Consider the following 72,089-nt stretch of genomic DNA (forward strand, 5'->3'; position numbering starts at 1 on the left):
TGTTCCTCTTTTTGAATCTCATCCTCTTCATGAATTTCATCTTCTTCATGAACTTCAATAGATTGATTTTGATTACATTTTGTATGACCTTTCATTTTGTCATCTCTTATTCTGTCATATTTCCTTAATCTAGCCTTTTTATTACCCATTGAATACTTTGATCTATAGAAAACTATTTTAATTTAGATTCCACTAAATACAACTCAATGCTTCAATATAGAGTATAAAAATAACTAGGTGAAAAAAACTTACCTTGTTGACGATCCTTTGCAGTTGTTGTTAAACTCCACAAAACAATTGATGAAAATGGCTTCAAAAAATAAATTTATTTCTCAAAATGCTCCTTTGTTTTTCACTATTTACTATAATTATTATAAAATGGGAAAAAAACTTTTTTTTATATGAAACCACTATGTGATCGCTAGTGGTTGTGCCAGGCCAACAAGGGTTACAAACAAAATTATTTTGGTCGAAATCTTTATGATTGAAAGGGTTTCGTCCGTAACTATCTATGTGGCATCCTAAGTGGCAGCCACACAAGCAAAAAATGTAATTTATGCAAACTTCTCACTTTCAAGGTTGATTTCTCCATATACAATGAAGTTTCTTCAAAAACTAAAAATACCCTTTTTAAGATCATGGAGTCAAGATTATCGTCATATAAATTTTACAGTATTTTGAGCAGTTATAATATGTTAAAATTTTAAAATTTATTACAAGTAGGTATTTTAGGATTCAAGAAGATGTTAGTTTAGAAAAAGAAAAAAAATATTAAATCATGTTCAATTTTTTTTTAAATATGTACCTCTAAAGGAGAGAGTCCTCTTCAAGAATATATAATTTTTTAAAAATATATATAGATTTGATAGAAAAAGTTTGGTGAGCAAAAAATTGTCAATTTCTAATAAGTTCAACTTTGATCACTTATAACTTGAAAAATATAAATCTAAAATCAAATTTTGTTTTTTGTTCATTAGGTATACATGTCAACTATAACATATTACAAAATCAGATTAAAATATGATCATTTGTATTTGTTTGGTGAGAACAAAACTCTATATTTTTAGCATTTAAAAAAAAATAAAAAATAGATTTAATTTTAAAAAAAAAAAACGCTAAAATGTTCACTCAATTTTTATTTTTTTTAAATGACAAGCATAAACTTCATTCAACTTTACACATTTCATTAGTTTACATCATCTTCAAATTCTAAACACAAATGACACTTTTATGTCATTAAAATTGAATAGTTTAAGTTCTAATATCCTTTTCTTTTATAAAAGGTGGCATAAGTTTGTGCTTCTAACCTCATCTAATTTTTTAAGATTTCATAAATATTGCAAGGTCTTCAAATTTCATTTAGATTTTTTATATAAATTATTTTCGAAGACAAAAACTTTAATGTCTAACAAAATGGTACATGATATGTGCACATATATATTGATAAAAAAAAGGGTAATTATGATTTGTCCTTTCTAAACTTCTAAGCACATTAAGTACCATCATAAACTCATGTGCACTTGGGACATGATATGTGCATCTTGTAAGTACTATTTCTTTTTTAGGTGATGTAAGATTATTAATGTCTTACACAACATTAATCTTTTTCAATTATTACAAATGAATGAAAACTTTAAAATATGTGGACTTTTGATCTACCTTGAAGTTGAAAGGTTTTTAAAGAGCCCATAAAAAATCAAGTCTTGCTGAGTGTAAGACTAGAACATCCATAGAAAAAATATGAAATAAAAATATATTTAAGAGCCCATAAAAAATCAAGTCTTGCTGAGTGTAAGACTAGAACATCCATAGAAAAAATATGAAATAAAAATAACAATCAAATATAATAAAATCATAAGATATAAATTTAAGACATAATGTATATTAAAAGCTTAACATTAAGGAGACTTCAGTACATCAGATGATGGAAATGCATTATACTAGACTACGCTAAATCAAAAACTGAGCATATTGATCCCAAAAGTCCAGAGTTGGAAAAGGGGAAAGTAGTCTTCTTCAATGCGCTGCAATTCATCACATGTTAATGGCGGTTATTGCATGAGTAAGTTGTGGCAGGCAATGCCACCTCTAAAGCTACGTGTCATTTCATGCAATCCCCAAATTCTACACATCATACAGTTATCTTCCCCTTTTCTTTATGCCTTCTGTTTCCCGCTCCCACAATCCCCTTTCTTAATCACCGTCCTTCGCTCTCTGCTAATCAAATCGAAGTGAATCCTCAGCTCTTCCGATTATCAGGTAAGATAAGGTCTATCATATTTGTTAATTCGTTTTCGCTGCGAGGCTTTATTTAGATCAGCATTAGCAGTACTGTATTGCAGGCAAGCACCATTTGAGCTAATTTAGAAATGGCAAAGGAAGCAATGCACAATTCAAAGGATGCAATGTATAGAACAAAGGATGCTATATATGATTCTCTTGATGAACACAAGGGACACAATGTGGATGTTCTGGTGGATCTGGGTCACCCCCTGGTGAATCGTGTGGTCGATGGGTTTATCAAAGTGGGTGGGGTAAGTTATATTTTGTTCTCAAATCCGGTAGTTTGTCATGATTTCACAAATTTTAGATGCCACTGATTGTGTTTTAATGGTCGGTTGTTCTAAAATGGTGGAAATAGTACTCATGGCTACAAGAATGTTGCATAGTTTAGAGTCTCTGTTTTGAGTTTCATTATCCCTTACATTAGAATAATAGCCTTTCTTTCTATAATTTACTGTAATGTTCCATAGTTTTGAATCTCTGGTTTGAGTTTAGGAGCTGTTGATTGTGCCATGCTATAATTTACCCAAAGTAATTTTGGTTTTTGGCGGTTTGATCTTAATGGTGGGAAATGTACTCATGGCTAGAAGAATGGTGCATAGTTTAGAGTCTCTGGTTTGAGTTTCATTATTACTTACATTAGAATAAAACCCTTTCTTACTATAATTTACTGTAATGTTTCATAGTTTTGAATCTCTGGTCTGAATTTAGGTGCTGTTGGTTGTGCTCTGCTATAATTTACAAAAGAAATTTTGGTTTTTGGTTGTTTGATCTTTAATGGCGGGAAATTTACTCATGGCTCCAAAAATGTTTTAGAATTTTGAGTCTCTGGTTTGGGTTTCAACATCTCTTACATTACAATAATACTCTTCAATATATATTAATATGATGTTTCATGGTTTTGAGTCTCTGGTTTGAGTTTAGAAACTGTTGGTTGTGCGTTACTATAATATAAAGAGTTTTTTCGGTGGGTTGATTTTAAAATGGTGGGAAAGTTACTCATTATTCCAAGAATGTTGCATAGTTTTGAAACTCTGGTTTGAGTTTGAAAGCTTTTGATTTTGTTTTGGTATATTTAAAAGGAGGATTTTTTGGTGGGTTGATTGTACAATGGAAAGTACCCATTGTTCCAGGAATGTTGAATAGTTTTGAATCTCTGGTTTGGGTTTAATCATCACTTCCACTAGAATAGTACTCTTTTTCAATATAAATTACTATAATGTTGCCTAGTTAATCTCTGGTTTGAATTAGAAAGCTGTTGATTGTGCTTTTCTATAGTTCATCAAATTATATTATTTGGTTGGTTGATATAAACTGGTACAAAAGCACTCCTGGCTCGAAGAATTTTCATGGTTTTGACTCTCTAGTCTGTGTCTACCATCACTTACAATAAGATAATGCTCTTCCTTTTATTTTAAAACTCTCTGCCTTAATTTTATGAAGTGTATGTTAGCTTTGAATCTGATATTCTTTGGTGCAGGTTGGTGCTCTGAATGCTGCATCTCAAGATGCCTACAAGTTGGTCTTACAAGGTGATATCTATAGAACAGATAATAAATTTTAATATGGGATATTTATTAGGTATTGTGTTCTTTTCCCAATTAGCTGATTAGCGATGTTGAATATTGCAGAGGAAGCCAACAAATCCTCCATGGAGTGCATGGTACAAATATTTAGTTCTTAAGTTTCCCCACTTTAATATATTTGATGTATACTGCTCCCAGGTGAAACTAATGTACATTTGGGATTTGACTGTTTTCAGGTTCAAAACATGGGCAAACAATCTTTGCAATGGGGTGAGTGTAAATGTTCAATACACTTGTTTAGACACCTTGTTAGTGACATAGTTTGATTTTTCATTTGATGATCATTATAATCATTTTTCATTTCTGAATAAAAATGATGTGGGTAGACATCAATCCTCAGTTCTTGGCCATTATAAACATTTTATTTTTGAATAATGGTTTTCTTGGGCAAACCTCATCTTCATGTTCTTGGCCATTAGAAGCATTTTTTAATATAAAAATGATTTGGGCAGACATCAATGTTCAGTTACTGATTATTTTAGACATCTTTTGCGAAAAAAATGTTTCGGGCAAAACCTCAATCTTGAAGTTTTTGGTCATTATAAGTTTTTTTTAAATATAAAAAATGATATGGGCAAACACCAATGTTATCTTCAAGTTCTTGGTCATTATAAGTTTTTTTTCTATATAAAAAATGATATGGGCAAACACCAATGTTCAGTTCTTGATCATTATATAGGCAACTTTTGGGAAAACAAAATCTAATGGGGAAACCTCAATCTTCAAGTTCTTGGTCATTATAAGCATTTTTTGTAAATTTAAAAATGATTTGGGAGCAAACATCAGTGTTCAGTTCTTGATCATTATAGGCAACCTCTGAAAAAAAATGGTTTGGGTAACATTATATTTATGATTGTCATTGTAATCAAATGAAATAATTTGTTGTTGTGCATTGAAGGGCTGGTTGCTGGAGTGTACTCGGGAACAAAGTATGGTATGCAAGAAGTAAGGGGCGTCCGTGATTGGGTGAGAACAATATCTAAATTTTTAATGGGTTTTATTCTTCATTAGTATTTAGAATCTTCAATGGAGTGGAAATGTAAGATTAGTGTAAATTGCAGAAAAATGCATTGGTGGGAGGTGCTGTAGCAGGTGCTGCATTATCTCTGACAGAGACAAATCCAAGGCATGATCGTGTTATGCAGGCAGCAATAACAGGGGCAGCTCTTGCAACTGCTGCTGAGCTTCTTAGGAATCTTACCCATTGATCTTATTTCTTGTTCAGACTCATTTTCTTGGTTATGTTATGCGCCACACACCATTTCAGAATAATTTGAGCCATTTTCTTCTGTCTGTAAACCAGTGTTGTGTCCATTAGATAGGGCCTTCAAATGTTACACTTGAAAACAAATTGTGTAGATATTATGTCTGCAAATGTTGTACCACAGTCGATGTCGATTCATCATTCAAGGTCACAAGATGGCCACAAAAATTCTTTCTTTTGATGTATGGAGATAAATTTTTGAGCTTGAATTTTATGTTCTGTGAGCATTAATGTTTTCCTGAAGTATTAAATATATTTCTTTTGTTTCAAAACTTGAATTTTGAGATGTTGAATTCAAATCTAAATTTCGTGAAAATTCACATCATATTTTCATTTGTACTCACAAGTTTACTTTAAAATTTAATTTTAAAAAACCACTTTAAATTTGCATTATTGTTGTACTGACAAGTTCTTTTTTTGAAAAATCACTTCATATATTTTCATTTAGGTGATGAATTCAAAAGTAATTTTGAGTAAAATTCAATGTTTTTGAGTAGTGGATCCCTTACTTAGGTGATACTCGTGTGTTCTCACAAAAACAATTTGCATTTTGGATTTATCTCACAAAAACATTTGCATTTTGGATTATCTCACACTCAGAAAAGCATTTTGGAATGGTGAATACATTTTGTATTTTTATATTTTCATTTAGGTGATGTTTACAGAAGTAGTTCGAGTAAAATTCAATGTTTGAGTGGTGGTGGTTTACAAGAATTTATTATCTTTTATCTAGCTGATTTTTTACCTTTTATCTAGGTGATTTTCACCTTGTATCTAGGCGGATTTTTCACAAAAGTGAAGCATTTTAGATTTATTTGGATCTTACGTTCACAAAAGTTAAATATCTTAGAAGGATATTTTCATTTAGGTGAAGCAAAGCATTTTAGATTTTTATGATCTTATCCTCACAAAAGTTAGGATTTTAGATTATGCTCACCAAAGTTAAATAGGTGAAGCAAAGCATTTTTTATCTTATGCTCACAAAAAGTTAGATATCTTAGAAGGATATTTTCACATAAAAGTTAAAAGTTAAATATCTTAGAAGGATATTTTTTTTCCATTTAGGTGAAGTAAAGTATTTTATATTTTTTTTACAAAAGTTAAATATCTTAGAAGAATATTTTCATTTAGGTGAAGCATTTTGGATTTTTATATTTTTATTTAAATGATTTTTTTGATCTTATGCTCACAAAAGATATCTTGAGGCTTACTTAGAATTCTTTATATCTTATGCTTACTTAGACGTCTTTTAACCTTACAAAAGTAAAATATTTAGACTTTTTTTTGACCTTACGAAAGTAGTTTGAATATCTTGATGCTTAGACATCTTTATGCTTACTTTATGCTTACTCAGACTTCCAAAAAGAGGGGTTAAAAATTTATTAAGATAGAAAGGAATACAACAAGGAGAGCTCAACAAGGAGCTCGATCTTGAGCAATAAGATCATTAAATTCTTGCACCATCTCAAACGACAGTTGTCTCCTATCCCTAATATTTCAACCCGAATCATGACTAGAAGCCCATTTGGCTAAACAATCAGCAGTTCTATTCCATTCAAGAGGAATATACGTGAACCTAATGAACTAAGGTTCACTAAAAAGAGGAAGAGAAGAAAAGAATCTATTTAGACTTCTTTTGTTTGGTTTTTGATTGGTTTTTGAGAAATTTCTTATGCTCACAAAGAGTGGTGGTTTTTGAGAAATTTTTGATGCTCACAAAAGTTAAATATCTTGATGCTTACTTAGACTTCTTTTGATCTTTTGATCTTACAAAATAGTGGTGGTTTTTGAGAAATTTCTTATGCTCACAAAAGTTAGATATCTTGATGCTTACTTAGACTTCTTTTGACCTTACAAAATTACTTTTGAGTAAGATTCAATGTTTGTGGGGAGTCATGGTTTTTGAGGAATTTATAAATTCAATGTTTGTGGGGAGTCATGGTTTTTGAGGAATTTATCCCTTATCTAGGTGAAAATTCGATGCTTTTGAGCAGTCATGGTTTTTGAAATTGTGATATTGTGATACATTTAAAAGTGAAAATTTGGATTCATTTAGGTGATGTTTACAAAAAGTAGTTTGAGTAAAAAAAAATTCAATGTTTGAAGAGTGGTGGTTTACAATAATTTATCTTTTATCTAGGTAATACTCACAAAAGTGAAGCATTTTAGATTTTTTTGATCTTGATGCTCATAAAAGTTAAGTACCTTAAATCTTACTTAGACTTATTTTGACTTTTTGAAATATTCTAACAAAAATATACTAATTATTTTTTATTAAGGAAAATAGGTTTTGAAGGGTGCCTAAACTTTTTACAATTTTTTTTTTCAATGGAGCCCTAATAAAGAGACTACGTAAAAAAGAAGAAATAGGTTCCCGTCCAACAAAGGGGGACTAGGGTGGCCCTATAGATAACACAATGTGTTTCTACCACCGATTACAACTTAAAACAATTAAGACCTCCTACCCCTAAAAGAGAGAGAACTAAGAAGACGGTTCAAGGAATGATGGGAATGTTTGAATTTTTTGTCTTTAACCTTTGTCCAACCTTCCTCCATCCAAGAAGCCTCCTTCTCCCAAACCAAAGCTTCACCAATTGACCCAACCAGAGAAGTAGGTAAGATCTCATCCAAAACATTGGTCAACGGATCTCGAACTGTAGAGGAAGGGCAATCCGTTGCCACCATATCCCCCAATGACTCAAGATCTGGACCAACCAAAACAGGGCAATTGTCACCCTGAGCACCCACAAACTAGGGGACATCCTTAAGGGCAACATCTTTAAGGACTGAGTAATGCTAAACCAAAGCCCTAGGCCATCAAGTGGGTCTTTTCTTTGATTTCCTAACTTCTGCAGGGTAGCGCATAGCAACATGACCAGTCTTGGAACAGACTCTACAATGGAAAAGAATTCCGTCATAGTCTAAAGTCTAAATCCAAGAACCATTAGGGGCCTCAAGTTTGATCTTCTTAGGTAGGCCTTGCAATGTATCCACCACAAGGATGCGAGCATAAGTAGAATGCAGGATACTAGAAGATTTGGAATCCACTATTTGGAAGTCATCAATGGCATCTCACACAACTTTAGGAACCAAATCCATCCATAGGTGAAGGGGGAGATTATGGAGTCTAACACAGAGAGGCAAATGAGCAAATGATTCTATTGCAGGATCGAAACCCTCGTGCCAGGGTTTGGTAAACAGAGGGTAACGATTCTCCAATTGAAGTGGTTGCATAAAATAGTCCTCCTGTCTTCAACATCATCAAATTTAATGATGAAGAAACCCCTAGCCATAGGGAAAATATGGATAGATTATGAAATCAAAGGTTCCCATTGCTTGTAAATCCAAGCGTGAAGAGCTTGAAGTGAAGGCCAAAATCCCTAGATTTTAAAGATAGCAGCTTCGAGAGAAGTCCACAGCCGTGAGAGAGATTTCATCAGTGATTTCATCATCCAGAACCAATCGAATCGGATAGCTAACCGCAATGGGATTCAACACCAAGGACAAAAGACACTCCGTCACAGGAACCCCTAAACCATGGAAGGTAGCCTTGAACGCAACCACATCTGCAAAGGATTTTCCCCCAGTAGGACAGACATTGGAAGCTGGCCAAAGTGGAACCCCCAAGGAGCTGCCAGAGGGGCCCTGGACTGGGTGCAGAGCATTGGGTAGAACAAACGTGTCAAGTGGGAGCACAAGATTTTAAAAATGTAGAGCAGGAGCTAGAGCACAGTCAAATACAAATCTATGAAAATCCTTGACATAAGAAAAAAAAACAAAAACAAAAACAACGTTGAAACATTGAAACATTTTATATTTATTAACTTTTTTGGAATACTTGAGTTGGTGTTTGAAAATGTTACCGATTTCTAATTACCCTAATGAGAACAAAACACATCTAGGGGCAGCTAACTCCCATTTTAAACATGCCCATTTAGACACCAGGCCAACTATAAGGCATGACCCTTCTTCTTCTTTAGGCTCTGCAAAACCTAGGTGGGTGGACCTATAGATTCTTTATATGGTACCAGTTATCAAAGCATACATTGAATCTAATATGAAGCAGATAAAACCCTTATTTCTCCTGATAACTCATGAAATAACATCAATCTACAGTAGTTAAATGCAGATCTAGAAATCTCATAAGCTGAGTGAGGGTTCAACTTTTATAGCTCTTCAACATGAAGGGAAAAAGATTGACTTATTGAGAAAAGACAACATGTCCAATATGCAGCAAAAAACTTAATGATCCTACAATTGACCAGTGCCTTATCCATTAGGGAAATCTTATACTCTAGAATTATGCATCCTTAAACATCAATCAACATATGGAATATGTTGAGTCATTCATGTTCGGTCTGTTCACCTTATGAATCAGACAACAATATCCAATATAACCCCATACTTTCATACATCCTTCTTAATGAATTTGCAACCTTGTCTGAAACCACAAGCAATTATATGACTCCTTGAGTCAGAGGCAAGCAAACTTCAAAACATACAACCGGGGAATTGCAAATAGGTTCAAGCTCTTTGTTCTTGAACATATAAAATTACAAATTCAACAAGAAAGGAGACAAAATTATATTGAAATTCAAAACCTTCTGCACATTGTATTTACTTCCTTGAAATAAGTACATTAGAAATGCATAAAACAAGATACAAGACCACACTACTATATCAAAACTATCTATGAAATCCATATGCTGTTCATACCAGATATGTTGGGTGTGTGGCTTTCACAGCCTGAGAAGAGCTCTAAGAACTGGAAAATAGAAAACCAACCAACAACCCTTTCTCTAGCCCTAGGATCTCACTTAAATACTGTGAGATGCAACAAGCTTTAGGCGTAGAGAACTGACAAGTGTCTCTTACAAAAGATATCACCAGTTTATAATAGAAAAAGAAGAAGAATGATTAACATAACATCACGTCGATCAAATATTCTCCTATAGGCTCCTTTCTGTGACAACTTTTTGCTGATTTGGCTTTACCACTGATTTGTTGTGTGCGCAACTGCTAAGACCGCCCCATCAATGACAAAATAAACTCTGAAAAATACTCACTAACCTAGGCCCATGGGTTTTGTCAAGATGACTACTGAATGAGAATCATCTTTACTTCCCACTCTTTACTGATCATGCCAGGCTTCAAAAATAATAGAATCATTACTTAGCATGTAGTACAGAAACCGAAAAACAATGTGGCTATTAAAAATAACAAAATAGGGATCCTCTAATCCCCAGCCACGTCTGCTTCCTTAACCAACTTCCTGCCAAAATTTTTCATCCACTGACACAAGAAGGGGGTACGCACACAAAAAATGAAAAAGACTATACCCAAGAGTATAAAATCTTCCTCACCCTCTTCCAAAACTATGCACAGGGTCTCATATATTTCTGCTACCCTGGCATCAAACTAAGATGCTTTGAAAATTTGTTTAAAAGATGATGTTATTGCTGAAAAGGTTGTTAGCTTACCAAGTCTATTCCTTGTTCTTCTTACCACCTTGGTGACTTGACTACGACACCTAATTACTAGCTTTCCTCTATCAAAAAACCATACACATGCATATGAAGCTAACCATTTTCCTTTTGCGAACCATCCTTTGAAAGTAAATAAATCATTTTTCAAAATATCAGTGCCCCAGAACCAATTACTCTTAACGAGCAATCCTTCCGCTATCCATACCCTCAGACTTAGTCAAATCTTTAGAAACATCTTTTGAATAAATCACCAAGACTGAAAAATGCAGAGACTATGGTATACAAACTTACCTGAAGCTTTTTCTTTTTATCTCTATAACTCTGCACTTTATCCTTGAGCCAACTACTTGACACTCATGCCAAATTTATCTCAATCCCAGCAGTAATTGTTTCTGTTTAGAGGTGACTCATGAATTTCTACTCACACAAGTTAAAATTGGGAAAATCTTACCTGTTACACTCTGTTCTTAACTTTCACACGCGAAGGTTTTCAAGTCTCATTAATGTGCAAAATGACACCACCTTCAATAGTAAAATATGTGCCGTCGATCTTGAAGATCTTACAAGTCAAAACTGTGAACATGATGACTTCGAAATCCACTAGACAAGCTGGTCCGAAATAACCCAATCATAATTAGCCATGTGTGCAATTCCTCTTTTAGTTGGCGCTTCTTGCTTCTAAGAAATGCAAATGTGCAAGAGCCATAGATCTGAATTGAATCAACAACCTGAGTCCACCCCACGTGTCAGGCTTGCGCATTCCCACATTTCTTATCTTGTGAGCATCTTCAAAAAGCGAAAATGCACTGACCGTTAATTTGACTAAGATCAACGGTCGGGAAAGATCTGTGTAAGCTCATAAGGTAGGACTTGATATCATCGGGGACACGTGTTTTTATGACGCATTCTCTCTTTCCTTAATCTCCCTGCATGTTGATAAAGCAGGCCAACACCCTCCGTCAATCTAAAGAAGATCAATGGTTGATGAAAAATTGCTCAATAACCATTGCACTATTCCTTTATCACAAAACACGTGGCATTTCAAAATGGCTTGACTCGGTCAATTGCAATACATGTCCACAACCTGTTTACCTACATTATTAAAAACATATTGAGATTAAACAATGCGGGAAAACACTAGCCCTTGATGCTGGCTTAAATCGATGGTGATTCAAAATTTCAATATTTGGCGGCCCACTACAATGATCCTGACCAATGAGAAATCACCTTTTATTGCACGTGCTCTGAAAAACCTGACCGCGACATTCAAAACTTTGGCGCCCATGACATCGTTACTTCCACGCTTGGTTCCACTATGCCACGTGTCGCAAAGTGGCATTCTCGCAGTATTTATCCACCTCGCATCTTGAAAATGCGGGTATGCCTCATCCGTCGATCTCTCACAGATCGACGATGTTCATAACTTGTTCTCTTCACTCGTACGAATACCCCCTTGTGTCTTCACAAGGGACAGATGTCACTTATGCACTTGCTCGCTTTGTTTAAACCATGCTCATCTTCATCTTGCGGGTAAGCAACATCCGTTGATCTACCCAAGATCATCGGTGAGTCAAACTTTGAATTATCTTGGACCCATGTAATCAGACTGTGCTACATGCCCACTTCGCGCTTCCCTGCATTTTGTAATAGCCTCGCATCTCGAAAATGTGAGAATGCAGGGTCCGTTGATTTGAACAAGATCAACAATTGCCGAGACTTGCATGGTAAGTTTGAAATGAAAACTCTCTTAGATTTTAAAACCACATAAACCATGATTACCTTAAACTTAAAACAGGTTTAATCAACATTATTTCATACTTGCCTAAGGTTTAAAAGGCATGCCCTGAGCAAGAAATTGAGAAGGGGCTAAAGGATTTCAAAAGATGTGGTAATTTGAATAAAGTAATAGGTTCTTGACTGGATTCTGCATATTAATTGGGGTAGAAAGCAGATTTAGTATTGGTTCAAAATAAGAATTTGTCAGATAACTCAAAACGACAAATTATTATCATGGAATGATTAGGCAAACTGAATGAAAGTTATCAGAAACACTGAACACCTTAAGGGCTTTAAAGGTACAGTCAGTTACACAAGCATTTATGGAGCTTGATTTATCAAATTATTTGAAATGGGACTAAAATGAAGCATATAATTTTTCGTCCCAACAACTCTAACACAAATATACTAATTGTTTTTTAAGTAAACCTTGAAGCATTTTAGATTTTTTTTGATCTTGATGCTCACAAAAGTTAATTACCTTGAGGTTTACTTAGACTTCTTTTGACTGTCCTTTTGGAATACTCCAATACAAATATACTAATTCTATATAAAAGTAAACCTTGAACTTCTTTTGACTTTCTTTGATGCTTGCTAAGATTTCTTTTGACCTTTTGGAATATTCTAGCAAAAGTATACTAATTGTGTCTAAGTGATGTTCACAAAATTTAGTTTAAAAAGTAAAGCAGATACTACTACTTCTTTGGAGATATTGTAATACTACTTTGGAGATTTTAGAATACTATTCCATGAAATTCTTTGGACATATTGGATTACTACTCCAAACCTTGAACTTCTTTTGATTTTCTTTGATGCTTGCTAAGACTTCTTTTGACCTTCTGAAATATTCTAGCAAAAGTATACTAATTGTATCTAAACGATGCTCACAAAAGTTAAAAAGTAAAGCACATATTACTTCTTTGGACATATTGGAACACTACTCCATGATGTTGGATTTTTATATTTTCATTTGGATGATGTTTACAAAAGTAGTTTGAGTAAAATTCAATGTTTGAGGAGTTGTGGTTTACAATAATTTATTATCCTTTATCTAGGTGATTTCTCACACAAGTGAAGCAATTTATAATTTTTTGATCTTATGCACACAAAACTTAAATACCTTGACACTTACTTAGACTTCTTTTGACCTTACAAAAGAAGTTTGAGTAAAATTCAATGTTTTTGAGGAGTGGTGGTTTTGAGGAATTTATCCCTTATCTAGGTGAAATTGTGGTACTAACAAAAGGGAAACATTTTGGATTTTTATATTTTCATTTAGGTGATGTTTACAAAAAGTAGTTTGAGTAAAAATTCAATGTTTAAGGAGTGGTGGTTTACAATAATTTATCCTTTATCTAGATGATACTCAACAAAGTGAAGCATTTTAGATTTTTTTTATCTTGAAAGTTAAGTACCTTGTGTTGGGACTCAAAACTGCATCCATGATTTTGAGTACCATTCTAAAAATTGAGCCCTATAAGCACTTTAAATGCATGTGTACCCGACTATCTCTTGTAAGACCTATGAAGCGTTTAATGTTTCTAAAACTTTGCATTCAGTATATGCATGCATCTTGTATTGATAAATTTATATTTTGAGACTTTTTGTGAAGCTTCGTTTTGAGCATTGTTCAAACTACATTTTTGCCTAAGTGTTAGACAATGATAGGAGTCCTAGTTTGCATTTGAATATCTTGCACCCGATTATGTTTCACAACTCAATGCTTTGAGAATGTTTAGTATGCATATTAGAGAATCTATATTTCATATTTCAAGTTGTTTCAATTTGTTTTGACTAGGTTTTGAATCCCTCAAAGTTGGTTGTTTACTGTTGTCATGTTGATGCAAATTGTTCAAAATTCTGGGAGGCATTGTTTGATTAGTTATAACTCTGACCCAGTTGACCAAAATGAGAAAATTCCTTTTGCATTGCATTCTAGAGGTCAAATAGATGATAAGTTTTAGATTTGAGCTTATGCCAAATCCATTTGACTAGTTTTCAAACATGATTCCAAATGAAATTTATGATGTTTTACTGGTGTCAAAGTGCAAATTGATTGGTAGCCCTGTTTGGGATGTCACAACTCTGAATCCATGGTAGATGAGACCAAATGGATTATACCACTATGTTCTACTCTTAAAATACTTAGTGTGCTAGTTTTCAAGTCTTGATGAATCTGTCTGCACACTTGCCTAGGTCCATTCCATTTGTGAAAATAACTATTATGTCATTGTTCCCAGTTCTACAAATCGAAGTACCTCACTTTGAATGCTCACCAAATTGGACCAATTATTTGTCAAGAGTACAAATCATATATTTGTACTCCCATTGTGATAGTGAACTAATGCCCTAGTTTTTGTGCCCCCAAGCGTCCGTTTGTCCTATTTTCGAAGCCAAAACCAAACACACTTTATTGTTTTCTGACATGTTTGTTTGTAGGTAGTTTGAAAGTCATAAATTTGATGGTCAATATCTTTTGACCCAAGTGTTGTCTTGACACAAGATCTAATAGGGTGCAAGAATGTGGAACAAATAATCAATATGTTTGATTTCATGGCTTAGTTAGGTATTTCAATTAGTTTTAAAAGCCAGTCTCAGAGGCTTTTGGGTAGAAAGTTACAGTTTGCATGGAGGAGTAAAGTGAGTTTTTAAATGATGCAACTATGATCAAATTTGATTTTAATCGATGCTGGGTTATTAATGAATCAGTTCAAGGGTCAGGTGTTTTAGTTTGAGGTTTTTTTAGCCTTGCCCACTTTGGGGCCCGACTAATTCCATTAGATTAACAGAACATCACAAGAGCTAGTTATGTCTAAGGAAGCTACAATTTTTATCATTAAAGTATCACTTCATATTACATTTAACTTTTCAAATCTAATGGATCTATGGGGATCATACACATAGTTAAAAAGGGAGAATTAAGTATACCTAAGATTCACTTGATGATGTCTACCTTATATTAGTCATCTAATGAATCTTTTTTTCTGAAAAAAACAATGCTTGGGGTAAATATGTCACATACTTTTCATTAGAGGAGGGAGTAGCTAGACTTGGTGATTTATGCATGTAGGAGGCATAAACACAAGAACCATTATATGTAAGGACTTACCTTTTGATCTGTGCAATTCCTTTGGTAAACTGTATACCATTATTATGATAGTGCTCTCAATGAAGAATATGGCTGAATCCATTTGGAGGGAGAAATGGCTCAATGCTCTTAGTCTGGAACAATGATATTGTGACATTTTCTTACACATGTATCATACACACAAGATACATTGATGATTTTAAAAATATGTGAATTACTCTTAGGATCCACCATTGTGTATGCAGAAGCTCACTCTAAAAATGTTTTTCTTCTTAACATGAATCACTACCAATATTTGTGTTAGTGAAGAGTATTTTAGCATCAATGAAATAGAGTTAAATATTACTAAGTGGAGAATGATGTGAGCATTGACTGTGACCTTTTTAAGGAAGCAATGATAGGTTTTAGTGTTATGTGTGATTGTGCTAAGTGTGTATAGAAAGCGGGGAGTGTTTTCATCTTTTTCATATGGCTATGGAGACCTACCCATAATCATTGAAGTGACAATGTGTGGGAGAAGTTTGAATTCAAAAGGATGAAGTTAGGAAAAACACCTCTGATCAGCGTGAGAAAGGAACTGTGTGTTCTCCAAATGAAACTAGAGCAGCACACGTAAAGAAGCCTCCTCACAATTGAAACCAAGGGATTGATCAAAGTCATTGATACTTTACCCACTTGGACCCCTTTTTCATTGTGCTACACATCATGGACAAATGATCTCATGAAATTATCTATAGTGAAGTGGCATAATTCATAAACAATACTCATCTAAATGAATGAGGTTATTGCAGATGCTCCTTATGCAATCAATGAAGAGTTTATGAACAAATTGTTAAATGAGTATAAGATTAATTTCATCATACATGGAGGTAATCCATGATTACTTCCAAACGATAGTGATGTTGATACACTTGATAAGAAGGTTGGACCATATAAATAGATAAAGCAAATAGAAGGTGTATCGAGCACTAATATTGTTGTTTGAATGCTTCTTTGTGTTAGAGACATGCCCAATAGTGAGAGTCATAATCATACTTCTTTATAATGACAGTTTAGTCATGGGTCACAACAAAGAAATCACTCTAGAGATGAAATCGATGGATTTGATGAAATTCTCCTTCCTCTTGACTTTGAAACACAAGGAATGATTTTTGATGATGAAATTAATGCAACAATAGTTTGACCTCTTCCTCCAAGTGTTAGGCTTCATGCATTTATTGATGCTTATCATAGTGGCAGAATGTTAGACTTGCCTTTCTCGTTCTGACTAAACAAGAATGGGCAGTTTGTGTGGGAGGATCATCACCCACAGACTAGTGTTTGGAAAGGAACAAATGGTAGGGAAGCCATTTCCATTGGTGGATGTGATGACAACCAAACTTGTACTGATACATTGGCTCTATGAAAAGTCACTCCAATTAGGGCTATGCCATTTTGCTTTATTTAAGAAATTGGGAGAGGATTTAGAACAAATTATGGAAGTCTTCTGGATGCAATGTGTAATACCATCCATGAAATAGGGGGAAGTTCTGGTGGCGGTCCTATGACTAGTCTGATCACCATGTTTTTAATTGCACATTGGGTAGTTGACATTTCCTTTTGAGGTTTATATACCAAAGTACCTCTAATGCAAGTGTCTTAAGAGAGACAAACCTTTAAGGCATTGAACTCATGCATGTGGGGCCCTCAACCAGAAGGTGGGTATTAATAATATTTTGAATCAAATAATATGTGGAATACCTTGACAAGCAGCTGACATGGAACCATAATGATGAATTAGACAATGACAAGTGGCACTTGGGCAGCCAATCATAACATGACATGTGGCACAAAAATTGAGGAGAGATGATGTGGCACCGAGCAAGATCAATGACATAAGATTGCGATAGTGGTAGATCTAATGATTGCCACATTCCTGCATTTCAAAGATGCTTGCTCATTAACAAATGCAAAGAAGAGATAATTTTCCATGTGTCATTAGTGATGATGTGGCATCGAGACAGGAGCCTTCACTAGATTATGACATGTGGTAGATTTGACAGCTGGTGCTTGCCCACAATTTGAAGATGCAAGGCAGTTAAGGAATGTAGGGAAATGACAAGGTGCCATGTGACAATGGGCCCAGGTGAGTGATGATGTGGCACCAAGTAGGAGCAACCAATCAAGTGATGCCACATGGTGATGACATGGCAATGTTCCCAATAGGCTGATGATGTGGTGGTGACCATACATAGAAGATCCAATGGGGGGCCTCCACGTGACAGTGTATTAGATGACAACTGGTAATGCATGGACCAATTAGAGGGTACCACATGGCACCCAGTGATGGAGTGAAGGTTAGACCAATCCCATACTATCACATGTCAAGCCTAGTCAAAGCAATTTGACCTAGATGGAGGAAAAAGAGAGAAATTTCAAGTTTTTCAAAATTGCATTTTTAATATTTTCCTCAAGAAAGCATGTGGAGGGTCATTTAAATTAAAAGATGTTATAATATAAAGTTTTGACTATGGGAAAATGTAAATTTTTGCAAAATGCAGACTTATAAGTCAGTTTCTGAACTTGATCTTCAAATGGATATTTTGGGCATCTTTGATAAGCCAACATAGGACTATAATATATCAATGGAAAGGGTTCAAATTGAACTTTCCATATTTGTAGTTTTTCTTTGCACAGGAAACAATGTATTTGAGATATTTAAGGTTTTTTCCCAGGTACTTATTTTTCAATCATATTTTGGTAGGGCGGTTCAAACTTGGTTTCTAGTGAAATGGTAAACTAGGTGCATGCCAAAGTTAGTAGGGATGTAGTTAGTGATGTTTTTACACCTTTAAATTAGTTTAGTAAAGGATTTATCAGCATTTTAAATGCATATCTAATGTTTTTATTAGAATGAGGTTTCTCATCACTTGGAGAAGATATTTTGAGTTTGTTGAAGCTTACTAATGAGATTCGTCTCAGATTTTAGTTGTAAAGAGAAGAGAGATGCTTTGTAGCAACAGGGGATAGAGATTCACGTGGAAATTTGTCACTTCCAAATCAGATCTAGGATTTCTTTCTTCTGCTATATCTTTATCTTTTCTTTCTTTTTCTATGGTTGGTTCTAGTCCATTGGATATTTTCACTACTGTGATACCACAAGGATGGTTCTAGTTTGGAAGATTTTCCATTGTTGTGATTCCACTATTTCTTTAGCATTCTCTCTTGTATGAACATTAGTAAAGCTAATATAGATAGTTCTGGTCTATTCAATGATTTTATGAGTTATTTACATGCATTTTAACTGTATTGTTTTAAAGAAATGAATATAAGGAACAAAAAACTTCTTAGTTTCATTATGATTCTCATCTCCTATCTCTATTATCTACAATGTTTTATGGTTTAGGAACAAAGAAATTAAACCCATTTACAACTCTTTAAGGTTGTATGTCTTATGTGTTTTTCTATTGGAACAAAGAGCCAAGTAAATGCTTAATATATTTGATAGGGTTTCTGGTTACATGAGAAGGATGTTTCATGAGTATGAGTCTTTATGAACACTGATGCTAATTCACAAGTGGTAAGATAGATATAATATCTTGATATATGGAATATGTCATTGATATCATGGATGTATGTGCATGATTTATGGAACAATCCAATAGTTAAGGCACTAATTAGCTACAAGATTAACATGCTCTTGTTGTTGCATATTTGGGTTTTGTTGATATCAAACTTTAATCAATTATCCATTTCCCTTTCTATTTAAAAGTTGAAAGGATGCCCTCACTCAGCTTGTGGATTTCATAGGTTCCTTGAAATTTGCTACTACATACCTTTATCATTGCATAAGTATAGGAGAAATAAGGGTTTTATCTGCTTTGTCTAGATTTGTTTGTATGCTTTGAAACTGATACCATATAAAAGAATCTAAGGTACACCCACCTAGTTCTTGTAGAGCTAGAAGAGAAGAAGAAGTATAGCCTTATAGTTGGCCCCAATGTCTAAAAAAGTATGTTGAAGATGGGAATTAGCTACCCCTAGATGTATTTGTTCCTATCATTGGGTTATTAAAAAACTATTAATTTAGGAGCCAAAAAAATGGTGACTTTGCTAGGGAAGTATTGAATCTAAAAGAGAGATTCGATACAATACATTTGGAAGAAAGGCATGTGAATTTTTCTACAACAGTACAGTTGTGAGTTATTTTCCACTTCTTTTCTGAAGATTCATGTCTCCTAGTAATGTTTTATCTAGGACATAGTATTTTGAGAGTTGAATGTAAAATTTCATTATTACTAGTGATTTCATCTTCAATCAGTTCACTTGGGTAATATTGATGTAGGAGCATCTTGGGTTTGCTTGGTGACTACTTTGGAATTCATGGGAGGAGGCTCAATAGTTTCTTTGGAGGGTTCTTGGACTGGTGCTCAACATGGTCTGAGAGCTTGGCATGGTCTATGGAGCTCGACATGGTCTATTGCACTCAACATGCATTGGAACTCAGCAATGCTTGTGGGAGCTCGACAATGCTTAGTTTTACTGGTGCTTGGCTTGGTCTTGGTTTTGGTTTTTGTAGGTGCCGAGTTGTTTGTGAGCTGACTTTTGGAATTTAATTTATGTACGAGTATTTAATTTGTGTTGTGGCCGACTTGTGGCTCAACATATATTTAATGAGGGGTTTATTTTAATTTGTAATTTCTAGGCCGACTTGTGGCTTAGTTGGGTATAAGTAGGGGGTCTTGTGGAGTCTTTTAGTGATTCATTCATGGAATGATTCATTCAGAGGAGGAGGAGTGAGTGTGGGAGAAATTGAAGGGTGAGTTTTCTTGAGTCTATGGACATAGCACCAAATGTGAAGCAGTTTATAGTAGAATTGTGGTAGAGTTGTGAGTGTTTGGACAGGGCACTAAATGTGAGGTAGTTTACACTTGGATCTTGGATAAAGTTGTAGAAAAGATAGTGGCTATGATTTAGAAACAAGGAGATTGCTTGGTGGGCTTGTGAGCACAAGTTGAGATCTTGGAGGTTTCTACTAGAGTGTGGATCTGGACTAGCAAGTGTTTGGGTTGGATCTTGAGGGATCTTGCAAAATTGTTGTTGTAATTGCTTTGTATTTGGTCATAACTGGGAAGGCCTTACAATCTAGCACATTGCATGTAACAATTATTTTATGAATAAATTATTATAATTTGGTATCAAATCTTGTATTTTTATTCTGTTTACACTATGTGGTTGTAAGTTGGGGGCTAGGACATATTCTTTGGGGATTCTCTAGCCTTGCACTATGTCAAGTGGTATTAGAGCGAAGGTTGTTCTTGAGCATGTAGATAGATTGTCGAGAAGTAGATATGAGTTGATCTTGATCTGATGATGGATTTTATTTCTAGAGTCCTAGATCTCTTGGTTGTGAGGTGGTAGATTGTGGTTCTAACTTGCAATTGCAGAGGGCTTGTAGATGGATTGATGGATTCAAAGATGGAAGATTGATCTTGTTGAGGCATGATCGTAGAGAGTTTGTGGATTTCAGATATTTGGTCTTGGACTTGTGATGTGGTTCCTGATTGTTCATGCAAGGTGACAAGTTGCGATCTCACTTGCAAATGATTTGAGGTTTATCAAAAGGAATGTGGGAAGAATTTTTCGCAAAGGGTTTACAAAGATCTTGTGAGATGGATTCGAGAGGATTGGACCCTAGGATGATTGTGAATCTCCATGATGTGGTGAAGAGGAGGTTTTGTGAGATGTTTTCTTGGTTTGAAACTAGTTTGGCTAATCGAGTTAAGGATGGGGTGAGGAAAGAATTCCACAAATGCTTTTGGAGTTGGAGTCTACCAATCTAAAAGAGAGTTATCTGGCCAGTTAGAAGACTTGTTCGAGAGAGAAGATGGCATCGCAAGGTCGAGGTGGAAGAGGTTGGTTTTGTTGATCAATTTGTGAAGTTTGATACAAAATTTATAGAGTAGGTGGAGTTTGTTGTTGAGGATATTCCTAACCTTATTAATGTTAGGATAGAGGTTGGTTTTCATGATCGATTGGCTGAGTTTGACATGAAAATTGTAGAGCACTTGGTCATGGATGATCCGATCGCTATTGGTGATGAGTTGTGTGTTGCAGAGCATCTTGTTATGAGAAATGAGATTGCCAGTGTTGTGAGTTTGGCATGTGTTGATGGAGATGTACATATTGCTACTGATGTGGAGTTTGTTACTACTAGTGTGGATTCACTAGTTGCTAATGTGGATGAGGGTTTTTTGTTGAAGCATTATGTTCAATTTATTCCTGGGAGTGAGCATGCTAATTGGATTATTGAGATTTTGGTGTTTGATAGAATGATGCAAATGTGGATGATGCGCATATTAGTTTTCTTGTCCCTGTTGGAGTGGAAGCCTTTGGTGAAGATGACAATGGTTGTTGATCTTTCTTTGGGCATCAAATTGTGGGACACACTTTTCTATTTACCTAGGGAGTATGATGTAGGAGCATATTGGATTTGCTTGGTGACTAATTTGGAGTTCATGGGATGAGACTCAGTAGTTGCTTTGGAGGGTGCTTGCACTAGTGCTTTGCATGCTCTAGGAGCTTGGCATGGTCTTGGAGCTTGGCATGGTCTAGGAGCTTGGCATGGTCTATGGAGCTTGGCACGGTCTATTGCACTTGGCATGCATTGGGACTTGACAATGCTTGTGGGAGCTTGATGATGCTTGGTTTTACTAATGCTTAACTTGGTCTTGGTTTTTGAAGGTGTCGAGTTGTCTGTGAGCCAACTTTTGGCATTTAATTTATGCATGGGTATTTAATTTGTGTTGTGGCTAACTTCTAGCTCAACATATATTTAATATGAGAGGTTTATTTTAATTTGTAATTGCTAGATTGACTTGTGGCTTAGTTGGGTATAAGTAGGGGATTTTGTGGAGTCTTTTAGTGATTCATCCATTCAAAGGAGGAGTGAGTGTGGAAGCAACTAAAGGGTAAGTTTTCTTGAGTCTGTGGATAGAGCACCAAATATGAGGTTGTTTACAACAAGATTGTGAGTGTGTGGATAGAGTGTCAAATGTGAGCTAGTTTACACTTGGATCTTGGATAAAGTTGGAGAAGAGCTAGTGGCTATGGTTTAGAAACAAGAAGATTGCTTGGTGGGCTTGCAAACACAAGTTACAATCTTGGAGGTTTCTACCAGGGTGTGGATATGGATTAGCTAGTGTTTGGGTTGGATATTTAGGGATCTTGTAGAATTGTTATTATAATTGCTTTGTAATTGGCCATAATTGGGAAGGCCTTACAACCCGGCACATTGCATGTAACTATTATTTTATGAATAAATTATTGTACTTTGGTATCAGATCTTGCATTGTTATTTCCTTTCCACTATGTGGTTGTTTACTAGGGGTAGGACATCTCCTTTGGGGATTCTTTGGCCTTGCACTACATCAAATGTTTCAAAGTGTTGTTGTAAAATTAAAGTCAAAATTAATCAAAGGTTTTCTCTCTTTTTTGTGTTTGATGATTTGCAATTTTTACAAGTTGAAGGTTTAGTTTAGATTTGTCAAGTGATGAATGATGTTTTAAATATTTCTCACAATTGTGAGTGGCGACTCTCTAAAGATCTCTGTACTAGTGCAAATTGGTTTTATTAAATGTTTTTCAAGGATTTTAAGCTTAGTTGTTCACATCTGAAAGTTTTGTAAGAAGATCTCGGCAAGAAAGTAGAAGATATCAGTTCTTAATTTACGTTTAAGTGTTGTATGCATCTTCTCTTCTAAGAATTTGAATGTTATGTTAGGATTAAACCATGAATAGAAATAAAAATCACATGCAAGTATAACCAATAATAGAAAATAATAGATCACACAAAAAAGAACACAAGACACCAAGATTTAACATGGTTTACCCAATCCATGGGCTACGTCCGCCAAACAACAAGTCTAATATTATTATGATCGATTGATTACAACTTGATTACAATCTATAATCCCTTATAGCTCAATACTGCCACAAGAACCAATTTTTGCATCACCACTATGAAACAATCCCTAACCCTAACCCCTTTTATACAAGTATTTTTATGTCGCTTTAGGGTGAAAACATGTCAGCCATATGTCAGCCTGATCAATCACCACAAACTAACAATATCCCACTTGAGGACTAATCAGACTCCACACTAGACAACAATCTCCTACTTGGAGACTAATCATGTATCAATACCGCTACCACATGGGGCTCCCACTAGATCAAACCACCCTGGACTCTGTTGTTCTTGTATTCATGTTCAATCTAGAAGACCAATTGAAGTTGAAGAGGAGTTTAGCTTGTTACTACCTTTGTAAACATATATGTTGGATTGTCATCAGTATGTATCTTGTCCAACTTTAACTATCCATCCTCCAAAATTGACCAAATGAAATGGTACTGCAACTGAATGTGTTTTGTCTTTGAATGTAGAGCTAAGTTCTTGGCAAGATGAATTACACTCTGGCTATTAGTAAACAAATAATTATCCCTATGAGGGTCTCCCAATTCTTCCAAGAAGAACTAAAGCCATATCATCTCCTTTGATGCCTTTGTAGAAACAACATACTTTTCCTCTATAGTGGATAAAGCATTAATCTTTTATAACCTAGAAACCTAGCACATGGCTGCTCCACCACAAAACCTATAATACTCTACCTGGTATCCATATCCCCTACCAAATTTGATTCAACATAGCCCTATAAATTAGTAGTAGAGCCCTCAAAGTGTAAATACTTATTGGATGTTCCTCTCAAATATATGAGAATCCACTTGACTGCATTCCAATGGTCAATTCCTGGATGACTCATATACCTGCTAATGACTCCCACTACATGTGAAATATATGGCCTTGTACATACCATAGCATAAATCAAGCTTCCTACAACTAAAGCATAGGGTACCTTGGACATCTTATCCTCTTCTTCCTGTGTCTTGGGACACATCTCATTAGTCAACTTCAAATGACTAGGTAAAGGTGTGCTGACAGATTTAGCATTCTCCATAGAGAAATGTTGCAACACCTTCTCAACATAATTAGCCTGAGATAGTGTCAATTTTTTGTTCTTCCTATCTCTACAAATCTTCATGGGAAGGATTTGTTTTTCTAGCCCCAAATCCTTCATAGAAAATGCATGTGGTAACTAACATTTCAACCCCTTAATCTGATCCATGTTAGACCTAGCTACAAGCATATCATCAACATATAAACATAAAATAATGTAGCTTTCATCATCCAACCTCTTAAAATAAACACAATGATCTAAATGACACCTACTATATCCATGCCCATGCATAAAACTATCAAATTTTAAATACCATTGCCGAGGTGCCTGCTTCAAGCCATATAAACTTTTCTTCAATTTGTACACTAAGTTCTCATCATCTTTGACCTCAAATCCCTATGGCTGAACCATATATATCTCTTCATCCAAATCAACATGAAGGTAGGTTGTTTTAACATAAAGCTACTCTAAATGAAAATCTTCAGTAGCCACAATACTTAAAATAATATGGATAGAAGTCATTTTAACAATAGTAGAAAATATCTCATCAAAATCAATTCCTTTTTTCTATGCAAATCCTTTCACAACTAACCTAGCTTTAAATATTTTCTCACCTCCATCCTCTTCTTTTAACCTATAAACTCACTTATTTTGTAAAGGCTTTTTACCTGTAGGCAATTTGCATAAATCCCAAGTCTTATTTTTTAACAAAGAGTCCATTTCTTCTTTCATTGTAGATTCTCACTAAATCTTAGTATCCACCTACACAACTTCATCATAACATTTAGGTTCACTAGCATCAGTAAGTAAAGTAGAATACAAAGAGGGAGAAAATATTTCTAGAGGTCTAATTTGCCTTGTTGATCCTCTAACATTCATTGGTGTGTGTGGTATTTTTTGTTACGGTTGTTGCACATCATGAGGAATGGCTAGAACATCATCTTTTCGAGTGTCATCCAACACTACATAATCATCTTCTTTCTTCTCATGTTGTTGCAATAGATCTTTGTACAACACTTTTTCATTGAGTATGACATCTCTACTTCTTACAATTTTATGATTTTCAAAATCCCAAAGCCTATAATCAAATTCATTAATGCCATATCTAACAAATACACATTTCTTTGACTTAGCTTCTAGCTTGGTTCTATTTTCAAAATCTATGTGAGCAAATGCTTCATAACTGAAGGTTTTGAGAAAAGAATAACTCACCTTCTTACCATTCCATGCTTCCTCTAGAATGCCACAACCCAAAGGAGTAGAGGGACCTCTATTAATCAAATATACAATAGTATTGATAGCCTCTTTCCACATGTGTAAGGGCAACACAACATACAACCTCACGCTACTTGCACACTCCATTCTACCACTCCATTTTTCTATGGAGTCTTTGGAATAGTTTTCTTTCTATGAATACCATTAGTAGAGCTATAATCTTCAAAATCATGATTGCAATACTCACCACCATTATCAAATCTAAGACATTTTAATTTCTTGCTAGTCTCATTTTCAACCAAGTATTTCCATTTCTTAAAAGTTTGAAATACATCAAATTTCTATCTAAGGAAATAAATCCATACTTTTCTAGCTGCATCATTAATAAATGTAATATAATAATGAGAGCCATCAAGGGAAGATACCTAAGTTGGTCCCCATACATATGTATGCACAAGCTCTAATTTCTCCTTTTTGTTTTCCTTCCCAGCCTTCACAAAACTCACTCTCTTTTATTTTTCATGTAAACAACTTTCATAGAAATCCATATTAACACATTTTAGACCTAGTAAAACATTCTTTGAATGAAGTACTTTCATGCCTATCTCACTCATGTGCCCAAGTCTATTGTGCCACAATGCTATATCAAAATTTACAACAGCTATTTGTTCTCCCTGCTCAACTACAACAACTATTCCTGAACATTCATTTTTCTCTGAAACAATTAAAATAGAAGGAACAATATGGCCTATACAAAGATATAAGGTGCCTACTTTCACACCTTTTTCTACTACAAGGGAACCTTTTGAAACCTTCCAATTTCTATCATTAAAAGTAACTACACAACCCTCATTATTGAGTTGCTTTCCTGAAATTAAATTCCTACTCAAGCTTGGAACATGTCTTACCTCATGTATTAGCCAATGATTCACATTTTGCAACTTAATCTTAATTTTTTCCTTTCCAACAATCTGACAAGGTTCATTATCCCCCAAATAAATAAGTACAGAATCCCCTTGGACATAATGAATAAAATAACCTCTATGAGGTGTAGCATGAAATGAAGCACTAGAATTTAAAACCCATGAATCATCAACACTTTCTAAAGCTAGAAGCAAAGCATCCTCTTTGGATTTGTTACTTACCACATTTGCCTCCTTGTATCCATTTGGTTTATCTTCTTCATTTTTCTTTCAATTCCAACAATCTTTCTTTTTATGCCCTAGTTTTCCACAGTACTAGAAGTCTTTTAGTCCTCTCGATTGAGACCTCCTACCTTTTGATTTTCCTCTTGATTTCCCATAATTTCTAGAATCACTTCCTCTCTTAGTCGTTCTACCTCTGCTTTGTGCGTTCAAAGTAGTTCCTAATGTAGATCCATCTGAGGTTTTCCTACAAGTTTCCTCACTCAAAATAACATCAATCACATCATCATATTTTAGGGTACTAGATCTAGGAACAAAATTACTTATAGGCATTACCAAGCCATTCCAACTTTCAGGAAAAGAACACAAAATCAAGAGAGCCTTAATTTCTTCATCAAAATTGATACCCACAAAAGACAACTGACTAGTAATTGTATTAAACTCATTCAAATAATCCACAATAGATCCACCTTTTGTCATTTTCATATTAAATAAACACTTCATGAGAAATACCTTGTTTGAAGTGGAGGGCTTTTCATATAATTTCACTAGGGTTTGCATCAACTCTTTTGTCGTCTTCACTTTTTTAATATTAAATTCCATCGATGGTGCCAGGCATAATTGAATGCTTCCAAGTGCCTTTTTGTCCAAAAGATCCCAGTCACCATTTGACATAGATTCATGATTCTTGGTTTTTCCTTCCAATGGCTTCCTTAAATCTTTCTGATAAAGATAGTCTTCCATTTTCATCTTTCATAACTAAATGTTCTACCCATTAAAATTCTCAACCCTTAGCTTACCCTCGTCTATCCTCACTCCCACTCAATCGTGAGACTCCTAGTCAACCATGAGACTTTCCTATAGAGGATAATTAAAAAAAAACCTCACTCTAATACCACTTGTTAGGATTAAACCATGAACAAAAATAAAAATTACATATAAATATAACCAATAATATAAAATAATAGATCACACAGAAAAGAACACAAGACACCCAGATTTAATGTGGTTCACCCAATCCTTGGGCTACGTCCACCAAATAGAAAGTCTAGTATTATTACGATCCAGTGATTACAACCTAATTACAATCTATAATCCCTTATAGCTCAATACTGTCATAAGAACCAATTTTCACATCACCACTATGAAACAATCCCTAACCCTAAGCCCTTTTCTACAAGTGTTTTTATGCCACTTTAGGGTTACAACATGTCGACCATATGTCAGCCATAATGTTGGCCATGGCCCAAATTTTTTCAAGGCGATGGACCTGAACCCCAAAGAATTTATGAAGTATGTACATTACTTCCTTTATCAGTCACCACAAACTAACAATCTCCCACTTAGGGACTGATCGGACTCCACACTAGAGAACATGTTAGAATGTGAATCACAACAGTGATCTCATTTTCCCTCTTCAAGGAGGTGGCAGCTCTACATGGTTTTGATAAATGGTGTAAAGAAGTGAAGTTTGTTGGCCAACACATTTAAAGTTACAAAAACTTTTCCAAGATGAAGAATACATTAAGAAGATTAAAAGTATTTTGTATAACAATAGAATCCATGTTGCATCTTCTAATGGTGATAGTGAATGTAACGAATCCATAGAAAAAGATAAATTGTTTTCCAAATCTAAAGAGAATGATTCAAATTTTAGTGAATTAGATGATTGTAGTCAGCATGAGGAAAATGGATACATAACTAGAAATGAATCATGTAATGACATGTATGAGAGTGCAGAACACTCTAGTAGTAGTAGTGATGGCTCTTCTTGCAATGAAAGTGATTATAATGATGCACCTAGTAATGAGGTTTCTTGAGATGAAGAGGAAATAAGTTGCGATAAGGATTCTAATTTTTTAGATTGTTCTATTGATGCTACTACTGTTATAGATATTGTAGATCAACCAGATTATGATCAAAGTCATGGAGAAAAAACTTGTGATGAAGTCTTGCTAAATGCTGATGAAATTCCAAAACTATTGGCTCGTGATTGTGAAAGGTATGCAAATGTTTTTATGAATGATCTAGTTTTCCCTTATTATTATTCTTCTCATGACAAATTCCATTCTCCAAAATTTTGATGTTGAAAGTGATACAAATCTATAATATTATTTACCAAGTCTTGGAGGTGTATATGGTAGTAGTTCAAATGCCAATACACATGACGACTTACTTGATTTAGAGAGTACTGCTAAGGGAAGATGTAATGCTGATCCAAATTCTTTTTATGTTGACAAGTGACAGGAGGAAAAGATAAAAAATCAATGTAATATTATCCAAATTCAATTATATCTCCAATCTGAGCACTGAAGTTGAAGAGTTCATCAAATTCAAATAAATTTGGTATTATTATATAGTTTTGACTATATAGTATATTTAAATTTTTCATTTTAATGTTGAGTTCATAGCATGGGCCTAAAAATTTTGAATCAACCTTAGAGTCACCTTTCTCATTTGAAACATGCAGTAGAATATATCATTAGAATTAGCAAGAGATGTACTGTTCATTCCTACAATTAGTTTTTACATAGGTCTTAAGGGATAGAGGCTACATGTAGTTTTCTATTTCTAGGACATTCTCAATGATATTGTAGATTTGGTGTTTTAAGAAGAAATGAAATCCAATTATGATTAGATTGAGTTATGATTTGATGCACTGACAACCATAAAGAAAGAATTGAATGTCTTTAAAGGAATTTGGAAGAGATTAGAGTTTTGTTGGCAAGAGCAGTTAGAGATATCATGAAGGTAGATGAGGACAAACATGATCAAATTTGAAGCACCAAAACATATTATGACATGTATCTAATATTCCTTCAGAGAGAGTTTTTCTGATTACCTTTTAGGAGATATATCAGATACTTTGTAAAAGTAGTTAATGAGATTTTATTTTTTAGAAGAGTGAGAAGATTAGTTTCTATAGCATTAAGAAGAAGAAGTTTCACCAAGACACATGTCAAATGCATAATTTGATCTTGGAGCCTGTTTCTTGTCGATAAAGTTTTTTTCTTTTCTCATTAGATGGGTTCCAATTTTGAGATGTTCTCACTATTGTGAGACCAAAAGGGTTCCATTTTTTATTGTGATACCATTTCTCATTATTTTCTCTATGATTAGTAGTCGTAGTGTAGTGTTCTTTAAGCATTTTAACTTATACAGTCATCCCTTGAGTTCTTCTCTGAGTTATTTGCATACCTTGATGTATTGATTTCAAAGAACTTAATATAGATTTTTATTGACAGTTTCATTTTGAAGATTATCTCCTTTCTATGGGTCTGTAATTTTCTATTGATATATGCCCAAACTGCATACTATCCAATTGCAGCTTGTTTTGAATATTGTATGTTGTTGTATATCTTGCTATTTGGTCAAGGACCTAAGTAATTTTTTTGATATTACATTGACATAACTACAAGAACCATAGGAGGATATAATAAGTACAAAATTCATTTGAAGACAAATGCCTATTTGTAATGTAGATAGATAGACTCGATATTTGGATAAATGAGTATATTTTAGGTATCCATGTGTGTGTTTCTAACTTATTGAATGCTCAATGGATAAGGGATTGGTTAGTTTAGGGGTTACATGTTTTTGTTGTTGATACTTGGGTTATGTTGATTCAATCATCAATCGAATATCAATTTACCATTTTATGTATTGAAGAACTAGAAGTGTTGGTCATTACTTATTTGCTTTTACCTTCTCTTTGGTTATAGTTAGCTTCTGTGATCAAGAAGTTCATAAGAAAATCATAGAAGAATGTTGACCATTTTCTACTATAGTGGATAGTCTTGAAGAGAAGAGTATCAATATAATAAGATCAATCCCTAAGGTTTTCCTGCCTTGGCGCTGTAGAGCCTAAAGTGAAGTGATTCTTGATGACTCTATTAATGTTGGCCCAGAACTAAGATTTAGCCTTGCCAAATATAAGATTTAGCTAATCCTTAGGCTTGTTCCTATCTTAGGCTTCTTGATATTAAGTTTAAATCAACTTGATATGTTCCTTACTAGTAAGAACTCCAACAACTTCCACACGCTTGGTTGATTATAAAATGGCTTTAGGGGCTAACATCTAGGATATTGGGCCCACCATGGATAAGTAATTATTTTGATACAGAATAATTCCTTAAACCATAAAATCAATTATAATGTTGTGCTTTGTTCTGCTCTATTAATTACCTGCACTAGTAATTCCTTTGTAACATCTATCATAATATCATCGTAATGTCCTTACATACCTATGCACTGACATACATCATGAAGAAATTTTCATCAATCATTACTCAATTGTGTGTTTCCTAGATTGAAGTCTATCATCTGTATACCAAAAATATCTCTATGTTGCTGCAAACTATCCAATATATAGACAATTTTCTATCACCAATTTCATAATGAAGTAACAAAATATGTATGTTTCCATAAATAAAAAACTACCACATTTACATAACCATGTTGCCAAAAAATTTAAGACATAATGCAATATTTATTGCCCAAAAACCCTCAAAGGCGAAAGTAAAACTGGAGTGGAGATGAAACCAACTAATCTTCACTACTACAATAATAAACCTAACATGTTCAGGTTGCAATATTTGATCATAATATATGATCTATCCTGTGAGGGGTCTACCCTATTAGTAGATTAATAAACTACTAGGGCTCACCTAGTTAGAGGATTTAACACTTACAATAAAGTAAGGACTCTGTTAGCAATTTTACAAAGATCTATTAAGACCACTTTGTTAAGAGATTTACCTATTGTCCTAATGGCCAGACTAGTTGTCGATTAGTGCCAAAACACTTAGTCATTTGGCTGGTTACATTATCACCGAGCACCACCGAGTAAACCTTGTAGAGAGTGTCAATTGAGCATGGAGTGTTCACCAAGCATAGCATCTGGCCATGTTAACTGAGTAGTGCTGATACTAGTATTGACCTAGCTGCGATAGTAATCAAGTTTTTGTAGTGTCGACCAAGCTCTTCAATGTTTGTTGAGTCATTAGTGTTAACTAAGCTCATGCCTACCCTTGAGTGATCGATTTGGACTAAGCACTAGTATGAAATGAGTGCAATAGATTACCAAGTTCATTATGTTGACAAGTATCAGAATATCACTTGAGTGGACTTTTGAACCTAAGTGTCAACACTGATCCAACTAGGTGAAGATTTTTTAATATGATATTGTAGCTGACTTCAAAGGTAATTATTTGGATTGCTATAAATGTTACATATCTTGTCATATTCAAGTATGAATAAAATATATGGAGCATAAGTAAAAATGTGAATTAGAGTTTGAAGGCTACAAGTGGTATAAAGAAAAGAAGAGTTGCATCCATCACATTAAGGTGATCATTTTACACCAAAGGAATCTCATTTAGAAAACTGAGTTGCAAAGAAGAGATCAACTACTAGAGTTCATCCTAACAACTACACTAGTCAAATCTTCTAACAAGGTGGACTTAACAATATTATGCAAAATATCTTTTAATTGAGTACATACTTCATTGTATTGTATAAATCCTTTTACTACTAGAATATATAGTCCACTGATATAACTGGGGGGGGGGGGGGGGGGTGGGTGGCGAATATATTATACAACTAATATCACAAATAATAACTTTAAACAATCTTAACCATATGAGTAATGTAAACTAAAACCACAACAAGATACTCATACAAAATAACACTATATATGTTAACTAGGGAAACCCTTGATCAGAGGGAAAACCTTGGTGGGGATGGTACCCACAAGATGATGTACTAATATAAATATTCCTTGTTAGAGGATAGACCCTGTTAGGAGTCTGTTGCAACATTTAGTATATATGAGTCCCTATTAGGAGATTTTGAATTCTTATTAGGATATTCCAATTGTATTAGGAATTGTGGAAGACAGTTGGACCCACTGCCCAAAAAAATTTAAAGGCAAGACCAATGAACCCAACTTCCAAATGATCTTTGTATTATTCCTTACAAAATAAAAAAACTAAAATGTACTTCCTTCATCTAACTTTTTCCTATCAACCATGCTTCTTCTCCTTTAGATCTTGTCACCAGATTTGAACTGTGCATCCAAGAATTTCTTGGATCACTTACACACATTTAGTAAGCACTTTTCTCTTTTTCACAATTCACACTTCAACAATGATCACAATACTTCAACACACATTAGAAATAAGGAAAAATTCTTTCCTTTATACCATATCTTCATAATAATTCCTTGAGTTGGTCTTGAGGCTTTCTAAATTAATTAAAATAAGATAATTAATTAAATTACAATTACAATAGAACTATCGACTCACAATCTATAAAAAACTTCACATGTGTGATGCTAAGGCTTATGCAATTAATGACATCATCATCTAACTTTCCTCTATTACTTCCTAACTATGAATCACTTCATTACATTTGGGATGTAAGATAGACAAAAAACATTAGGAACTGATTTCCTATTACTTTGTCTCTAAACTGCTCTCTCAAAATTAGGTACAACTTCCATACATCTTTGACTTAGACTCTATTAATTTAACCACATCATTAGAACACTATGTTGTACATGTCCATAAATTTTCATGAATAGACAATCAAATTGTCCATACCATCAAGATCTCTGATTGTTGCTCTACTAGTCTTTACAAAAATAATGCTATGTTGACATCAATGACAATCACAATCATGAATGCAACCTATCAATACTCTCCAATTCTTAGGATACTCCCCCATTGTAGTATCATTAGTATTCATGCTAACAATCTTCTCCTTTGGCATTGCTGGCAACATAGATGAAAAAAGCTATATATGTTTCAAGAATACCAAGTAAAACTTTGACTGCTACTGCTTGATCATATCTCTCCCCCATTATTTAGGAGTTTTTACATACATACTCTCCTCCATGCCTTAGGAGATGTTTTTAATGCATATCTCTCCCTCATTAACGCCAATGTTAAAGGAGTCAATCTCAATACCAATTGTTACATACCAATTGCTAATTACTTGCTCCAATTCATGAACTAACTCGAGTGTCCAAAGACACTATTCAATAATAAAGACCAATTACCAAATACCAAATATCAAGAATCCTCAACAACTTAGTACATACCAGATAATCTCCCATACAAGAAGCATCATCATTCAGTCTAGTCAAATAATAGTGCTTTGTGCCATTGAACTGATACACTCTTTACATCAACTATTTAGAAGTAGGTAGGGGCATAATTCCAAGCATACCTCTTAAGTACTCAAATGTATATTTAGGCAATGAATTTGTAAAAATATCTACAATTTGATCCTTAGTACTTACATACTTCAATCTGATCTCTTTTTTGTTGCTTTCTCTCTTAGCACATGATACTTAATAAATATATGCTTTGTCTTAGAATATAATATTGGATTCTTAGACATACTCACTATACTTGTGTTATAATAGTAAATGATACCAACTTCTTTGATCTCAATTATGATATCCTTCAACATCTGATTAATCCACATAAGTTGATTACATTTATTTCTTGCTACAACATACTCTACCTCAATAGTTCTTTATGAAATGCAATATTGCTTCTTTCTTAACCAAGAAACTAATCTTCCTCCAAGAAAGAATGCTCCATCACTGGTGCTCTTCCTATCATCCATACTACCTGCCCAATCAACATCAATATATTTGCACAAAGTGAAATCATTTGATTTTTCATATTGAATTCCACAATCAGATGTCCCTTTCAGATATCTGAATATTCTATTTATTGCTATAAAATGATATTCCTTAGGATTAGATTGAAATATAGATACAATCCCAACTATATTTTCTATATCTGGGCTAGTGTGAGTTAGATACTACAAACTTCCAATCATAGATCTATACTTCTTTTTCTCAACTACAGGTGTCTCATCTTTGCTGGATAACTTGTGACCAATTATAATAGGAGTGTCAATAGGTTTGCAACTTTCCAAACCAAATATTTTCAAAAAATATTTTAGATACTTAGCTTGTGAAATGAATATCCGATCATTATTCTACACAATCTACAAACCTAGAAAAAGCTTCATTTCTCCTTTCATGCTCATTTCAAATTCATTCTTCATCTTGTCAGCAAATTTATCACTAGCTTCAACATTACCTCCAAAAATGATGTCATCAAGAAATATTATAATGATCAAAAAACCATCTTCAATTTCTTTTAGATATAAGTTATTGTCTATTATACCTTTATCAAATCCAAGATTTTCCAAGTAACTATCCAATGTTGCATAATAGGTTCTTGGTGCTTGCTTTAGACCGTAAAGAGCTTTCTTCAAATTGCATACCATGTCTTTGTGTTTTGATAAAGGAAATACTTCAAGTTTCTCAATATAAACCTCTTCTTATAATTCTCCATTCAGAAAGGTTGATTTAACATCCATCTGATAAACCTTGAATTTCTTGTTTTTTGCATAAGCCATGAACATCCTTATAGCTTCCATTCTTTCTATAGGTGCATATGTTTCCTCACAATCAATGCCTTCTTGTTGTGAGTAACATTCAAAAACAAGTTTGGTCTTTTTTCTTACAACTTCTCCTTGCTCATTCATCTTATTCCTAAAAACCCATTTTGTTCCTATCACATTCTTGTCTTTTGGTCTAGGAACTAACTCCCATATATCATTCCTTATTATCTGATCCAATTCTTCCTTCATTGCTTAGATCCAATGTGTTGGTCACATTTTTACCTCATGTTTTTCTTAATATGTCATTTTGTGAATGTTCCTAGTTTTTGTGAGAAAACTAGGGTTTGGTTCCTTTTAAAATTATTAACCCTAAGAAAAACTCTAATTAGTATCTAGCATTTTGTGCCCTAGGTAAGCCCTTTAGGTTGCATGCCTTTACCTTATAAGTTAGGCAGGAAAATCATTTTTGAAAAAGGTATATATTTTTTGGGAACCTTTGAAAGACTTTTTATTTTTGTTCTGTTTTGGTCTATGGTAGTTTCCTTGTTGCTATAGAAAATTGACTTCATTTTAATGCATGCGACATGGAAACCAAGCACATACTACACATTGGACCTACTTAATGTAAGCATGGTTTTAAAGTGTTTTTTAGTGCTATCAAATCTTTTAAGATCAATGGTGGTCGCTATGTTGCCACTAGGAATCACAAGGTTTTTACTGGTTGTGACATGAAAACCTACCACTAAAGAGAAATACGGTGGGACCAAATTAAAAGACAAGCACCATAATTATAGTTTGTCATTAATGAGCTTTATTAGCACAATGGGATGTTAGAAGTGTTAGATGCAATAAAAGATGTACCATGGCAAGAACATGTTACTATTTTATGACACCAGATTTCTACAAAGTCTATGGTGGTCCCTATGTCACCATCAAAAATTGTAAGAAATTCGTTAGTTGTGACATGGTAACCACCTGTGAATTGAGAATATGTTGGGACTTGATTCCAAAAAATGGCACCATAGAGACTACTTGTCATAAAGGGCCCTGCCAGCATGTCAAGTTGGTATTATGTCATGTACCACGTGGATTCACGCTTAGAAAAACATGTGTTGATTGCTATCCTCAAATCTCTCCTAGATCAATGGTGGGTGCCATGTTGCTATGGAAACTTGCATGACCTTTAGTGCATGCAACATGGTGACCAAAGGAAAGTCAAAAGGACCCACCATAGTTGAAATAAAATAATCATAAAATGTTCATCGTCCGATCAAGGTTACATCAAAGATGGTTGCTATGTCACTATGAGGAGCTGCTTGATGTTTAAGCATAGTGACATAGCGAGAGCGTGACACATGTCCAAAAGTTTAATTGGGTCTAGAAAAATTTCTAGTAGTAGAAGGAAAGGCTTATATGTGGAGATATTTGATTGTGTTGATTGCCAACTTGGATGTTTGAAATTGAGTCATTAACAATCTTATTCTTGGATTGTCAATTTTTTTGAAATCTACGACTTGTTTTAAAATTGGAAGGTGATGCCACCATGTTTTTCCTTATAGTACATTTATGAACATTAAGGCTCCCCATGTGAAGTGAAACCAAGAATATATTGTAGGATTTCACCAAGTTATTCTCTACGCAAACAAATTTTGTAATTTTAGAGAGCTAAGTGCCTGTTAAAGAATTGTTCCTTGCATGATTAAAGTTTGAAAGAATTTCTAGTGTCTACCATGTGTTATAGAATTTTAAAAAAAAGTAACAAAAGCCAAGTAAGTATCTTGATCCATTAGACAATAAAGAATTCTAGTATTCTGCATTATAAGTAAACATGCCTCCAAAGAAAGTTTTTTTGGGAAGGTAGATTATGCAAGTAGAAATATACATGATGATTTCCTCGAACAATTAATTGAGTCTACAAATGAATATGCCCAAATGAAAAAGCTAGTTCCTATGAACCCTAGGCTTAAGATTGCAGATGACTTATATGACAAATGGAATTGGGTTAGGGATGCAACTACTTCTAAAACAATGCTCTATCTTTTTAAGAAGTGGTTTTTAGAAAGATTTTTTTTCTCCCCATGGAAATATCTAGAATTTTAATTTAGGAAAACTAGTGGTACCTAGTGTTTTCATGGATTTTGACCTACACATAGCCATTTCTAAAAATTATGATGCAGTAGTCAGGATAGTAAGAAGAATAGATGGGGAGTGTCTGATAGGTATAAATGCTGAAGAAATTTGAGAGGTTTTTGGTTTGGATCCACTCTTGGATTATCATGAGACCATTGACCTACTAGGATTGGAAAAAGAATACTTGTCTAAGAAAGATAAGGTCAAGCAAGGTGCACTGAGGGTGCACCTGGGATCAATTAGAAACTTGATGTTGGTTACATCATCTGATAAAGAGCCTTTTAAGAAGGAATTATTCATTTCTAGGGCCATATAAATATATATGACTCTATGCAAGGTTTTAGGTGAAGATGAACATAATTTTATGTCAATAAAATTCATGTATATGATGAATCCAATCTCTTCTTTTGGTATCGATATTATTTTTGATTTTGCATCTTATATAGAAGAAGAGATCCATATAGGGTTAGTTGGAATTGTAAAGAGCAGGGCAGAAAAGACTTTTGGCCATTATTCATTGTTAATGCACATGTTCTTATTTAAAGGGCTTACATATTTTGAAAAGGAGATGGTTCTAAATTGAGAACATAAAGGAGAGGCTTTGCCAGTCCAGTTGTGGAGTGCAGATATGACTTGGGATGTAGAGGAGACTAGCTTTGTTAGATTTGATAGGTATTTTGCATCAAGGTTGAGAAGCCTCATATTAAGGGACAATCCCAAAATCCCCAAGGCAATGCTAAATTTCATCAACCCCATGGACAATCCTTCTAGGTTGAAATTTTTCCACAACTGAGTAGATATCATAACATACCTTGTTTCAAAATTTTTTAGGGTTTATGGTTTCCAGGGGACTCCCCATGTACTACCTTACCAAGTATCTTTGAAGGTAGGGATAGTTGAGATGCTGTAGCAAATAGGGGGACTAGAGGAAGCACAATTGGTTGGAAGATCTCGAGGCTCAATTTTCCCCACTTGTACTATGGCTCACCATTTTGTTATCACTAAGGATAGTTGGGTATTTTTATATAAATTCTTGGACCAGTACAAGATGGTTGTGTCTCATCCCTATTTTTGTGATACTAAGAGATTTTTTGATATATTTAGGTGAAGAGCTCAAGTTGGTTCAAAAGAGCATAAATTCTATTCCCCTAAATATATAATAAGGAATGAATTCTCTTTGCAAGAGCAAGAGATCAAAGAGGAGAAGTGGAGAGTTTACTCAAGAGTTTTGAAATTCATTAATTGTTTTGATAATGACTATAAGCCTCTAAATGATGCAAACATAGAGGCAGACAAATTGAATAAACTAATGACCACTTTTCTTGAAATTATGGAGTTCATGAATGAGAAAAAACTATTCTTTATTAATTCTTTTCCAAAAAAAGCCAAAGAGATCATGAGGAGATTATCATTTACCCATGCAGTAGGATTAGGGCAAGTAGTTGTTCAAAAAAGACTTGGCTATAATATAATTCAAAATAAAAGGGCTACATTAGAAAAAGGAAAATAAATAATGGGGTCAACTAGTGTTGTACTAGAGGACAAACCATATGAGTACACATCCAAGAGGTAGAGGATAGAAAAAGAACAAATACCTCAAGTAGAGGAGTATTCACCCACCTAATCTCCATTGTACAATGAGGATGAACAACTCACTAGGGAGGAGGTGGAAAATTTTTCATTAGTTTAGCAGTATTGGAGGAAGGAAATCCTCAGGAACCTCCTATGCCAAGCCTTGAGCTAACTATTGTCGATTATAAAGGAAAAGAGTTGGACCTTGTGATGGAATAGGCTTGCCATGAATTCATCTTTGATGACAATTTTGTTAAATCCAGAGCCTTTTATCAATTTTCTTAAAGAAAAAATATTGGGATGTTTGAAGAAAGATGCAGTAAATTGAAAAAAGAGCATCCAAATATGGAGGAGGCATATGTGCAAAATCAAATAAAGGAAGAGATGATGCAAGAAGTCAAGATCTTGACCCCTGAATAAGGGAGACAAATGATAAAAGAATCTTGTGTTTTGCTGCTACCCAATTGGGATATTGTAGATGCAATGATTTTTAACTATGTCACAAAGAAATTGACTACAGAGGAGAAAGGGAAGAAATAAGTGAAAGATGCTAAGTTTAGTGAGGATCATGCTGCATTTGGTCAATGAGAAAAGGATCCAAGCTAGCTCTTCCTAGCTTGATGATACTAGCTTGATGGGCAACCTAATTGTAAAAAGAGTTGAAGAAAATATCACTGAAGAGGCCGCAGAGCTAGGTGTTGGATCAGCCAACCTCACATTAGCTACAACTCAAAGAGACACAAGAAGAAGGTTATAATTAAAAGAAAATTATGAGAAAGTTTTGGTTGCATATAATAAAAAAGTTCAAAAAAGAATTGAACTTGAAAATAAATTGATGGGACCCTAGGGGCAATCCATTAGGTCTAAAGTTACATATCCCTACCCACTAGTGGAGCCTTTTAAATCCACTCCTCTCATTGTAATTCTAGATACACCACAAAGACCATAGTATTACACTATAGAAGACTTTGAAGAAGAAAAGAGTAAATTATGGGCATTGCATGTGGAATTGGATATACAATATGAGGAAAGGTTAACAAAAGTCATTATGTATTTAGTAAATAAAATTGATTGGCCATCCTTCTATGAGTAGTTAACAAAGACAATAAATATATGTGATGAGATAAAGTCAAATGATGAAGCCTTGAAGCCAATTGTTAAAAAATGGAATAAAAGGGGTAAAGAGGTTACTATTTTATGTTTATCTGTCATTAGTTTATCCTATAAGAATATTGAGAAAATTTATGATTTGACCAATGATATATCAGAGTTTGATGATAAGAGAGTTGCATTGTAGAGAAGAATCATAAGTTATCTAGGTAAGTATAAGAGTCTTGACTTTAGGCTATTCCCACATGCCATAGATAAAAAGGATAAATTGAAAAATAAGGAATGAGCCTAGAAACTAGATGACCTATTGTGTCTTAGGATGAATAGAGTCATAAATGAAAAGGGAAATGCATGGTGGCAACCACAACTAAGGAACTTGTAAAAGTTTAGTTATTCTTTGATTCTTTGAGGCAATATTTTATTGAGATTGATAAATTAGGAGAATATGTGATGAAGAAATGACATGATCTTCTAAATTTTAATTGGCCAAATGACACACTTTTTAACAAATGGATGGATAAATTCGTTCATGCAAAGTAGTTAGAATATGCTAAAATTGATGATAAAGATATGGAATAGGATGAAGTACAAAATATTGACACATTAGTAAAAGAAGAAGAAGACAAAGGTGAGCAACCAATTGGAGTTGCAAGCACAAAAATCTAAACTAGTGACTTGGTAGAAGAAAAATCAGATATAACTATTGTGTTATTAGTTTATAATGATATAAATGAAGAGCCTTGAGTTGAAGTAAGATTGCAACAAGAAAAGCTAGATACATCACACTCAATTCCATTGGCTACATCTTTCGAGGAGCTACAACAACAATAAAGCCAATCATAAACTTTTCATCAATAAAGGAATGCAACAAAAGGATGCACCAGGAAATGGTCAGACCAAAGAATATTCATGATGAAAGACATTTTGTTGCATAAATTTTTTTCCTTTATGACAGTATCAATGTAAAAATCTTCTTTCCCTTAAGGACAACTGCCAGTTTCTCTATGCCTGAAGCTTGTTGCATCTCACAATATATAAGTGAGATTCTAGGGCTAGAAAAATGGTCTGAGAATTTTGTATAATTTTGCTTTGTTTAAAAGAATATTTGGTCCATTTATGTGTAGTTTTCTGAATTTAGTTTCAAGCTTTGTAATTTTTTGATGTTTTCATATCAATGATAGAATTAGCAAGATATTCTAAGTTTCATTGAGTTTTTGTTAGTTATTGGATCAGTCTTTTCAAAGGATAATATAAAAGGGCATTTACACTACATCTATGTTATCAATCTCTGTCTCCATTTTATGAGTTTGTTTACTTTGAGATCAGTTAAATAAGGTTTAATTGATTGAATTCAATCTAGATAGGTTGTATATTGATTCTATTGTTGATTTTAATTCAAGGAGTTAAGGAAGTGCTTCAATAAATTGATAGGGTTTGTGGGTTTATAAAAGGGATATTTCATAAGAATGGAAATTGGTGATTATAGCTTATAAAATTTATTTACAAGTTATTTGAATTAGATCTCCTACTAATAGTTGACTATGTGTAGACAAACTAAAATAGGTTCTGTTATATATATCAAATTTATATTCAAATCTAAATCAATCAAATATTATATCAAGTGTATAAGGGTGGTCATCATCTATCTGTAGGAATTTATGGGTTATTGTTAGCTACTATAGCTCATCTTTGTTTCACATATATCAAAGAAATTGGACCATATCTACTATCTCTAGGGATTAAGGGTAAGATTCAAGAAGTTAATTGAATCCCTAAGGTACTCCCACCTTGGTTTTGTAGAGCCAGAAGTGTAGGGAGCATTGTGCTTTGTGTAGCTAGCCCAAAGACATAGTTTATTATACTAATCATGAGAATTGGCTACCTTGAGGTGTAATAAATTTTGTTGTCTATTGGTATTAATAATCACTATTAAATCAAGAGAAAACACAATGATTATCTTTGATTGCTTCATCTGCACACTTGGGTTCAACTTGAGATATCAAGCATATCTCCTCATTCACCCTATTCTTTGTCATAACACCTTTGTCTTTACTTCTAATTATCTACCTAGGAGGGTGATTCCTTGTCATATTTCTTTTAGGGGTAGGAGTTGACATCACAACTCTTATCTCTTCTCTAGGTTCATAACTTTTTTCTCCTCTATGCTTAAAAGTTAGCACATAATTCTGCAAGTCATTGTTATCCTCTTCTTTATCTAAATTATAATCTACCATATTTTCTTTAGTTCCAAACTTCTTTTCAATCCTTACATTGGTGCATTCAACTATTATCTTAGTTCTATAGTTGAAAAATGTATAAGCCTTACTCTTCAATGAATAGCCAAGAAACACACCTTCATCACTTCTTGGATCAGACTTACCAATGTCATCATCTCTCTTGATATAAAATTTGCTACCAAATATCCTAAAATATTTGACTAATGGTGAATGTCCAAACCATAGTTCATAAGGTCTCTTGTCCATACCTTTTCTGATCTATACTCTACTCAGAGTATATACTACTATATTAACTACTTCTCTCCAGATCGTCTTAGACACATCATTCTCAAATAGCATTGCTCTAGCAACTTCTTATATAGACTTATTTCTTCTCTCAACAATCCCATTTTTCTCAAGTGTTCTAGGTGCAGATAATTATCTTTTGATTCCATCTTCTTCACAAATATGTTAAATTCTCTAGAGGTGAATTCTCCTCCACTACCAGATCTCAAACACTCATTCTTATCACCAAATTAATTCTTAACTATATTCTTAAATATCTTAAGCTTCTCAAAAGCTTTAAATATCTCTTGAATAAATGCTACCCACATCATTCTAATGGAATCATCAACAAAAATCATAAAATTCCTTTCACCATAGAATCCTCTCATTCTAGAGGGACCACTCAAATTTGTATGAAGGACTTCCAACTTCTCTGTGGTAGTGAAATTCTTTCTAGGGAATGATACTTTCTTCTACTTAGCCAAAATGTATTCCTTACACAACATTAGTAGGCTTGACAATCTTAGAAAAGTCTCTGACTGCAAAAGCGCTACTAACCTTCACAATATTATCGAAGTTTATGTGACAAAATTTTCTATGCCACAACCAACTATTATCCACTTTAGCTAACAAACATGTCATCTTAATAGAATTCAACTAAAATACATTACCTCTAGATCTAGTGCTAGTTCCAATCATCTTACCATATCTTTCTTTGACAGTGTAGGTCTTCTCAGTAAACTCAATGGATAAGCCTTTTATACCAACTACCCAACACTCAAAAAGTTATGCCTCAATCCATCAACAAAATAGACATCATTAGTGTTAGTTTTACCATCAAGAGTAATGGATCCAATCCCTATTATATGACAAGCTACATTGTTTCCAACTCTAACAATACCTTCATCGTGATTTTTTTACTTAACAAACTTATTCATATCACCAGTCATGTGATGTGAACAACCACTATCAATTATCCAATCAAAATTCTTTTCCACTTGGGTAACTAGAGCTCTTTCTTCTCTAATTTCTCTACCAAGTTCATCTTCCTTGATAGCTACAAATCCTAATTGATCATCACTTTCACTTTGACAATTTTCATCAGATTCTTCATCTTCATTTACATACAAACAATTTCTATCTCTATCTCTTCTAGGGTTAAACTTCCCTTTATATTTTTTCTCTCTTTTAGGACATTTAGATGAAAAATGACCAAATTCATTACAAGTCCAACATTTAAAGATTTTATGACCATATTTTTCTCTTCTCACTAGAAGGGCTATTCCTTCCTCAATCTTCTTGTCTTCATTAGCTCTACCATTGCTAATGAAATCTCCATGCATTCTTGCACTACTTGTCAAATTAGGTCAAATATTTAGGGTACTATATGTTGTTCAACTCTTGCAAGTTCTCTAGACTATCTCAGATATGCTTCTTCTGATTCTAATCTTCCAAGTAATATTTCCTTAGTGAAATCATTAGTGCAAGGCATCACTAGCTAAATCATTTGTGCTATTGGCTTGAATGGTGGTGTCAAAATTTTCAAGATCTTCCATATGATTTCATCATCTTCCTTGGTTCCACCATGAGATTGAGTACCTGTAACCATTTATGATATTCCACCAATATAACTTCTTGTATATTCATCTTCCATCATTCTAGAATCTTGAAATGTGCATATCCAATTTTATAATCTCATTCTTTTTGAATGATCATCACCTTTAAAAGTAGATTCTAAAGCTTTCCAAATTTCATGAGATGTTACAAGTGACTTCACATAATTGTACTCATCCTCTAGAAGTGTTGTCGGTAGGGCTTCTCTTTCTCTCATGTTACACATAAATAGATCTCTCTCTTCTTCACTAAATCCTTCAAGCTTTTCTTCTTTAACAATTATCTTCAAAAAATTTGTCAAGATCCAATATCCTAGACCCATGCAATAGATGAGTCTTCATCTTCTCCTTTCAACTATCATAGTTGGCCCCATCAAATCTAGGACTATCCTTTTTGAAAATATGTGCCATTGATCTCCCAAAGCTATTAAGCTTTTCCTTCAAGGACCTGAAGCTCTGATTGTTGACAATTGGCTAATTATGATATGTAATTTTTGTCATTAATAGAAACACATGATGTAAATGTTGACTAGAAACCTAAAAAATAAAGGTACTTAGTGTTTGGTAATCAAAAAATTGCCTAAGTATAGAATTTGGTTTACAACAGTGTATTATTTTGTTTATAACATGTTGTAGACATCATATTATGAAAAAAAAAGTTACATGGAGATAGTATACATGTTGGTGATCATGTGTATAACCCCAGAATTTTGTGTGAACTATATGGAATAGATATAATCATGTTTTGATGACCCAGGATAGTGGAATTGAAGGAAAGAATTGTTTTGTTTACAAAATAATTACTTGTCCAATTAGGGCCGACATCCTAGATGTTTACTCTAACTTGGAAAAGTGAATTATGGTTTTAGCCGACCCAGTAGCAATTTATGTGAAGGCATGGTACTTATGCAAAAGACTTCTTGCGATAAGAAGTGTGCTATCTTGATATTATGAGAAAGCGAAGTGCTTGTATGTGCTTGTAAAGTTATGTGAAGTGAGAAAACTTTTGTGAAAGTAGTATACACAAAGTTTTGTATGAGCTATCTAGTGATTTGAGATCAAGCTAAAGATTAGAGATCAAACAAGGAAGATAAATAATAGTAAATTACTTGTTTGAGTAGTGAGCTCTTCTTGTAGTTGAAATTGCATGTTTAGGCAGTGGGCACTTCTTGCATATTTTGTTAATAGAGATTCAAAGTCTCCTAATAGGGACTACTTATACTAAATTTTCTCGTTGACTCCTAACATGGTCCATCCTCTAACAAGGAACTTATATATCAATATATTATCTAGTGGGTATCATCCCCACTAAAGTTTTCTCTTGGCCAAGGTTTCCCGAGTTAACAAAATATGGTGTTATGAGTTATCTTTGTGAAAATTTATTGTTATTGTTTAGCATTACATTATTGCTTTTTTATGCATGGTTTAAAGTAAGTAATAATATCCAGTTGGCAACTAAAGTTTGTAGATTATTGATTCACCCCCCTAGTAATCCTTATTTCTAATACTAATACCAATTTTTAGAATATATGGTCCACTAATAAAACTGAGAGGGGGGGCTGAATCAGTTATATAAATAATATCACAAATAATAACTTTAAACAATCTTTAACCATATGAGTAATGTAAAATGAAACCACAAAAAGATACTCATACACAATAACACCATATATGTTAACTAGGGAAACCCTTGATCAAAGGGAAAACCCCAGTGGGGATGGTACCCACAAGGTGATGTACTAATATAAATATTCCTTATTTGATGATGGACACTGCTAGGAGTTTGTTGCAACATTTAGTACATATGAGTCCATTTTAGGAGACTTTGAATCCGTGTTAGTAGATTCCAACCCTATTAGGAGTTGTGGAAGACCATTGGACCCATTTCCCAAACAACTTCAAGGGAAAGGCCAATGAACTCACTATCCAAATGATCTTTTTATTATTTCTTGTAGAATAGTAGAACTAAAATATACTTCCTTCCTTTGTCTCTTTCCTATCAACCAAACTTTTGCTCCTTCAAATCTTGTAACCAAATCTCAAACTGCACATCCAATAATCCCTTGGATTGCTTACACACATTCAATAAGCACTCTTCTTATTTTTGTAATTTTCACTAAAGCAACAATCACAATACTTCAACACACATTAAAAACAAGGAAAACATCTTTCCTTTATACCATATCTTCATAATAATTCCTTGAGTCAGCCTTGAGGCTTTCCCAATTAAATAAAATAAGATAATTAAATTACAATTACAATAGCACTATTGGCTCATAGTCTATACAAAATTTCACATGTGTGATACTAAGGCTTGCACACTCATAGGTGTCATCATCTGATTATCATTTATCAATTCCTAATTGTGTATCACTTCATTACATTTGGGATGTAAGATAGACAACAAACATTAGTAACTACTTTCCCAATACTCTATCTTTGAACTACTCTCTGTAACTTAGGTACAACTTCTATAAATATTTGACTTACACTCTACACACTTAACCAAATCATTAGGACACTATGTTGTACATGTCCTTAACCATGCATGATAGATAATCAAATGATTGTCCATACCATCAAGATCTCTAACTACTGCTCTACTAGTCTTTGTCGAAATAATTCTACATTGACATCAATGACAAACACAGTCATGAATGCAACATATAAATACTCTCCAATATTCAGGATAGTCCCCCAATGTATTATTTTTAGCATTCATGCTAACATTTACAAGGTGGACCTAACAATCCTTATTTCTTCTAATAGGGAAGATCAACTTAAGTGATCATTTATAAGTTATAACAGGCCAACTTTATACTATAATACTAAATCTTGTGGGATGTATCATCTCCACCCCAGTTTTACTTTGTTTTACTTTCTATTTGGAAGTTTTCTAGGTTACCAATTATTGTGTCAAGTATTATGAATGTTTTATTACTTTCAGTATTTCATGCATGAAACTAGATCATATTAGTTTATGAAGGATTAATTGGTGAATTGAAGTTAAAGTTTGTTTCTTTCCTAATTCACCACCCTCTCCCCCCTCTTAGTCACCTAGCATTCTCTACATTTCCAACAACTTGTATTAGAGAATTTGGTTCTCATATTAGAATTTTAGCAACTTAAGAAAAGATTAGAGGCAATGGAAGTGTACAAACTAAAGAAATCTATTGAAAATGAAAAGTTGAATCTGGAGATGGCCATGGATCAATTCAAGAAACTGAAGGAGAAACTATCTAAATCCTTGAATAGAAGGAAAGAACTAGAAGAAAAGATGAATTACAATATATACATAGAAGAAAGAATTGAAGAAATTTGTCAAGATAAAAATTCAAATGAAGATGATGGAGCAATTAAAGATATACTTGAAAAGAATCTCACTCTACATGAGGAAGTCAAAAAACTGAAAAGAGGACAAGAAATTCAGTTAGTTAGAATCTGTGAAGACATGGAATAAAAAGACATAAAAAAAGAGAGAAAAGATTGCTAATTGAAAAGATATAAGAAAATGATAATGAAATTCAACACGTATCTCATCAATAAGTAGATTTGATAAATCAACTCAATTGTGCAAATCAAGAGCTTATCAACTTGAGGAAAAATAATGCACGATTGCAGAATGATCTCAAGTTAGAAAGAAAAACCAATGAAAGGATAATGAAATTTCAAGAAAGAGTGAAAGAAATAGGCAAGAAATATCAATTCATATATAAAGGAAACACTAGATTAGGCTATATAGATGAAGGTGAATCGTCAGATAATCATCACAACAAGGAGCTCATAAAAAACAAAGGCCTACATGTAAAATCATTATGGAAAGATAGGGAATAAATCAAATACATGTTGGAGCAATGGTAAATCAAAATTTAGTGGAAAATGTTATAGTTGTAACAAGAAAGGTCACAGAGCAAGTGAATACACAAAGGAAACCAAGTTTGAAAGAAAATGTCTTAAATGCAACAAACAAGGGCACAAATCTTTAGAATGCAAAACCAAGAAGTGGAACCTAGTAGAAAAAATTGTGAAAGCTATTCTTGGTTAGGATTATAACACATGGTGTAGGTGTTACATGTGTGGTGAGCATGGACACATTGGAGAAAATTGCATAAGAACTCACATTAGGAAAATAGACCCTACAAAGAGATGTTTTGTATGCAAAAAACTTGGTCATCTAGACAGTAACTACATGAACCAAACTATAGCTAAGGATTAAAATAAAGAAAAGGATGAAAATATAATAAATCAAATAAGACAACAATAGGTAAAGAAATATCTAGAGAATGAAATTCAAAGTCATGAGAGCATTGACACCTGAGTCAGTGAATTGGGTGATTCAACCATTTCAATTTAATTATCCATGGAGATCATTGGAACTATAATTCAAAGAAACAACTTCTATCAGTTCAAGTTAGCAACAAAGAAGATCTAAATCAACATTTTAGATGCATTGGTATCATCAAGTTGAATGTTAGTTTCAATTAGTATCTTAGACCTTATTGAGGAAGGTCAGGTTGCATGATCTAATCAAGAAAAGTCGAGCACAAGTTAGTTCTAACTGATCTTCACTAAGTTTGGAGACCTAACCAAGCTTGGATGTAAATGGTGTTTACCAAGTTGAAGACTAAAGATATTAGCCATGTATGTCACATTTTTTGAGCTAAACATGCTATCATTGAGATGTTCATCATATGGTGCATTTATGGTGACTTAAAGACAAATTTTGAATGTAAGGAAGAATCAAATGATTTTATTCTTCATCATGAATTCTATACTGAATAAAGTAGAGAAACCTTGAGCCCTCAAGTAATTCAGAGTGAATTCATCAAGGATTATCCTTCCATCACCAAGCATTATTAGTGCAACCTCCACTCTCCAAGGAATCCACTACAACAATATCTTCATGAGTTTTACTCAAGGGAATTCATGCCTTAGAGTCTTTGATAAGTTTTAGAAGTAGTTTTTCTTTACAAATAAGCCTACTTGTAAGGCTTGGTCATTATTGATGTTTTATAAACTATGGGCCTTTGACTATGGTCATTAGGCACATCTTAGTCCTAGGATAGGGTAGGTGTGTTCTTAGGCTTCTAAACATGTCTACTTGGTTAACACAGAGGATCCCTTTGATAACTGACCCAACTCAATTAGTATAGAGTTTAGGATGGTGTTCCTTCATTAATCAATCCAATTTGGTCAATATTATCTCTAAACTTGGTTATTATTGAATGCTTGACACATACATGAAATTTTCTTTGATGCCTGAGTGAGCTTGGTTATCACTAACTTCTCAATAAAGGCTTGACAATTTCTAATTAAATTTAACAAATTTTAACTAATAACTCCCCAATAGTCACAACCATTGAAAATTGGTTGGATTAGTTGGGAAAGCTCTTCAATAGCCCTTTCAGGTGGGTAGAAGGTAGAAGATGTACTTTTGCAATTTGAAATCAATAAAATCTTCCATTTTTCCATTTAATTTAATGTAACACATGAGTTTATGGATTGGTGTGGATTGGTAGAAGAAATTTATTGTTTGAAACTAAATCTTGAATGTCTTAGTAGAATAATGCAAGTGGTTTTAAGGATTGAAGTGATCAACATTTAAAAATATTTAACATTCTTCCTCAGGTGCACCAAAACCCTTGTTTCATTGACAAGTTTTGGAAAAAATTCCCTAGCTTGCATTTCCACCATGGAAATATCTTTCCACTTAGTAAAATTAAATTTAGGAGGGTGCAATATAAGACCTTAGAAGGATGGGAGATGGGGAACAAGTCATCTAATTTTGTAATCCATCCCTAGGACAAACATCTCTATGTGTTTGGTTTGGGAAAATAGATATTGAAGTGTTAGAGGCACTTAGGGGATGGATAAAACCTTTCTAATGGTGGAATATGATCTATAATATATCCCTTCTAGTTTCTTAGTTGGTGGCTAAGCCTACTCAATAACCTAGTAAGTACTTCCTTCACAAACCGAATCAATTAGGCCTATTAGGATTAATTGTTGCATTCTTGGTTTGGTGGTCATTTGATTAGTTGGGAGTCTAAAAACTTAAAGTCTAAAGAATCTTCCAAAAGGGTATCACAATATCAAATTTTTTTCCCAAGTCTTTTGGAACACTTTTAAATCAAGTTGTTATGTCATATTTAGTAGGGCTAATTGGGACTCTTAATTCTAGAAGCTAGTTTTTCTATTTGAGGCTGTTGGGCATGAGTTAGGCTATTCTAACCCATAAAGTTGAGTTTTTTAGATGTTAAGGAACCTTTCCACTCCCCTCTAAACATTGGGTTTCCATTTTAATCAAATCCCTAGTATTTAGTGGTATTGTGCTTACAGACCTAGTTGTGCTCTTTTGAATGCCTAGTTCATGTTTGACAATAAAGTCCATAAAAAGGTGTAGAGTCCTCTCTTGACTCCATATTAGGATAATTGAAGAAACCACAAGGCCATACCACAACCTAGTTACCAATATAAGGGAGAGCTCTACATCAAGTGGTATTACAACAACCTAATATCCCTTAGGGTAAAAGATCCATTAACACCATAGAATGTGAAGATGAATGAGGGTAATCTATAAAGATGATCAATGTAGAGATAGTGAAATACCTTAGAGAGCTGAAATTGAGGAAAGATGAGAAAGGAACAAGGAGATACAATTGATGAGGAAAGAGATAGAAAAGCTTAAGGAAGAGATTTGTAATAATAGTGGTGAAAACTTTGAAGAAGTCAGACAAGGGAGTGATGAAGAACCCCTTAAGCATGAGGAAGAAGAATGTCCTACTAACCAGAGGCTTCTTGTGAAAACTCTAAAATCTATGGAGAAGAGAACCATGAATGATAAGCTTGATTTTTCTACATACAATGGGAAGATGGAGCTAGAGGCTACAATGGATTGGGTAGATGCCCTAACTAATTTCTTTGACTGTGAAGACATCCTTGAAAACCAAAGGGTGATGATTGCCAAGTCAAGGCTCAAAGTATTTGCACTCACATGGTGGAACTTCACTCAAGATAACAAGTATGAAGAGTAACTAGAATCTAGTCACCACATGGAAGAAGATGGTGACCCTACTCAGAGAGACCTATGTCCTTGAGGATTATGAAGTTCAACTTCATAAGAAGAGGATGAGTTTAAGATAGAAAGAGATGGAAACCTCTACCTATATTGAAGAATTTCAAAAGTTAGTAATGAAGTCAAAACTTGTTGAACCTAAAAGTGTTAAACTTGCTAGATACATGCAAGGACTAAGGATTACCATTCAAGATGAACTAAGTTTGACAAGTCCTACCATAGTAAACCAATGCTACCAATTGGTACTTAAGGTTGAAGATAAGTTCAAAAGGAGGAATGAAAAAATTGGTAGAAACAAAGGAAAGAATGATACAGGAAGAGGAAACTATGGAGGAAGAGGAGTAAAAAGCAATATACCATAAGGAGATTCTAATAAGAAGAAAACCTAGGGAGAAAATAGTTCAAGAGGTGGATACAAAGGAAGGAGAGGTAATGGTAGAGGAAAAAATGGTAGAAGCAACAATGGGTAGATTAAATGCTATAATTATTGTTAGAATAAATAGTCCACTGATATAACTAAGAGGGGGGGAGGGTGAATCAGTTATAAGAATAATATCACCAATAACAACTTTAAAAAATATTAGCCATGTGATTAAAGTAAACAGAAACCACAACAAGATACTCATACACAATAACACTAGATATGTTAACTAGGGAAACCCTTGATTAGAGGGAAAATGCTGATGGGGATGGTACCCGTAAGATGATGTAATAATATAAACATTCCTTGTTAGAGGATAGACCTTGTTAGGAGTTGTGGAAGATAACTAAACTCACTACCCAAAGAGCTTTGAGGTTAAGACTAATAAACCCACTATCCTAATGATCTATGTATTATTCCTTGTAGAATAATAGAATAGAATTGTATTTCCTTCTTTTATCTCTATCTTGTCAATCGAACTTCTGCTCCTTCTGATCTTGTGACCAGATCACGAATTGTGCATCTAATAATCCCTTAGATCACTTACAGACATTCACTAAAATATCTTCTTCTTTTCATACTTTGCAAATATAATGCACAATATATACTTGATACACTTACAATTAAGGAAAAAATCTTTCCTTTATACCATACCTTCATAATAATTCCTTTAGTTAGCCTTAAGGCTTTTGCAATTAATTAAAATAAGATATATAGTTAATTACAATTACAATAACATTGTCAGCTCACAGTCTATTAAAAAATTTGCACATGGGACTCCAAGTCTTGCACATTTTATGATGTCATTGTATATGAGCAATGTTAGTATGCTAATAGAAACCAAATTTAAATAAAGCTTCTACAAACTAAACAAAATTCATAAACTTCAAGATAGACTAAGATGAGCTCTCAATTGAGAATATAAGCCATTAAAGGGCTCTCTCAATGAGAAGCTCTCTTGTTGAGTAGCTTTGTCTAAATTGAAGCTTTATGCTTCAAAAAGTGCTTCAAATGGAGTTGGAATTTGGGTGTGAGTGTATGGTTTTGATGTAAAATGGCTTCTAAAAATGGAATTATGACTTTACTTCATGGATTGTGTTAAAATGGCTTGGGAGAGGATTTCTTAAATAGGAAAAGGGCTTGAGGGATCAAGGGCTAGGATGCAAGGATGGGAAAAAGCTCATGGAGGGCTTAGATTGCATAAGAGGAGAGCACATGGATTGTGCTTCCTTACAACCAATCAGGGAGTGACACATGTCACAGGGTGAGAGGATGGAGGAAAGGGGAAGGATGAGTCAACAAAGGAGGTTCAAGGGATAAAATCTTCATAAAGACCCTCATAATGACTTGTAAGAGCAATAAAAGGGCTTGGAAGAGTCATTTATGGCCTAGTGGGCTTCATAAAGTTTTATGGTTGAGATATTTTGAGGTAGATGAGAGAAATTTCGACTTGGGCTTGATTAGGAGGGTTTTAAGCTTGCTTAGGATTGTGCAAATGATTAGAGGATGGATTAGGATGGTTTAGGATTAGCTTAGGGATAGGCAAGTGGATGGAATTTAATGAGGGTGGGTGAAGGAGGAGATATTTGTTAACTTTGGCTTGGGTTAGTAATTCTTAACCCATGTTTAGGGAATGTGACAAGGTTAGGAGGGGATTAGGATTAGGTTTAAAGACATCTTCTAGAAGAGTCTAGACTTTGGATGAGGATAAAGACTTTCTAGAATAGTCTAGAATTTCCTAGGATGAGGATGAAGACTTTCTAGAAGAGTCTAGAACTTCTTAGGATGAGGATAAATTAGGTTTTTAGGAAACAAATAAAGTTTTATTTATTTCAAGAGTTTGGGTTGAGGAGATATTTATTAAAACTTTTTTAATAAACATGAGGATTAATATTTAATCTTGATTAAATATTTTGAGTTGGGATTAGGGGTAGGAAATGATGGGATTAACCTTTAATCAAAATTAAAGAAGGATTAGAAGATTTTGGAAGAGGTTAGTGGTCTAAAGGAAATTGGCCAAGTTTTGGGCAAAATTTTTTTTTTTTAAAATTTATTTTGGATTTTTTGGTCAATTTATTAATTAAATAATTAATAAATAAGGAAATAATGTTTAAATAAGATTTAAAATTTTTTGGGAGGGATTCCTTAATTAAATATTTTTAATTAAGATAAAGGGATTTAATGGCATAAAAATAAATAAATTAATTAAATAATTAATTAATTAATAAATGATGATGTCATCATGAATTTTTTAGAAAATAAAAATACTTTATTTTCTAAAAGTTTTTTAGGTGTCTACATTTTGCCCCTCTTTGATGTGATGCCGCAAGTGGCATGACATCAAAGATAAGAAAATAAGATGCCCAAGGCTAGAGCAGAAGAGGAGAGAATGGATTATGAGATGCCCCCTCAAGAAGGCGGCGGGGAGAGAAAGTGAGGCTCGACGACTTCTTGAAAAGTACAAGAATCCGAGATGAGCAAGAAGACTCAGATTTTCTTAAGAGAAGAGGTTTGGTTAGCTCAAACTCTCACTACGGGAGAATGATAAAGGGAGAATCAGAGGCACAAGAGGAAGCAAGCTTAAGATCTCAGGGAAGGTGGAGGATGAAGGAGCAGAGCACTATAAAAAGGAATCTAGGATGGGGAGATGGATGAGGGGATTAAAAATCTGATGCAACAGGATTTCAAAGAGTCAGATTGGCAGAAGATGGGTTTCGGAGATCCCTAGGACTAGGATTGTGGATCTCGAAAGATGAGGCTTAGTGGATTGATTTGGATTGGTGGATCCCTAAGACTAGGATTGTGGATCCCTAAAGCTAAAGGTGAGGAGTGATTCAAAGAGATACTGATGCATAAGCTGGGGTAGGAGAGACGGATGTTGGATATGGATGGGGGATAATGGAGATGAAGGAAAACCATTGAAGCTTTTTGAGCGGGGGGGATACTTCAAAGAGAAGTACCACCATGTAGTTGAGCACCAGATTTGCTATAGGACTATTGGTTAATTTCCAAGGTTACCAAGAACATCAAGGCCTTTTCACCAACTGTCCAGAGGACTGACGGACTGACTCAAAACAAACACGCAAGGATTGTCCCAGCATCACACATGAATCCTAGAGGAAGCAGCGTGGAAATGACACTGGAGAACCCACAAGCAGAAAAGAAAAAAAAATGAAAGACTTGATCAAGACCTTACGCTCTAATTGCCGCATTCGTAGCATACCATGATATGGAAGATCATGGCAACCTTGAGGAGGGAACAAGGAGATTTTTTGGAAAAGATACTTCAAGACCCAAAAGGGAAGATCCCAAATCAAAAGAAAGTGAAAATCCAAAAGAGAGCCATTTGCCAACGAGATGGGTAGGACGAGGTACTAATGAACCAAGATCAGACATGAGGAAAGCTATATCCTACAAGGATCTATCGGAGAGCACCTAAGATGATGGATCTGGATGGGTGATGCGTCTGGCAAGTTGAACTAAGAAGAATAGCACTTTGGTGACAGGAGATCTAGCTAAAGGATGCATTGGAATAGCTAACCAAGGGTTGTGCGATGTGTGCAAGATGCTAATCAAGGAGGAATGAACACGAAAGTTGGATAGATACAATGGTACTAAGCTAAAGAGGATGTACAAGCTGACAGACCAAGATATTTACAAGCGGGCTAATCAAGATATGGTACAAGCTAACAAACCAATGATAGGTATGATACAGATGGATAAAAAGCTCAGGATGAGAGGATAGCAGGATGGTTTGATGTTGTGCAAGATGTGAAAGCTAAGGGTGGGGTGATAGAGAAAGATATGGATTTGGTAGGATGCATCCAATGATGATGAGAGATTTTGTGACCAAGGATAGCTAGAGGAGCAGGACGAGATGGCTGGATAGGATGGTAGATAGCTAGGATTATGATGGATATAAAGAGATGACATTGGGTTTGCATGAGGATAGCCTAGAGCTAGATACCAATGACAAGGGAGGATGGACAAGACAAGATCTCCAAGGAATATAGTGCCCCCAATCAGAAGATAACATGCGGAAGGAAGTCTTATGATGGATGTGATAGGATTGAAGCTAGGATGGAAAAAGCTGAAGGGGCTAGGGAGATGGATGATAGCTGAGATGATTGGCTAAATCTGCATAAGATTAGTGGATGGTGTGAGATGGAAGCTGGAGGATCGAGGATAGGCGGATAGATTGGAAGATGGAGTTGGATGTCAAGAGATGACCAAAAGCATGAGGGTGATAGGCTAAGCTGGGGATGGCGGGATTGCGCATGACGCTTCTTTGCCAAGTTTTCATCATGGTACTTGTCCAAGGCGCTTCAATTGCCAAGTTTTCACCAGTGGATGCTTTATTTTTCTTTTCTTTTTTGACTTTTTGACTTTGGACTTAGCTGGAATAATTTTGGCTTTCTTTAGCTATTTTGGCTTTTTTGGGATTTTTCACTGGCTGTTGGAATATTCAATTTTGTTGCTAGATGTTGGTACACCGGATGTGTGATTTATGCAATAGATCAGATTATATGGGATTGATGGTAGGAGATGGAGGGATGAAAATGCTGGAAAGGAGCATGAGATGGGGATGCTTGCAAGAGCAACATTGGCACATGTTGGAACGAGTGTGAAAAGAGCATATGGGGGATAGATGGTAGATGTGGGTGTGATGGAGGATTTGTGGAAGCGTGCTTGGGGATATAGGCACCCAAGATGGAGTTAGGAGATGGGGGACATGAGTCACTAGATGGGGGATTAGCAATGGTGGATGCCATTATGCATTGGGTTTCAACATTTTTCTTGGGGATCCACATGGTTTTGGATTTTCTTTTCATAGGCTTTTGCATTGTTTTGCATTGTTTTATTGGATTTTGCCTTTTTGGAGTATGTCTTTTAGAATAGACATATGATTGCCTAGGATGTGGATTTTTAGCTTTATGCATTTTGAAGTTGGCATTCACATTGCTGTGGTAAGCTTTGGGAAGATGGTTAGGAGAAGCTTTGTGAGATGGAGAGGATATGAAAGAGCATGTAGGGGGATGATGATGGATGATGTGCCCTGATATGTGCCTTTGTTGATCTTGCATAGGAATGGATGGAATAGGATTTCTATGATGGCTGATAGGAGGATGGAGGATGGTAGATTTTGGGACATAGGGACCCAAAATGGATTTAGCGGATGAAGGGGGGATATGGTAGGTTGTTTTGGGTTGTAAAGATGGTGGAGGGGGGATGACATAAGATTTCTTGAAGGAGTGATGGGAGGCTGGCATGGTGGGCTTGGAGATAGCCTTGGTTTGGGGGTGTGGTGTACCAACACCTTTAGATGGTGAGCCTTTGGATACATATCCAAGACCATGAAATCCTAGATTTTTTTGTGCAATAATAGGCTCTCTGATTCCTTGCTCTTGTGGTCCTAAACCTTGACCTTGATAATGCCATCGATTGAGCATTTGAACAAGCTGAGGAAACTTTTTGCTTGCAAAAAATGGTAGAAGTGATTTATTAGGTGTATTGCAATGGGGAGATACTATTCTTAATTCTTCTGCTGAGAGAGGGCCACCGTGGATGAATGTAAGTGAACCAAGAGGGTAGATTATAGATGGTGGAATAGCTTGGATAGGTGGTAAGATGGAAGCATGGAGTGGGGGAGATGGAAGGATAGGATCTTGATGTAGCTGGTGGGATGACAAGATATCTTGTAGTGGAGGAGATATGGCTCGAGGTTTTGGAGATGGAGGAGATGGTGACTGCACTATGGATGGAAGACATGGTACGATGATATCTTCATTTATGCTTTGGGGGATGTCAACATGCTTTTGGGCAGGATCTTGATAGGATTGGTTTGGAGTGGATGGTGCGATAGGAGGTGAAGGGATGGATTCTTCAAAGGCAGCGGATGGATAGATGGGAGATTCAGTAGTGGAGATGGGTGAGTAGAAGATGGATGCATAAGGGTCATTATGAGAGATTTGGGAAATGCTTGGAGGCGATGTGGATAGGATTTGGAGGGATTTGATAGGTGGTGGGATTTTGATGCTTGCAGGAGGTGGAAGGATTTTAAGCAATTTGATGGATGGTATGGGGATGATAGCTATGGGAGATGGAGGTGATATTATAGATGGGGAAGCTTGATCACTGACTACTTCACATGGTTGGATTAGATGACATGGCTTATCGACTGTTGGAGGCAACTTTTCTTTTATTTCCTCTAGGAGATTCCTTGGAGACTCGTGTGTCGAAGGTGGAGGTGGATTGACAGGAATAGCTAGTGTGATGGGGGTGGAAGATTGGAAGCTTGGTTGATGGGGTGATGGAGGGGAAGCTGGAATATCAATGGCATGACTAGATAGTTTGGAATAACTCTTGGATTTTGGGGGATGCTTGGGGGAATGTTTCTAAGGCTTTCAATATACCCATCATAGTCAACAAGATTTTCATCATCATTGGAATAGGAGGTGGCAGGAGCAAGGACAATGCGACCAAACACATCATGATAGCATTGGTACTTCATGCTTTGATGATGAATTTGATGGGGATGGGGTCTTGCATATGGATGAACACAGAAGCTCATGGTTGGATTTGGATTAAGCACAGATTTTGGATTGGCTAATGAAAGATTTCCTAGGGAGAGTCAAAGTTGCATGACAGACCTAAGGAGGATTGGCTAGAGATTTTTGGCTTTCCTGTGGATGGAAGACTTCAAGGGCATGCTGTCAAAAAGTGAGAGTTTTTCTTTCCTATGTGTTGGATTGGTGGAGATTATGTCAACCTAAGAATAGACTAATGATCCTATGGGCATGACATGAGATTGATCACTTGTGGATCCCAACCTTTAGCTCAAGGTGATGAGGGATAATAGGTGACAAAGCTAGATTACCCTAGACAAAGCTCTGTCAAAGGGATAACCTTGGTGAGGCTGGTGGATTGGTCGGATTGATTGGATAGCAAATTCTAGTAGAATAACAACAACTCTTTAAAGGCTTGGGTGATTTTGGATTGGGTTGCTAGCTGGCTGGGGGGATGATTTGGATGGACTTTGGATTTGGGATTGTTCTAAAGCAAGGAACTAGATAGATTCGGTTGCATTGGGGGAGCTTGGATGATTTTCTGATAAGGCACTGACTACGCTAAGTATGCCTTGAGTTGGGAGATTTCTTCTTTTCTGGGATTTTGACCAAAATTGGCAAACATTCATTCAAAAGCTATGAACAAACAAGCAGACAAAAGTTTTGAGCAAGCACGTCAAACACACCAACATCTTAGGAAGCTTTCTACAAGGATGAAATTTGGTTTAGCTAGGGAGTCCTTGATATACACAAGGTACGTGAGGCCCAAATCTGTAGATGAAACCAAAAAGATGTCACACAGCCGAGAGGAGCGGTAACCCACTTCTCCTCTTTCACTTCTCAAGGGTATAAAGTTCCTTGAGGCTTAGCCCGAGTGACAAAATTTTGATCCCAAGAGAGGTGTCTTTGGATTCACCTCCCAATCTTTATAATCCGTCGGAACGCTGGAGTTGAGGTCATCCCAAGGGGTGATGAAATCCCCAAGCAGGCCTCCTAAAAAGCTAAGACAAGATTTTAGATCCTAATCTTATGCACCCAAGATGGCCTCGAAAGACGACAAGGGGAGAGAAGACTTGGATGATCTTGGGCTAAAAAACACGTTTTTATTCCAATTGATGATTTAGATTTTGTAAGCTATGATTGAAGACACTTGTGATTGTGGCATACAATGTTCATTCCAATTTGATAGCATCATCAGCATAATGAAAGTCGAGAGATTGTCAACATAAGAAATGCGAGCGTCATTGAAAATGCGTCCAAACCATGCAATGTTCATTGATTGTTAGGCATTCAAGATTGAGTGTGAGTTTGTTTTAAGCCCAAAACAAAGATGTGTGAGACTCAATTTGTCAAGCACATGCCCGAAGGCCCTCCACATCAAGATTTGTCCAATTTTTATGCCCAAATGAAGTGTGAGCAAGATTAATGCACATTCAAGGAATTTTCTAACTTAGAAAAACCACTAAAAACCCAAGTGAGTGGAGTTTGATTTGTGTGGAGCACTTAACACCCTCTTAGGTGGACCCATCCCCATAGATGGCACTAAGATAGAAACCTAATTTTCCTCTACCACTAGTTAATTGCATATCACCTCATTTAATCTTAGCTAAAAGATACAATGCAAACATCAAAAATTGTCAAATAGATGCTTTGTTTTTGTGTTGCTCACAATAAATCATATATAGCTACCATACATCTTTGATTAAGACTTCTTCCTCTTAAACACATCATCAAGACACTCTTAGGAACATGTCCATAACTACACATCACTTAACCCTTAGTTACTGTGCAACATAAGTTCTTTGACTACTATTCTTCCAGTCTCTACAAAAACACTCCTCTATTGACATCAATGAAAAATATAGTCATGGATGCAACATATCAATACTTTCCAATGCTTTGGATACTTCCCCCAATGTAGCATCATTAGCATTGATTTTAAAAATCTTGCCCTTTTGCATTGATGGCAACATAGATGAAAAACTATCTAAGTTCCAAGAATACCAAGTAATCTTCTAATGCTGCATATTCCTACATTGTTACATGAATCTTTAAAAGATATCTCTCCCCCATTGCTTCAGAGTACTTCTCATGCACATTTTCCACTATGAATTGGGAGATTTTTTTCATGCCTATCTCTCCCCCATCAACATCAATATCAACGATGTCAAACTCATAATTAATTGTTACATACCAATTGCTAAATTGTTGCTCCATCATTAACCAGCTTGAATGTCCAGAGACACTATTCAATAACATATACCAAATACCAAGAGTCCGCAATGACTCATTACATACCAGATACTCCCCTATACAAGAAGCATCATCATACAATCTAGTCAAATAATAGTGCTCTATGCCACTAGATTGATGCACTCTCGACATCAACTATTATAAAGTAGGCAACAACATCACCCCAAACATACCTCTTAAGTACTCAAAAGTATCTTTTGGTAGGGGTTTTGTAACAATATCTACAATCTGATCCTTAGTACTTACATACTCCAATCTGATCTCCTTTCTTGCTACTTTTTCTCTTAGCACATGATACTTAATAGATATATGCTTTGTCTTAGAATGAAATACAAGATTTTTAGATACACTCCATGTACTTATGTTATCATAGGAAATGATAATAGGTTCTTCATTCTCAATTCTGATATCTTTCAACATTTTCTTCATCCACATAACTTGATTACAGTTATTTGTTGTTGCAACATACTCTACACATCCAATAATCTATTGGATCACTTACATGTATTCAATAAGCACTTTGCTCCTTTTTGCAATTTTCACTTCAACAACAATCACAATACTTCAACACACATTACAAACAAGGAAAAATTCTTTCCTTTATACCATATCTTCATAATAATTCCTTGAGTTGGCCATGAGGCTTTTCAAATTAATCAAAATAAGATAATTAATTAAATTACAATTACAATAGCACTATTGGCTCACAATCTATACAAAACTTCACATGTGTGATACTAAGGCTTGCATAATCACTAACATCATCATCTGAATTTCCTCTATCACTGCCTAATTGCACATCACTTCATTACATCTAGGATGCAAGATAGACAAAAGCATCAACAACTACTTTCCCATTAATCTATCTCTGAACTTCTCTCTCTAAATTAGGCACAACTTCCATACATCTTTGACTTAGACTCTCCACATTCAATCACATCATTAGGAAAATATGTTGTACATGTCTATAACTATGCATGACCAAAAAATGAAACCATTATCTGTACCATCAAGATCTCTGACTATTGCTCTACCAGTCTTTATAGAAATAATGCTATGTTGACATCAATGACAAACATAGTCATGAATGCAACATATAAATGCTCTCTAATTCTTAGGATACTCCTCCAATGTAGTATCATTAGTATTAATGTTAGCAATCTCTCCCTTTGGCATTGATCACAACATAGATGAAAAAGGCTATCTATGTTCCAAGAATACTAATTGTTGCATGCCAATTGCTACTTAGCTACTCCAAGTCATCAGCCAACGAAAGTGTCCAAAGACACTGTTCAATGCCAAATACCAAATACCAAGAGTCCTCAATGACTTAGTACATACTAGATACTATCCCATATAGGAAGCATCATCATTTAGTCCAGTCAAATAATAGTGTTTTGTGCCATTGGGCTAATTCAATCTCTACATCAACTATTCAAAAGTAGGTAGGGGCATAACCCCAAGAATACCTCTTAATTACTCAAATGTATCTTTAGGAAAGGAATTCATAAAGATATCTGCAATTTGATCCTTAGTAATTACATACTCAAATATGATCTCCTTTTCTATTTCTTTCTCTCCCAACACATGATACTTACTAGATATATGCTTTGTCTTAGAATGCAATACTAGATTCTTAGACATACTCACTATACTTTTGTTATCACAGTAAATGATAACAACTTCTTTGATCTCAATTATGATATCCTTCAACATCTACTTCATCCACATAACTTGATTACATTTATTTGTTGCTGCAAGATACTTTGCTTTAGTAGTTCTCTCTGAAATGCAATCTTTGTTCTTGCTTAACCAAGAAACCAATCTTATTCCAAGAAAGAATGCTCCACCACTAGTGCTCTTTCTATTATCCATATTGCTTGCCTAATCAACATCACTATATGCACAAAGTGTGAAATCATTAGATCTGTCATACCAAATTTCATAGTCAGGTGTCCCTTTCAGATATCTAAATATTCTCTTTACTTCTACAAAATGATGTTCCTTAGGATCATCTTGAAATCTAGCTACTATCCCAGTTGCATTTTCTATAGCTGGTCTTGTGTGAGTCAAATAGTGTAAGCCTCCAATCATTGATCTATACTTCTTTTGTTGTAGGTATTTCATCTTTTCTAGATAACTTATGACTAGTTATCATGGGTGTACCAACAGGTTTACAACTTTCCAGACCAAAAATTTTCAACATGAATTTTAGGTACTTAGTTTGTGAGATGAATATACCATCATCATTCTACACAATTTGCAATCCTAGCAAAAACTTCATTTCTCCTATCATGCTTATTTCAAATTCATTCTTTATATCTTTAGAAAATTTATCACTAGCTTCATCATTTCCTCCAAAAATGATGTCATCAACAAATATTACAATGACTAATAAACCATCTTCAATTTATTTTAGATACAAGTTATTGTCAGTCGTACCTTTAGCAAATCCAAGATTTTCTAAGTAACTGTCCAACCTCACATACAAAGTTCTTGGTGCTTGCTTTAGACCATACAAATCTTTCTTCAATTTGTATACCATATCTTTGTCTCCTAATAAAGGAAATCCTTTAGGTTTTTACATCTTCTTTCAATTCTCCATTCAATAATGCAGACTTGACATCCATCTAATAAACCATGAAATTCTAGTTTGTTGCATATGCCAAAAACATCCTTACTACTTCCATTCTTCCTATAGGTGCATATGTCTCCTCATAATCAATGCCTTCTTGTTGTGAATAACCTTTACAAATAAGTATGGCCTTTTTTCTCACAACATCTTCTTTCTCATTCATCTTATTCCTAAAAACCCATTTAGTTCCTATCACATTCTTGTCTTTAGGTCTAGGGACCAATTCCCATGTATCATTCTTTATTATTTGATCCAATTCTTCCTTTATTTCTTGGATCTAGAGATTATCCTTGACTGCTTCATCTGTAGACTTTGGTTCAACTTGAGATATCAAACATATCTCCTCATTTTCTCTGTTCTTTTCCATTACTCCTTTGTCCTTCCAATTATTTACTCGTGATTCTTTGTCAGATTTCTATTAGGGGTAGAAGTTGAGATCTCAACTCTTATCTCTATTTTGGGTTGCAGTCTCTATTCTTCTCTCTTATCTCAACTCTTATCTAACAATTTCATATTTATCCAATTCTTCATCTCAATTGTAATCTATCATCTTTTCTTTGGTTCTAAACTTCTCATCAATTCTTACATTTGAATTCTTAACTATTGTCTTAGTTCTATAGTTAAACCATCTATAAGCCTTACTTTTCAAAGAGTAGCCAAGAAACATACCTCCATTGCATCTTGGATAAAACTTACCAATGTCACCATCTCTCTTAATATAACATTTACTCCCAAATATTCTGAAATATTTGACTGATGGTGAATATCCAAACCATAGTTCATAAGGTGTCTTGTCCATTCCTTTTTTGACCTGTACTTTATTTAGAGTATACACTATTGTATTCACTGCTTCTCTCCAAAATGTCTTAGAAACATCATTCTTAATTAGCATTGCTCTAGCTTCCTTGGCTATAGATTTATTTCTTCTCTCAACAATCCCATTTTTCTTAGGCATTTTAGGTGCATATAATTTGTCTTTTAATTCTATTTTGTTCATAGAACATATGAAATTCTCTAGAGGTAAATTGTCCTCCTCTATCAAATCTCAAACATTTAATCTTAACACATGATTTATTCTCAATTCTACTCTTAAATATGTTGAACTTCTCAAAAGCTTCTAATTTTTTTTTAAAGAAATGCTACTCACATCATTCTTGTGAAATCATCAAATACCTTTCACCATAGAATCCTCTGGTTCTTGAATGACCACTCAGATCTATGTACAAATAATTTCCAACTTCTCTATGGTAGTGGAATTCTTGCTAGGAAAAGACACTTTCCTTTGCTTAGCCAAAATACATTCCTTGCATACAACATTAGTAGGCTTAACAATCTTGCGAAGATCTCTTACTACAAATGTACTACTAACCTTCACAATATTATCAAATTTTATATGACAAAATCTTCTATGCCATAACCAATTGTTATCAACTTTTTCCACCAAACATATCATCTTAGCAGGATTCAACTAAATTACATTACTTCTCAATCTAGTGCTAGTTCCAATCATCTTACCATCTTTGTCTTTGATAGTGTAGGTCTTCTTAGTAAACTGAAAATGATAACCTTTGTCCACTAATTGTCTAACACTCAACAAGTTATGCTTCAATCCATCAACAAAATAGACATCATCAATGTTAGTTTTACCATCAAGAGTAATGGATCCAATTCTATAATATGTCAAGCTGCATTGTTACCAACTCTAACAATTCCTCCATCATGATTCTTGAACTTAACAAACTTATTCATATCATTGGTCATGTGATGTGAACAACTACTATTAATTATCCAATTAGATTTCTTTTCCACTTGGGTAACTAGAGCTCTTTCTTCTCTAATTTCACTATCAAGATCATATTCCTTGATAGCCAAAAATCCTAATTCATAATCTCTTTCATTTTGACCTTTTTCATCAAATTCTTCATCCTCATTTGCATATAAACAATTTCTATCTCTATCTCTTCTAGGATTAAACTTTCCCCTATACTTTTTCTCTCTCTTAGGACATTTAGATGCATAATGGCCAAATTCATTACAAGTCCAACATTTAAATATTTTCTTACCATCTTTTTCTCTTCTCACTAGAAGGATTGTTCTTGTTGGTGTTTGAAAACTACTGAACAAAAAAATGTTCAATACCAGAATGAAGACACTCACATAACCTAAGGATCAGCTAATTCCTATTATCAACTACAATGAGTAAACCATTTGGACCAAACTACAACAAAACCATGGGTAGTTTTCTACTCTTTAGGCTCTACAGAACCAAGGTGGATATACCCAAGGATGATTTTAATGCAAACTACTGTGTAAAGATTCTTCTAGTTTTATTCTGATTCTCATCTATTACCAATTAACACATGAGTAGTTTACTTCACTTCTTTTAATGTTCTCAATCTTATATGTATCCCTTATTAGCAGATCTGGTTGTCCTTCTCCTTGAATTTACAAATATCCCTAGAAATAGCAACTACTTAAGACTCATAGAATAGATATAAATGAGCATTGACCAAAATTTATAACTTTAAATACAATTGAATGAAAATGATTTTTGATTTTATAATTGGTTTGCTATGTAGCAGTAGAATTTATCCTTGTTCACCTCTAACTTATATGACCAGTGTCTTATCCATTGGGCTGAAAATTGACTTTTGGTGGGAGATCCAATTCAATTAACTTGTATATGAATTAATCAATTATAATCACCCATTTCCATTCTTATGAAGTATCCTCTCTATAAAATCATAAACCCTACTGATTCATCGAAGCATTTCCATAATTCCTTGAATTAAAAGCAACAATGATATCAGCATACAACCCATCTAGATTGCATTCAGCCAAATTAAACCTTATTTAAAATGACTTCAAAGTAAACAAACTTATTAAAAGGAGACAGAAATTGATGAGACAAATATAGTGTAAATGCCCCTTTGTATTATCCTTTCAGATGACTAATACAATGACCAATAGAACTCAAAGGATAGCCCAGAACAACTTGCTAGTTCTGTCATTTCAATATATCTTTAGAAAGTACAACTAGAAAATAAACTTAGAACAGTTACACATTATTGGACTGACTCTATTCTTTCAAAGACTTAAAATTGTACAAAATTCAGACCACCACATTGCCTTGAAAACTCATTTATATAAGCATGAGTTGCAACAAGCAAAGGGCAAATGTGATTGACAGGTGTCCTTCAATTTTTTTTTACATACATTTGTAGCAAAGGACAAAACTATCTATAACAAAAAACTGATACATTGAACTCTCCTTTGTGGGTCTGCTTCTGTTATTTTCTTTGGAAAGGCAAGAATACTTTGATCGGATTCCCTTATTGCTCTGGTTCCTCGAGATAGGTGGCTATCAAATGTGATAGTGATGAGTCATCTCTCGCTACCTGTGGATCCTCTTTGTCTTTATCATTAGTAATAGAGGTGGTTTCTACTTTTGTACTCTCTTATTTTTCATCATCTTCCACCTCATCATCTCCTTCTGTCTACTCTGTAGACATAAATTCTTCCTTCCATTTATTGTAAATAGTATCTTCTGGCCAATCAAAATTTAGAATTTCTCTTTGTACAGTTACTAAAGAATTTGCATTTTCCTCTAAATCAACAAAATCTTTTCTCATGATATTATAGAATAACTATACTTTTACCAACTCCTCATTTGTCATTGCCCATAATAGATGGCCAGCTTCATTTATAACCCTATTTATTCTCTCACAAAAGGCTTCATCTAAATCCCTCTTCCATTCTTCCTTTTCCTTTATTTTATCAACTAACTTTAGAGCACAAGGGAATAAATTAATTTTTTCTGCAAAATACTTGGAAAAGAAATTGGTTAATCTTCTATAGAAAGAATCTTGTTTATCGTCAAAATCTTGCAACTTATTTAGTAAATCAAAAATTCCTTCTATCTAATGATATGTTAGATGAATAATAGATATACACATAGTAGTGATATCTGAGCTTCTCTCTGTCCACTTCTGTACAATGGGTCTGAATATAGCTTCATTTTGCTTTAACTGATCCTTGATTGTTGAAATATTTGATAATTGATCAAAAAATGTGGGCCATTCTATCCTGTCTATTCAATACATAATACCTTGCCTTAATTTTTCTTCATGTTGATTGTTAAGCTCTACATGCATTGCATACAACTTATTCTTCTCCTCTTCAAAATCATCTACAATATAGAACTGAGGCCTCTCTGGAGTATCAGGTATCTCAATAATTGGAGTGGACTTGAAAGGTTCAATAGGTGGCCTTGGGGGGTATGTAATCCTAGGTTTACTAGTCTCTCCTAATTTTCTTTTCCCAAGAATTTTCTCCATTTGGGCTACTTTATTTTCCAATGACTATATTTGCATACCCCTCTCCTCATATGCTTTCAATACCTCCTCAAATCTAGCATTGAGTTGAGAAAATTTTTCTTCTTCTTGGCCAGACACCATGCCACCAAATTTTAGCATCTCTGATGCCATCCCAATTACTTTCTTACTACTTACCTCACCAGCCTTGAAAACTGTCAATGTAACAGTATGCTCTGCAGTGGGAATCTCATGCATTCTGGTATTTTCCCTCTTTTCCATGGACCATATAACAAGGGCTTGGTGGTCATCACTAAATTTGACTCCTCTATGAACCTGTAGTATTTCTTTAGCAGTCCTTAGTTGAACATCCTTTTGCTTCCTCACTAAATAAAAAACAATAGCATTTGCTATATCTCACTCTGGTAGAAGGAGAACTCTTGACTATCTAACTATTTGCCTCCCATCTTCATGAGTAAACTAGACAAAATCATTCAAAAATTTTGATTTCACCTCTCCCTTAATAACTAGATCAGGTTTATCTAGTTGCTCAGCCTTGATTTTCTCACAGGCTTTCTCAAAATTTCCCATATTTAATCTCCACAAAAACTGAGAAAAAGCCTTAGATCTTACAAAATTTTCATCATTAATAAATCTTTCAGAAACTTGGGCAACTATTGGGTCAATTTCCTTACCTTGGTAATCAGAAATGGTTAGGTCCAAGGAAGGTGTAGGAGGTTCTTGTGGCTCTCCAACATCCAAATTTGTAAAGGTAACAATCACATCCCCTTCTCCACCCATTTTTCTAAGCTACTCCCTTAGAGATGCTTCATCATCTATTTGGATTGGAGATTGGCTGGGGGAGTACTGCTCCTTTTGAGAAGAAGAAGACCCTTGTTCTAATTTTTTCCTTTTTGGAGAGCTGGCTGCAGATGGACTTCTTGACCTTGGCTTCTGATAAAGTGGTGCCTGTTGCACATTTTGAATCATGAAATAACCTGCCCTTCTCTGCAATGTATATTGGCTAGGAGCCACTACATTTCTACTACTTATCCTTCTTTGTACCTCTATAGCTTTGTCCGGATGTGTCTCAACATATATGGCTTTCTTCTCATTCATGGTCTGGATGATCAAAACAAAATTATTCATTAGTGTTTTCATTTTTTCTAGCCAATATTTCTTATCTTTCAATGGGTCATACTAGGGGTCAAAAGCATTAATGAATTCTAGGGTCTTACTGAATACTATCCAATTTTCTTTCCTCAATTCTTGTTCTTGCAATGTGAAAACATTTCTGATTATATCCTCTGGATAATAAACTTGATGTACCATATACAAAGCTTTCACCCTCTTTCTTAAGAGGTCATAGAATCCTTTAGGATCAATGAATCTGGCATGAGACTCTACCATATTATATCTATCCAAAAACAAATTAAGGTGCTTCCACCCTTTCCTGACAAAGACAAAATCATGCACTACAGTAACAATTGGAAAGAAAGTGCCCTTCTTAAACAATTCCCTCTCATCTATAGTGCCTATCTACCATAAGAGCTCAGCGATCCCTATCTTCAAGGGTACATGAAAGGGCAACACATGTGGCTTTCCCACAAAACCATATACTCTTATCATAGTTGAAACATTATAAGGGATTATATCCCCCCAATTATGACTAACCAATAGTCCTTGTGCATGGTCTTTAGGTCTAACCAATTCCAAGAATGCTTGTGGAATTTTGGGGCTGTCACCTTTCAAAAGCAACCTAAGCTTTGAAGAAAAGCATCTATCAAATCTCACATAGCTGGCATTTTTAGCTTCTAAAGTTATATCTACACTCCACAACTACACCGGATTCCTCTCCCCATCCTTGGTTGTTTCCAGCTCCATACCCTTGGAGAAAAAGGTGAATCCCTTGTACAATCATACATGCATAAGAAATGAATACCAACAGAATGGTTTGTCCACTTTTCCCCTTGCTATCCCCAGCAGGCCATTGTGAATTTCTTTTGCAAGAAAAGTAGCAAAATCCAGAATAGTACTCATTCCAAACTGAAGGGTTTGAGCCATCATAAGGAAAATAGAGCCTGGAATTTGATCAACTTCATCTATACCAAAAATCTTGCAAAGAGAAAAATACAGTGCTTGAGCTCTTAGGTTGAAATGTCTTCTCAACAATGGCTCTGGGGTACTGGCTGTAATCACAGGCAAGGTGCCAATTTTAGCAGCATGCTCCTACAGTGGCCCTATTCTTAGGTAAATTCTTTGTGCATCATACCTTGCCTAAAGGTCATGTATGTCAATATTTTCATGCACAAAATGGTTAGGATTTAGGTTAAAAACCTCACTAAATAATTAAGGGCAAACCCTAAACAGATTTACTCCAGCATGGTTTTTTACCCACCCGATAATTGGATCATATTTCTTTGCCAGATCCATCAATAAATCACTATCAAAGAAAACTATGGGGACTATTAATTTTCCAATATCGAACTCCCAGACATTGCTCATAGGAGTGTCCATTTTTCACTCTGAAAACCATTTCTTAAACAACTTTAGACCCCCCATGGAAACCTAGGCATCTCTTACCCAATTAGATTTTTCATAAAAACCTTCTACTACAACTACTCTTGGATGTTTGAATGAGTTCCCTCCCCTTAGTTATTTCATGTACTAATAAGGGGAATTGTTCAAGAAAGTCATCATGAACAAAATTTTTCAAATAATTTGTTTTCCTAGTGAAATATTTTCGGGGAGGCATTTTGAATAAAACCCTAGAAATTTCACAACAGTAGATACTTTGAATTTTCTTAGAAAGTCACAGAGTACTTATCCACTAGAACTCACACTTTTGCAATTTTATTGGAGTGCTAACCAAGAATTTTTGTGCCCTAGCTCTGAAAATTTTGTATGCCCTAATGTTCTATTTGCACTTTGGTGATTCATTAATGGTGAGATCATGTGTTCTTTTCATACATTGAAATCACACACATAAAATTTGAATCATATTTACTCTCAATAATTGTTACCTCCAATTTGCACCCAAGTTTGAATCCCATTCATAGATTTTCACCAGATCGAATGGCTCTGATTTAAAAAGCAACAAGCTTTATGGCTTTTAAAACAAGGCTATGTGTCACAGTAGTGCTTGCCCACATTATTTAAATTCCTTGCAACATATAATTGCAGGGAAGCATCATTCGTTGATCAAGACAAGATTGACAATCAGATTACTTCACTTTCTAATAAAATCCAGTTAGCTATACTAACCAATAAGAAACCTCCATATGAGTTCACGCCTTCTGAAAACATTCCATACCAGCAAATCCCATATCTTCTTTTGAGTGAGCAAGTACTTGACATCATTTAGTCCACATGTCATGCTGGCACATTCCCACTTTTCTTATCTAATGAGCATTTTCAAATTGCAGGCTTGCACTAGTCGTCGATCTTCAAAAGATCAACAACGACACTAATTTTACCCTACAGAGCTTCTAAGTAAAAAATTTAGATGTCACCATGGACACGTGTCTACATGGTGCATTCCTACTTTGTTTAAACTTCACTCAAATTCAAATTGCAAGCAAGCACCTTTCATTGATCAGGATAGGATCAACGATTAGAAACAACTCTGCATTTTACACTTGCACCATCCACTTGGGCCAATGACATGACTATTTTCAATCCATGTGTTTTGACTATTGCATTTATTTTTGACACCTTCCACGCCCACATCATAAGTAGTTCCAGCTAAGCACAAGTGGTAGACCACATGGCGCGACTCAGCATTCTTCCATAATTTGGCCCCACTGTGACACGTGTCACAAAGGTGCATTCTCACTTTTCTTATCTAACTTGCAACTTCATAATGTGGGATTGCACTAACCATAGATCTTTGAAAGATCTATGGCTAATAAGACTTCATTTCCATTCAGCAATCAAACTTCTTCAGTGGCACATCTAGCAGTACACATCAGCAATCATTTACAGTGTGGCACACTGCATCATACAATTAAAAGTACCCGACCCCACCTTGCCACATGTCAAAAATCTACTTGCCCACATTATTTATCTCTCGTGCAACTTCAATTGTGGGCATGCACTAGCCTTTGATCTTTGATAGACCAATGGTTAGAGAATCAGGCATCCTTATCACCACATTGGCCAAAGTGACGAATCAAAATCTCCAATCATCCCAACTTGTTTGACACTTGCCACGGAAGATATCCATCCTTGAGAACGGTGGGCCCATCTTGTCAGACCTTGCCACTTGTCCAATTTGTGCTTCCTTGCATTATTTATCTGATGAGAATCTCCTTCTTGTAGGAAAGCATTAGCCCTTGATTCAAATAAAATCAATGATTGACACTTCTTGGTGATGAACTACATATCTCTACTGGTGACTCAACCAATGATATCGCGAGAAATCTAGAACATGCACAAAAGTACTGACAAACCTGCAAAAGTTCCTAACAATTTACGGTTCACTGAAAATTAGAAAGGTAAAGGTTACGTGTCACCAAGTCACATGCCCACATTATTTTAAAACCTTGCATCTCGAAATTGTGGGCATGTGACACCCGTTGATCTGAACAAGATCAACAATTGTAAAAACTTTGCATTATCAGAGGCATTTTCAAATA

At 34.7% G+C, this 72,089-nt stretch overlaps 1 protein-coding gene and 1 pseudogene across 2 annotated transcripts; both read left to right on the plus strand.

Moving 5' to 3' along the window:
• Positions 1-2,123: 2,123 nt before the first annotated feature.
• On the plus strand, positions 2,124-5,405 carry LOC149562921 (outer envelope pore protein 16, chloroplastic-like). 2 transcript variants are annotated; one of them, XM_089826367.1, is made up of 7 exons: positions 2,124-2,259; positions 2,343-2,534; positions 3,764-3,815; positions 3,915-3,946; positions 4,046-4,079; positions 4,768-4,835; positions 4,931-5,405. In XM_089826367.1, the coding sequence occupies exons 2-7, from the start codon at positions 2,370-2,372 to the stop codon at positions 5,075-5,077; spliced, it is 498 nt and encodes a 165-aa protein (XP_089682493.1). In that variant the 5' UTR covers positions 2,124-2,259; positions 2,343-2,369; the 3' UTR covers positions 5,078-5,405. The 2 variants fall into 2 exon arrangements, with proteins under 2 accessions (XP_089682493.1, XP_089682494.1); XM_089826368.1 differs by having other exon boundaries at positions 2,128-2,259; positions 2,330-2,534.
• Positions 5,406-8,617: 3,212 nt separating this feature from the next.
• LOC149562922 (metacaspase-1 pseudogene) lies at positions 8,618-17,086 on the plus strand (annotated as a pseudogene).
• The last annotated feature ends 55,003 nt before the right edge of the window (positions 17,087-72,089 follow it).

Source organism: Cupressus sempervirens, chromosome 4, assembly GCF_028749045.1.
Source record: "Cupressus sempervirens isolate cs-2001-9-10 chromosome 4, ASM2874904v1, whole genome shotgun sequence".
Lineage (NCBI taxonomy): Eukaryota > Viridiplantae > Streptophyta > Pinopsida > Cupressales > Cupressaceae > Cupressus > Cupressus sempervirens.

Bases quoted from the DNA above. Each gene is read 5' to 3' on its own strand.
- LOC149562921 (XM_089826367.1), top strand. From the start codon at position 2,370: ATGGCAAAGGAAGCAATGCACAATTCAAAGGATGCAATGTATAGAACA. The intron at 3,947-4,045 runs GTACAAATATTT...GACTGTTTTCAG, and splicing joins AATCCTCCATGGAGTGCATG to GTTCAAAACATGGGCAAACA. The intron at 4,836-4,930 runs GTGAGAACAATA...TGTAAATTGCAG, and splicing joins TAAGGGGCGTCCGTGATTGG to AAAAATGCATTGGTGGGAGG.